Source organism: Echeneis naucrates, chromosome 3 (genome assembly GCF_900963305.1).
Source record: "Echeneis naucrates chromosome 3, fEcheNa1.1, whole genome shotgun sequence".
NCBI lineage: Eukaryota > Metazoa > Chordata > Actinopteri > Carangiformes > Echeneidae > Echeneis > Echeneis naucrates.
This window is the reverse complement of record NC_042513.1, coordinates 24,363,172-24,434,400: the sequence shown is the minus strand read 5'-3', so window position 1 is coordinate 24,434,400 and position 71,229 is coordinate 24,363,172. Positions and strand designations below refer to the sequence as shown.

At 41.0% G+C, this 71,229-nt stretch overlaps 4 protein-coding genes across 6 annotated transcripts in view; 2 read left to right on the top strand and 2 right to left on the bottom strand.

Annotated features, from left to right (window-relative positions):
• Window positions 1-5,977, top strand: part of slc6a2 (solute carrier family 6 member 2) — an 18,811-nt gene extending 12,834 nt beyond the window's left edge. For both annotated transcript variants that reach the window (XM_029497674.1, XM_029497676.1), the window contains exons 11-15: window positions 567-666; window positions 1,455-1,555; window positions 2,617-2,784; window positions 4,075-4,146; window positions 4,332-5,977. In XM_029497674.1, coding sequence (XP_029353534.1) covers window positions 567-666; window positions 1,455-1,555; window positions 2,617-2,784; window positions 4,075-4,146; window positions 4,332-4,355 — 465 coding nt within the window. In that variant the 3' untranslated portion in view covers window positions 4,356-5,977. The remainder of the gene's footprint in view (window positions 1-566; window positions 667-1,454; window positions 1,556-2,616; window positions 2,785-4,074; window positions 4,147-4,331) is intronic.
• A 13,973-nt stretch (window positions 5,978-19,950) lies between these two features.
• Window positions 19,951-38,265, top strand: slc12a4 (solute carrier family 12 member 4). 2 transcript variants are annotated; one of them, XM_029497529.1, is made up of 24 exons: window positions 19,951-20,161; window positions 28,338-28,435; window positions 28,525-28,656; window positions 29,004-29,150; window positions 29,495-29,549; window positions 29,845-29,975; window positions 30,133-30,374; window positions 30,613-30,827; window positions 31,035-31,199; window positions 31,559-31,657; window positions 31,782-31,839; window positions 31,940-32,114; window positions 32,395-32,513; window positions 32,695-32,793; window positions 32,957-33,076; window positions 33,171-33,275; window positions 34,224-34,392; window positions 34,800-34,995; window positions 35,184-35,353; window positions 35,675-35,788; window positions 36,009-36,116; window positions 36,568-36,755; window positions 36,838-36,971; window positions 37,071-38,265. In XM_029497529.1, the coding sequence occupies exons 1-24, from the start codon at window positions 20,026-20,028 to the stop codon at window positions 37,160-37,162; spliced, it is 3,267 nt and encodes a 1,088-aa protein (XP_029353389.1). In that variant the 5' UTR covers window positions 19,951-20,025; the 3' UTR covers window positions 37,163-38,265. The 2 variants fall into 2 exon arrangements, with proteins under 2 accessions (XP_029353389.1, XP_029353388.1); XM_029497528.1 differs by having other exon boundaries at window positions 35,675-35,806.
• Window positions 38,266-38,275: 10 nt separating this feature from the next.
• Window positions 38,276-44,029, bottom strand: dpep2 (dipeptidase 2). The gene is made up of 11 exons (XM_029497530.1): window positions 43,918-44,029; window positions 43,438-43,589; window positions 43,214-43,340; window positions 42,902-43,031; window positions 42,418-42,568; window positions 41,843-41,912; window positions 40,962-41,138; window positions 39,883-39,967; window positions 39,708-39,783; window positions 39,046-39,181; window positions 38,276-38,776 (listed from the first exon to the last, which is right to left on the bottom strand). The coding sequence occupies exons 2-11, from the start codon at window positions 43,584-43,586 to the stop codon at window positions 38,567-38,569; spliced, it is 1,311 nt and encodes a 436-aa protein (XP_029353390.1). The 5' UTR covers window positions 43,587-43,589; window positions 43,918-44,029; the 3' UTR covers window positions 38,276-38,566.
• Window positions 44,030-51,576: 7,547 nt separating this feature from the next.
• LOC115041375 (uncharacterized) lies at window positions 51,577-53,667 on the bottom strand. The gene is made up of 2 exons (XM_029498780.1): window positions 53,400-53,667; window positions 51,577-53,016 (listed from the first exon to the last, which is right to left on the bottom strand). The coding sequence occupies exon 2, from the start codon at window positions 52,904-52,906 to the stop codon at window positions 52,079-52,081; it is 828 nt and encodes a 275-aa protein (XP_029354640.1). The 5' UTR covers window positions 52,907-53,016; window positions 53,400-53,667; the 3' UTR covers window positions 51,577-52,078.
• Window positions 53,668-71,229: the final 17,562 nt, after the last annotated feature.

Sequence of the window (71,229 nt, the reverse complement as noted above, 5' to 3'; positions counted from 1 at the left end):
CTCTCAGTAGTTAGGAGAACTGCGAACGTTGCTGTTTTTAAAATACAGCGATTTACTGCAACGGCAGTCTGCTGTGATAAAACCACACATTTAAACTTCATGTCACCTCATACTAAATGATTACATTCCCCTGATGTTCTGTCAATACAGAGAAAACACTCGAAAACGTCAGTGAACTCTTTAAAATGAGCTGTTGCGTCACACTCTGATAAAGAACTGGAACAAATTTGCGTCCAGGGAGCTAATTATCATTATTATCTGCGTCACTATTCAGACGGAATCAGCACAACGGAGAAAGTCTCACTGAGGACAGAAAGACATTTTGTAATTGATCCACATGATTTCTCCTCCTTTAAATCAAATCATTAAAATGATGGAGGAAGTGAATGATGCCTTTCTCATGCTACTTCGCTGGCACAATGTACAGATTGTGCCACTTGTGTGTGCTCGGAGGTCAGCTATATATATATTATGTCTGAGAGACTGCTGCTTATTGTACAGTACACTTACCTTCAAGGATGAAAATTTATACACAGATACTCAAAATTTTGTCTGTTTCTCTGCAGGGTGGGATCTACGTGCTGACCTTGTTAGATAAGTATGCAGCAGGGACTTCAATACTTTTTGCCGTTTTGATTGAGGCCATTGGCGTGTCTTGGTTTTATGGTGAGCAACTCAGTACTTTGTTCTAAAAAAGCTGTTTTAAAATTGCTACGTTTTGTTATGGCCGTCTTCTACACCCTACAAAAGATTTAATAATTTAATATTGTCACTACAAATTGAAATTTGAAACATTTGAGCTGTTGACCCATGAAGATCCCGTGTCAAGGCTAACCTCGAGATGAGAAATAGAATTAGAAAATCAGTTTTAGGGATTTTAATTTACATCTTAACCTCATTGTTGCTTTTTTTTTTATTTTTTTTTTAGGAAAAATGGCACATTGAGATGAATGTTATTGCAACTTTATGACTGTGCCTTTTCACATATGCTGATCAATTAAAGTACAAGAAACAAAGACGCAAAACCAAAAGACCCAAGTAAAAGAAACAAGAGACATGTCACAAGCTGGAAGACATATCAGACTTTTGTTTCTAACCTGCCCTTTTTAGTCAGTTTCTCTTTGTCTGAAAAGGGAGAACACAGTTACAGAGAAAGGCACACTCAGTCAAAGGAGCAAATCATCCCATGGCAATAAATATAGATAACAACAGAGCATTCTTGATAAAATGAGTACAGTAGTAGGTCAGAGTCGCATCTTGTTTTATGTCAGCCAAGGTCAGGCTGCAGAAAACCATCAGTGACAAAGAGGCTGTGCTACATTTCCTACCAGTCTCCTCTGAGATTGCATACTTGGCATTGAAGAACTTGCCTTAGCTTGCCCCGGCTGTTTGTTTCACGTGCGTAACTTTACTCTCCACAGTAACCTTCGCTGTATAATTTGCGCTCCCTGCAGGTGTAGACCGCTTCAGCGAGGATGTCGAACGAATGATGGGCTTCAAGCCAGGACTTTACTGGAGGCTGTGCTGGAAATTCGTCAGCCCAGCTTTTCTTCTGGTGAGAGAGTGAGGACTGAAGGAGCCTAATTTCGGGGTGGCTTTCCTCGATAGAAATAGTGTAGTGTAATATGACAATCATAATTGTTTGCAAGCAAACTGGATTCACTGGATTCACCCCAGTACGAAGGGATGCATTTTATACGTATCGTGGGTGTGTCAGTCTTGAATCAAATGAGTGTCAGAGTTTTAATTGTGTCTCATTCAGGATCAAGAGCTCAAGTAAATTTAAGTTTTGCTGACACACGGGAAAATACATGGAGACTCATACTCAATCATGAGCTGTGATGCCTCTGGCTTGTTCCCAGAGAGAGGGAGGGATAAGGAGGAGGATAATTTGGACCTCGTGCACCGCCTGGTGATTTTCTCTACACGCATTAGTCGACTGTTGTCTGGAGGTGATTCGGAAAATAATTCATCACCGCCGTTAACATTTCCATCCTACTTCAGTCAGCCTTTTTCTTGTACCACTTGTGGGTGGTTGTGCACTTGAGTGAAAGTTCTCCTCTAAGTATGCTGTCATTGTCAATGCAGCGCAGTGCTTTGTGCTGGACATTGCGTCAGCAAAGCGGCTTGAAAGAATCTAGTTGTCTTGAGCTCCATGAGAACTAAACGCTCTTGTCTCAAGTTTTCTAACAAACAGCAGCTCAATGATCCGTAGTGTGATTGATAGAGCTGACATTTTTCAGACTGCTGTGGCCTTAGGTAGTCTGAAAAGTGATATAATGCCCTCACCGTGATACGTGACAATGAAATGACATTTCAGAGGGACAGAGGGCAGGTTGTGCCGTCATGAATTTAGTCTAGAAAGGTGAATCGGGTCGCAGAATGAAGGAGGGAGCTCATTAGAGGGTACACAGCCGGCCAACTCAATTAAGTTTCATGAATAAAAACATTCAAAGAGATGACAGGGATGTATGTTTCCCGCTCTTTACTCCATGTTCCCTTAATTTGTTTCTCCGTCTTTAAAATGACAGTTTTTGACACAAACAACAACACAAATCGATGTAGCATGCTTCTTATGTGCCCGTTCTCCATTTCATTTTCTCCTCTCTTTCACAGTTTGTGGTAATAGCCAGTACTCTGACGTCATCAGGCCTGAACTATGACGACTACACTTTTCCTGACTGGTCCAACGTTATTGGCTGGGGCGTGGCCATGTCCTCCATGCTCTTTGTACCAATCTATGCCATGTACAAATTCTTCAGCGTGCCGGGAACCTTAAGAGAGGTCAGTATCAAAACTGCTTTTGAGCATTTGAAACACAAAAATACTCGTAACCTCCTTTCTAAGAGCTGTTTGGCAGAGTAGTCATTCACTTGAAATTTTAACCAAATGATTACTGAAGTGGAGGTAACTATGGTAACAACAATTACAACAGACACAAGCACTTTGTTTGAACAGTGTGCACTGGTTCATGGTACAAATAAAACAGGATGTCACCCAGTGGAAATGGACATTGCATAACAGTAGCCAAATGTAATCAGTGGTAAACAGTACAGTTATGGCTAAAGGGCTTATTCTCTTTGGAAAAAAAAAAAAAAAAAAAGCATCTGATTTCAGACTAAAGTTTCCTCTCTGAACTCAATGACTACGAGAGCACTTTAAAATGAAATATTTACTTCAAAGAATTCGGAGTTTTATGATCGTAATCATCAAAGAACCAGAGAGCTATTTTCATCCTTCAGCAGGGCGAAGTGTCAGCTTCACTCACGCGGAACAATTCCCACACCCAGTTGGTATTTCCCATCGCTACGAAGAGGTGAATATTCCTCACAGGTTCTCAGAACATGCTTATCCGAAAAAGTCATATCCCCGATAACGAGTCTAAGCTGCATCCTCTCTGTGATAACTGGAGTGAATGTCTTTAGAATCCCAGATAAGAGTCCAAACACCATCAGCATCACTATTATGAGATAAAATCCAAAATGGAATGTTTGATGAAAGATCTGTCTATATTCCCACTTCCATGTAGCGCTGTAAGTGGATTAAGAGTTAAGGGAAAAGTCATTAAGTCATACAGAAAGGAAAGTGTTTTACAATAAAGTATACGCTGCATTTATTTATTTATTTTTTTTAAATGCCCCGTCCTCGAGAGCAGTTAAGTCCAGAGAATTACAAAATCAAAAGCAGTAACAAAGAAAAATCCCATAAAAGGATATTTTTCAGGAATCAAATCAATAGTAGATTATTTTTCAGCTTATCTGCAGCAATAGGAGTAAAACAAACACAACAGTTCCGAGAGGGTCCCAACTTTTATTGATGATTAATAAACCCTCAACAAATTGTGTTACTTTATCTTCTGCACAATACTGCAGGAAGAAATACTGGATGGTGTGTGAGAGTGTTGTGTGATAAAGGAAGACAGCCTCATTGGTCAGGATCAAACCTGGAGGAGTGGAGCTGCTATAAAACTTATAAGTGCTAATTAATATTGACATTTTATAAAGGGCCAGTGTGATTAATGCATAGCTTCAAGGACGTGTTGAAAATAATGTCTTGTCCTTCTTGTTTTTGCAGAGGATAGCGTATTGCATCACTCCAGAACACGAACATCACTTGGTGGCTGAAGGAAACGTTCGGCAATTTAAGGTAAGTCCAAATTTTTCTTAACAGCGCTAACCTGAAGTGGCCTGAAGGCTTCAAGGAATCTGCATTCGAACACGTGAACATGAGTCACAGCTGCTCATGTGTCCAAAAGGACAGAGATAAGACCTGACGACGATGCGACCAACTTCTCAAAAAGACATAACCAAAGGCTTTGTTTCGTTTTCCAGCTCAGTCATTGGTTGGCCATCTGATGACCAACGCAAACAACCCTCTCATCCATCCTCATGTGTGGTGTCTGAAGCTCCCGTGTGCCACCGGTGGTCGGACGTACGGGGAGAGCAACATGCTCCAACCTTTCTCTGCAGTCCCCTCTCCTGCATTTACCACCCAAGGCCTTTGTTGTCAACAGCGGTTACAAGCACTTTGATTTCAGAGTCATGCCTGCTAATATTTCTTAAAATAATTTCTACAGCTTTGGCTCAGAAGGGAGAGGAGCCCATTGGGAAAATCTACTGTTACTTGCCCATGGACATGCTGATGGCTTTTATATCCAGTTTTAGTTATTATTATACTATTTAATTTCTATAGTTTGCGATGTGAGATTTGTCTCCCAGCAGGGATAGAAGCTAAGATAAAAACCAAAACAGTCCCACGTCCCTGTGTATTAATATACAGGAGACTGGAATATTTCAATTTTTAAACTTATCTTTCAGCTTTTAACTATTTATTATTATGTTATCATTGTTATTATCGTCACTTGTTGTCACTCTGTTGGATGAGTGGCTTATTTGTGTCAGTGCCTTATCGAGCAAGACACTTCATGTTTCTTACATAAAACAAACTGCGTTGACTCAGGAACCCCCGTAAACTCAAACCGGTCTGTTTGATGGCTAAGCTTGGTTTTGACTTTGTCCTTTGATACTCAGACCATCAAGGTTGAACTCCAAAGCAAGAAGTAACAGAAAACAGACCTGATATAATGCTTTTGTGTCACACTGTGTTACAGAAAAGGGAATAATTCATACATCACTCCAAAGCTTTAAAAAAAAAATAAAAATAAAATAAAAACAAGATAGAGGAAGGCTTCCGTCTACATTTCTTACGCTTTGAAGGGCCCGAGTCACAACCAGACTTTAAACTCAAAAGAAAGATCGAGCCTGAACCTGGTCAGTGTGTAGCTGCTCGCTGTGTGGCTTTTCCTCCAGAGACAGAAAGAGAGCGTGTGTCTGTTTGCGTGCGTCTATTTCGATTTTGTTTCCAGCCATACAATATTACTGTTGGGGAACAGCACATAGAAGATTAATTATTAACTGTCATATTAAATGCATCACAATGACTCATCAGCATATCTTTTTCATCACCGTTGTAGTGCCGATATGTTCCTTCAGGAATGCTTTTGACGATCTTCTTCTGTTTTCTCTTTTTTTTATATTTTATTTATTGGAATGAAGTTGAAGTTGAATTTTAACCTTGAATCATAACAGAACATCCCCTACTGAAAGGAATAAAGCCACAAAGAAAAAAAAACTAATATAAGTGGAATATATAAGAAGATATAAAAAATATATTCTTTTGTTATATCTAATCTTGTATCTATCAAATTGTTTATAACAAAACGTGAATGTAAAGTATTTTAAACGTAACTGTCCACAGTCATAACAAAGTGTTTGATGTATAGCTAAGATGAACTATCTAGAAAAAATATTCTTCAGTGTAACCCTGGGTTACTTTGTCACACTCCAAAGTGAACAAATGGCCCTGGCTTTTCTGGACTATGTTTACAAAAATACTGTGTACAATACCGATGTCCTGTTGAACGTGAGTGACAACTATCTATGAAGAAGTCTGAAGTATTCACACTATGATAATAAAGAATTTCTTCTACACACAAACTTGAAGGCCGTGTGTCAATGTCACTGTCACTGAATTTTTCTGACTTCTCTTGATTTTGTGATTGCCTTTGGGAATTTCACACCATTGCTGTTCATGACACACACACACACACACACACACACACAAGATATCAATGTGACTTTGTTGACGTCAAATTCATGATCAATAGTTTAAAATATCGCTTTTGAGCTGCACAGATGATGCTAAGATCAGTTGCGTTCAGCTCCACACCCCCAGATATTTTTCACTTTCAGCCATATTTTGTTCAACCACAACTGAGATTAGTCTCAGAAGACATAGTGGACCACCTGAGGCTGTTTTTCTGTTAGATTTTGCTCAGCACTCTCTGGAGCAGCAAACAGCTTTGTCCAATTTTTTTAATAATTTTTTTCGAGAAGTTATACAACCCATGAGCTGCAAACACACTTTGTTGTGTAAAATCTGTGGACTTCCACTTTAAGAAAATGTTACTGCCCCTCCACAGTAAAAAAACAAAAACACAAACACACAAAAAAAAACCAACCAGTAATTTAGCTTAAATTATATGTTGTTAAATTATAATTTTCATGATGTTGATGTTAATATCCTTTTTTGCATGTTGGTGTTTTCCCTTAGCTGTAAAAGAGTTTTATTAATGTGGAATTAATTTATGAATTAAACTGAAATCTGAGGCAGTCCTCTGGTGGCGGTGGCCTTTTCTGGATCATCAGAAACTTCACTGTCTCTGTGTGGTTTTACTGCTGACTGAGGGCTTCTCATAGTGGCTGAGTGTGCCTTTCCTACGCCTCTCCCTTTGTTAAGCAGCTCTACCAACGCCACACGGGCCCTCAGTGTTTATTCTTTGTGACTTTGCTGGCTAAGCTACAATTGTTCATGATCCCCCTTTGCACACAGGCCATGTTACTCTTGGAAGAAATGTTTTCTAAAAAGCTAAAAATATAATTCAGGGATGGTCTTAATGGGAAAAATCAGTCACACACCTCACTAACTGCAGTGAGTACAAGCAACTGATAAACACAAAATAACTTCAGGTGATACACTTCAAGAACAGTTTTTGTCCAAGAAATATTGTTGCCACGTTGCCTTTTTACATCTTTTTAAATCTAGCTTCAGGTACAAAGTGGGTTTCTATTAATACGAATCCTACCTGATGCACAATGCAACACAAAAACAGAGAGAAGCATAAAGTATGTTAAGCCACTGGAATATAACTACATTAGGCAGTGCAGAAAAGTAAAACATTTAGAAGAGAGCATCAGTAAAAATATCACAAAACCTTATCAACAAAGAGTGAAGGAAAACATGTACACTAAACACTGTAAGCATCTAATTTTTTCAATTTTTTAACTGGCCATGGATGACTTCATGTCTTAACAGCTGACTTATTTTTGTTGGATCCTGAATAAAGTGTGGACTAATAATTCAGTTGTAACACCGGGGGGAATTTATTACCTGAGCTTGGGAAAGGAATGATCTTATATTCACATTCCTACTCTAAAAAAAGATTCATGAACTGCTTGTGTTCGGCCCCTGAATGTTTGAGCCAACAGTGTGGCTCACTTTTTATCGGAATCCTCAGAATAAGATGGTTGGGTTCCAGGTTTATACCGGAATCTAATCTCTGTGAGGACCAAGTAAAAAAATTGCCAATTAAGATGCAGATATCGATAATGTGAATCGAGCCAAGCAATTATTAAAGGTCAAAACCACAAACTTTCATATGATTATGTGAGTTAGATGTATTATTAGTAATGCAGAATATTGATTCAGTAAAATTCTGAACTGTGAATAGTAAGAGGTCGAACTGTCTTTCTGGCTGCTCACACTGTAAACACCACTTGTCACAATGAATTTGCAGAAATGTTAAAGTACACTTAGTTATCTAATGGAGTTAATGAAGCTAATATCTGTACTTAGTTTTTTTTTTTTTTTTTTACCTCCAAGACATGCTCACAACAGCTCAACAGCAGGCCGGATTAAGATAAATGAACACGTCACTATCTAAAAAATAAAAGGCAACAGTCACTGGAGGTCCAATGTGTTCAGTCTGTTCTGTCAATTAAACCACTTTTGTTTTGAACAGCATGCACAAGTTTCAGTGTTGAATGAAAACACACCATTGTGTCTCCAGGATATGATGGATATTAACTGACTGTGATGGATTATTGAGACAAGTTATTTCGCAAATGGGAAATAACATAATTTCTCTTGGGAAGAAGGAATCGTCTTCTCTTTTAGAACCAACCTAATTTGATAACAAACCCTCCCATAGCCGATAACCGATCTTACTGTCTCCGCCTTTGAGCTGTTGTCCTGAAGTAAAGCTGAATTGCCTACCTTCTCCATCTCATCTCAACAATGACTCCTCTGCCCCTCCATGCCGCCTGTTCTGCCTTAATGCAGCAAAAAGGTCAAAACCACAAACTTTCATCAAATTTGTTTAGCCAATAAAAGTCAAGCCGGACCACCTAAGACTCCTTCTTAATTGGCAGCTCTCTGCGGCACTAATGTGATTGGGGCAAAGGCGAGCCATTTTTTAGTGTGCCTCTTTAGACTCAGGACTTCTATACTCATAATTGAATTGTTAGGTAATAATCCATGTGACCGAGCAGCAAAATCCTTTTGTGGTCGGCAGGAGCCCTTCATGGGAAGAATTCTGACACAAATAAAACTGCTGTTACAGAAATGTTAAAAGATCTCCTGTGGCAAATGCTACAGGTAACACTACCTGAAGTTTTTCTTCCTGCGCAACAGCGAGGACGGCTGTTTAATCATATGCTGATGTTTTGAACCGCGGTTAAAACAGCTGTCTGCGGACTATACATCTGTTTCTGCAGCTCAGTGTAAGCATCAAAGACGTGCACCTCAGTGGTGATGACTCTTTGACTGCCGAAGGGCCAAGTTAAGGTTTACAGTGGGTTTAAATCTAAAGCTGTGGGGCTTTAACAGAGAATGTCAGACATCGGGGCACGTCCGTGCTACTACAGCTCTTGTTTTTCTTGGAAAGAGGATGGATGAAGGGAACTCAGTGAGGGATGAGCTGTTCCACGACCGTGTCCATCTGTGGCAGTAACTATCTTTTAGTACTCAAGGTCTGAAGAAAAAAACCAAACCAAAACAAAACAGACGACGTTTGCATGTTTTCTCTTTTGATGGATGAAATGTCTTATTTTAGGTGTTGCACAAAATATTTCATTCAGCTCTTTTGTCAGATGGGGTCTGGCAGTGTGGAACCACATGGCTAACTTGGCCATGACTCTTCCTCAGCAGCAGGAAACTCCTCTCCTCCTGTGGGAGCGCTCCGTGGGTGATGTATTTCCTGTTTATTTCGTGGGCCACCCCTACAACTGTGAACACCAAGAAGGACCTGGATTATATCCAAAGTCAAAGACTATGCCACTTTCTCAACCTTTATAGTTTCAGTCCATCCTTATTTGTGTTTTCCTTGCTTAACATAAAATGTAGGGCCTGTTTCCTGTCTCCCAAGCAAAAGCAGACATGAATCTAATAGATAGCTAATTCTGATTGCCACATAAGATAAAGTTACATACAGCTGCAGATTCTCAGTGGAATAGCATTTACTCGAAACTGAATTTAGTAGTTTGGTTTAGCAGCTTTTTTTTTTTTTTTTACTTTACAACATATCCCTCATTTTAGTTATGTACCTTCTACATAACTTCAATGATGGGGGAAAGATTTAGATGCTGTGAGGTTCACACTTGCACAAAGCTCTTCAAGCTACCTAAAGTGTGTATGGGAGGCTTTGGCAGAAACAGAAACACACACACAAACACACAATGTAAACATATATGTTTCCATTGCAGAACACAAACATCTGATATGAATCCCTTGGGGAGGATTATTACGATGTTAACATTTTAACATATAGTCCAACTCTTATTTTCCAAAATATGCATGAGAAAAAAAAAAACACTGTGAGTTCAGAAAATGAACTGAAGTAAACTTTCAGGTAAAGGTCTTCTATTCATTTTTGTGTTAATGGAAATAACCCCGATTAAAGGATTTATGTGGTGCTCTTGCTCCGTCTTTCATGTCTTTCAACAATGTAATACCAATAATCCATCATCTCTTTATTAAACACACTTTTAGGTCATAATATCTCATGATAAATTTGCTGATTATGGCTTTTATTAAGTAAATTTTTGTGACCCTCATCATATAAGAGAGTTAATATGGAAATTTACAGCCGGTCATTCTGAATATTCAAGTTTAGGACAAGCCTTTGATAGCTCTGAATGTATTGATGAACCAAGTGTTCATTTTAAATTTCTCTTGGGGTGAGAAATAATAAAAAATAGTCAGGAAGCCAAGTGAAACTTCACTTTCTAAACATAACTATGACTTGCACATAGGGATATAATAATTTCATGGAAGTACCTTCTCTATCAGAGAAAACCATCACAAATCTTTGTAACTGTTGAACTGTTAAATTAATTTAAAATTAAGTAACATTTTTGATATTTGCTTTGGCTTTTTCGCTCAAACAAACTATCTTCATCAAATATTCTTTGTAAAATTGTTGGCCATTAAAACAAACAAACAAACAAACAAAAATACAACAACTTCTCCAATGATAAGCCCACGTAGTGAAGTCAATTAGTCACCGCTCTTCCGGTCACGTGACACGAATGGACTAGTTCAATATCATCCTTTTATGGGGGGTGTTGCGGCGCAAAACCCTCCAGTAAGTTACCCCTAAAAGATCCGTGAGTGACACGTGCGGTTTTTATTCCGTGTTTAATGGTTAATATCGGCACTTTATTAGAGTTATAAACTGAAATCATTAGCGCCTGAGAGCCGATATATCGATTGCACGGAAACGATAACCCGATGTGATAAAGATAAGGATAAACATGGAGACGTCGGTAGGTGGAGGTAACACACCTCAAAAAGTGGAAATTGAAAAGATAAGCATAAAGAAAGAAAGAGAGGAGAGGGGAGGAAGAAGACAGGTCAGTTTGTCAGCGAATTATTGCTGGAACATTAACCAGTTGTCTGTATCTTTTTGCAGAGGTCTATTTAAGCTAGCTTAATTTAGTCCCCATATCAGTTCATGTTTAAAAACAACAACAACAACAACAACAAAAATACCAGATAACAACATCAGCAACAACAACAACAAAAACCTCATGTTATGTCCTGAACTTTAATTGTTCAGTTGTACAGCTGAAAGGGAATTCCATTTATTAAGTGTTGAGTACTTCCCCTACCAAACACCTGTTTTGTTATTCTTTTCACACACATAGAAATGATATAATTAAAATACATGTTTTGTTTTTTGTTTTTTTTTGGGAAAAGGCAGCATAGTGGATAGTGCTGTTGCCTCACAGCAAAAAGGTTGTGGGTTTGGTTCCCGGCCTGTGTGGAGTGTGCATGTTCTCTGGGTACACCGGTTTCCTCCAACCATCCAAAGACATCATGTTTAGGTTAATTGGTGAGTCTTAACTGTCTGAGTGTGTGTGGTTATTGGTTTCTTTCTGTCTCTGTATGTTGGCCCAGTGATGGACTGGTGACTTGTCCAGGGTGACCCCACCCTCTACCATTGTGAACTGGAATTGGCTCTAGCACCCCCCCCCCCCCCCCACACACACACACACACACACACAACCTGGAAATGGAGAAGTGAGTGAGTTTTATGCAAACATTTTTCAGCTGCCCATTAAGATTTGTTTTCATGGGGCCCCACATCCCTGGTGGCACTCCTGAATACAGCTGCAGTACCTGATAAAGCGATTGTGTACTATGAAGCTCAGCTACGTCTGAGTGTTAACTGGAACTTCTCAGTTAGTGGAAGTTAGTCAGACCGTTGCATTGCATTCTAATGTGGAAAGGGAGATGTGGTAGGAAGAGATGGAAGAGAGTGAAAAAGATAAGCAGCTGCTGAAGAAATCCCAAGTCAGGGCATGCTTTCCTCTTAGGTTTGTGTTCCACTTTCCATCCATCCTCATGGGTAATGTTTCAGAGAGTGAAGTGTTATTTTAGCAAATAATCTAAGTGAAGAAATTCCCTATCTGGAGATGAGAGTTTTCTTTTACAGCACATTCACCTTTCTTTTATTGCCAAGAATAATATACAGATTTTTCCAAAGTGACCTCTCACCAGCTAACTTTTTTACAGTAGAAGAAATGGTAAGAAAGATGGCTGTGTGTGTCCTTTACCCATGACTTTCTGTAAATAACTAATTAACATGTAGGCCCCACATATAGTATGACGACATCTAAATCCATATGTAAAATGGACCTTTTAGCATACAACCCATACACATGGAGGGGTCAACAACAGTAAAGATAATAATAATAAATAGAAGTTACTGACAAAGTCGGTAAATCTGGCTTTTTTCAACTGTGACTGTATTTTATCATGCTTCAACTGGTGAAGGGGTGATCCCTCCCCGCCATCTGTGCATCATCAGTCTGAGTTGTAGGTGGGGGTTTATCAAGGTTTTAACATTCCTAGATACTTAGTCCCATCAAAAGGTAATAAGCAGCCATACTTGGGATGTACTGGCAAAAGTTAGATGGGAAGCAGCGGGTGTTTTCCTTTGGACAAATTAGAGTGAGGAGTGTAGAGATCACCAAACACACGGGTTAATGTCTATCTATCTCTATCTTCTGATTTAAGGTTCTGCCTCTTCTAAACGCTGATCCTCCCGCACTATATTTCTTACAAACCTCTCATTTGTAATCTTGTTTGAGCTAGTTCCCTGCCTGCAATCTATCACAGAAAGAATATGTTCTTTGGTCCTGATGTTATCGTGTCCATCAGCAGAAGATTTCCTGAGAAGAGACAATTGTGTGTGTGTGTGTGTGTCTTTGTACTTTTGCTCCATCCTTCCAAAAATCTAAAAAAGTAATACACTTCTTCTGTGAGCTATACACACATAAAAATGAACCATTGGAATAATGGCGTTTAAGTTGTACTGCTTTAATAAGGCCTACAATTAACCATAGAAGACAAACACTATATATACACTGTATAGGTGTGTCGAAAATCGTTTCACATAAGAATTGTGATTCTCATTTACTACGTTTCAGAATCGATTTAAAATGTCCCAAAATCGATTAAAAAAAATAATTATAAAATCAATCTGCAGGCTGTCTGCCTCCATTTTGTATACGGGACATCCTGACGCCACCACAGAACCGTTTCTGGAACATACGCAAGCACCAAAGCAAGGAGGAAACTACAATAATGGAGGAAAGAGAGATTCAACCAGCCCTGTTCTCGTTGAAGACAAAGATTTGGACTCATTTTGTTTTTTACCTAGAGTCCTATAAAATTTTTTCCCATATTAATTTTTGAGAATTCAGTTTTTAGCATTTTACGCAGATTTGTCCCTTAGACAGTGTTTTAAGTAATGAAATATAGACAGTTTCTTCAGTTATAACTTAAAACTTTAATGCTTCCACACATTTAAGCAAAGTACATGATACGTACATAGTCTAGTCTCTACCCTCTGCATTGGTCCGGGCTCTGGTCTGGTCCGTTCTCTGGAGGGGTGTCTTCACCAGTCTGGTCTGGTCCGGTCTAAGAGCTGGGGGGGGGTCACCGTTCTTTACTGTGGCCCAGTCCATTACTTGTCACCAATTAACCATTTAACTTAGACATGTTCAAGTGCCCACACCAGGAATCGAACTAATACTCTTACTGGGGGACGACAGCATTAACCACTGTGCCACCGTGCTGCTCAAGTCACCAATTAACTTAGACAAATTGGAATTTAATTGAATCATGAGATAGTAAACGATTCCCACCCCTAATATTTTGTGGAGTGATTGTAAAATAATAAACAGCCTCCCTGGATAGCTTTTTTCCCATTCCTTTCTGAGTACTTTCTTCTGCTTTAGAAAAGCCAACCATCTTAAATTACCTGGCAGCTGCAATCAAGCCAAGGACACTTAGATCACAAGTTTACCTCATTCTGATGTTCTTGTGTAAACGAGAACTGAAGTGCATGTGCTAACTGGCCTTGTCAACTCAGTTAGTGATGCTGAAGATGAGTTATTTTTACATGAGCTGCAAAAGGAGCACCTGAACCAAGCATGATGTTGGGTGCTTTGCAAAAAAACAATTATTGTCATTTGTCCAGTTTGACAGCGAGCATTTCCACAAAATCTTGAGAGCTGTCACTTTGCTCTTTACTCTTAAGTTAAAGTTAAGTCTCACAGATAATATGGCTGTGATAGCACACTGTGAACACGATATTTTCTATTATATGCATTTTGATTAAGTATGCTAAAGCCCACGATTGTCCATGTCCAGAATTTTCACTGCTGCTGCACAAATATAAATCAATTTAATGTGAAGTATCTATGGTGTGTGTGAGTGCCGGGAGGGCATGGACCATTAATCTCACTGTGAAATTTTGAACAAGCCAATCTTAAGTGGTTGAAAGTCCTGGTAATTTTGGTTGTGTTTGGTCAGATTCATGAGGATGGCGTCCCACTGTTTTCTGGTTCATTTAGCCTTCTCTACTAACGATTTATAATCCTTTGCTCCTGCCATGGGCCCCTCAATATTTGTCATCCCTGTAAAACTGTCTGACTCACTTTGCAATTTTCATAGATGGCCAACTGTGGCTCCACCTCTCCAAGGACATCCTTGTCTTCCAACAACTTCCTAGAAAGTTTACTTGTTTTTTTTTTTTTTTTTGCACCTTCATCCTGCAGCAAATTCCTTGTTTGTACTAAATTACTTGGCAATATAACTTATTGTCATTCTAAAAAAACAACAACAAAACCATCTTAAAGTGAAGAAATGTTCACTTTCCTGTCTACTGAATCAATCATGTTGTTCAAAATCATCCCATTTCTTTCATGGTGTGGATGACAGTTTTCCCTGATTTAAGTGCACTTTGAAAAATTGGTGTCAACAGTTATGTATCTTAAAGGTAATAGGTAGCAATGTCACATACCTCTTGAATACACTATCATGCTTCATGCAAACATTTTATACGGATGAAAACCTAAGGGATCAAAGTAAATGTTCCTGAAAAGGGCTGTATTTCTCCAGCATTTCTGGCCCAAAAACTGCATCAGCTCAGAACATCCACTTCTCAACTTCAAAAGCTACTTTCCTGTTTCCAACTGAGCCAAACTGGAATGATTTTCCTTCCTCAGTCTGTCCAACAGATCAGGGTTTCATTAGCTCACTTTTGTTCCAAATTGTTAGATGACAAAATTAAATGAATTACGATTACCCCCTTTAATGTAATTCTCTGTATTACAATCCATTCTGCAATAATCTGTCCAAAATACTTTTGAGTGGAGTTATGCCTGAACTGCGATAGTGTTTTCTGAATCTACTAGTTGTTGCCAAAAAACAGATCATGCATATGTGCAATGGGCTTAAGAATAAATAGTAATATTTTGTACAGAGACACAGAATAAGTTGACATCATCTAAGTACACAAAAAACCTTTGAAAGCTATAAATCCAAACAAAAAGAGGCGCGCAGGTTTAAATTAAGATCAAATATCTATCTATAACCCCACTGAATCTCAAATCACAAGGAAACAAAATAAAAAAACAATCTATTAAAAAGAGTATTTATTTTGTGACATAATATAAAACATCACGTGTTGTCACATGCATGTATTAGTTGTGTATGCATGCTTGACATGTTTGCAAAGCTATAAAGTATAGCGGGCATAAATGATATATTTTACGGCAAAAGCAACAGGAAAGTCCTGGTGGTTAAAGCATAAACAATGACTTGTATTCAGTCTCCACATCTGGTCCCAACTCCTCAGGCCTCAAATTTATATACGCCTAACAAACATTCAGTCTGTAGTCACAAAGGTTAGTTTGGAAAATTCTGAGAAGTGGTCTGGGCAGCCTTTATAAGGGATATGAAATCTGTCACTAAAAATTATTCCACAAATTAGAAAATAGATATTCTGTCACTGGGACACTGCCCAGTGGTTCTTCTATTGGCCAGTACCCATTAATCCTTCTTGAATTAAAAGGTTCAAGTAAGTTTCACCACTGAGTATTTCTTCATTAAAGTGCATGGCAGACCGAGGAAAAGAAGGCTGACTGTGGTGCCCCTTGAGCTTTCGTGCTCACAAACTGTGTCCAACAACCAACAAAAGATTGATGTGTCCTTCAAGATAAAATACGTTAAATTACTTTTTTCACTATAACTAGCACATTGAGTTGAATGATTGTGTTACTTTGGCTTTTATAAAGAAAAAAAAAAAAGCATCACTCACATCTTTCCAATCTACCGAAGATCCCCACCCCTAAAAAAAAAAAACAACAACAACAAAAAAACAAGGAAAAACTATTTCCAAGCCCAAAATCAAAACTAAATCTGGATAAAACTACTGAAACTACGACACCTCTTTGCAAACCACAATAACAAATCACAGACAGATAAGTCAACAACAAATAAATTTGCTCAAAGGCCCTGTCCATGGTGCTGAGTTGGGTATTGTCCAGTGTATGTGGAAATACACAACTCAAAACTTCAGCAGCATTAACACACACGGTTGTAACAATACAAACACAATACATGACCCTTTGATTAAAAACATAAACAGTGGGCCCTTTTAAAAGCAGGCATTTGGGTATTCTTTAAAATCTCTGTTCTATTCAAATGTCCAAGAAAGCATTGATAGTGTGACAGTGACCCTACATGTACAACAGGCCACTAATAACCAAACTGGGACCTCTGAATCAAAGCATAAATGTAGATGACGTGCATTCATTTCAATTTTCATACAGTGTAGTCTAATGCAGTTATGCCTTCTTCTTGTCCAAACAGGTCACAGAATAAAAGACCAAAATCACCATAGGCTGATCTTGGTCATAGATGCAGGCAAAGCTGCGTTGGAGATGATGTATTATCATGGAGAACCATTCAGTCACACAGCAGCAAGACTGCCTGGCATTCATTCTCCACAGATCCAGATTTTCAGTGCTGGAGACAAAGTGGAAGGGCCCCTGAGGCCACATCAAGCTAATGATTGCAGCCAAAGGTAATTGGATCGACTTAAGTCCCCCCCAGGCATAGTATTAGAAAATCCTAATCAATGTCACTGGTAGAAAGACAAGTGGGGCTTAGCTTTCACAAGCAATTAGATTTAGCTAAGAACTATTCATTCAAAATATAAAGAAATCCCCCTTTTCAAACACCACTCTTTACCCTCTAAAAAAGAGACAAACTGTAGACAGGATGACTGTGGGAAAAGTCGTAGAAGAATCTGATAAATGCACCTAAATGTTAACATTTTCCCATAATGTTTGATCACAGCATAAATAATATCACACAAGTTTGAAAATGTTTGGTTTGTCATGTGTTACAAAAGTTTTTCTCTACCAACACAGAATAAATTTGCAACTGTACCTAGATATCTGTCACTGCTCTCATTTGGGCTGCAGTTTGATTTAAGACTTTTCTTCAGAAATGTACAAGTGCAGCTCCAACATCACCCTGCTGTCTTTATAAATGTGTGGACAAACACCAAAAAACAAGTTATTTAGTAACGTTTTCTGACTCTAGTTAAGTTTGCTTACACAAAGTTCATCCATCAGATAAATAAAAGTGTTTACGTTCCAATTCATCATATCTGTGATTATACTGTAATTATTGATGTGGTGTTTTTATGATTACGCTCTCCATCTCTCTTCCCTGACACAGAGTATTGGTAATTGTTTGCGAAATGAAATACAGCATGCGCTGTGTTATATTTATTACATATTAAAAGTCTGACACCCAGAGGTCAATTCAGTGCCGCATTTCTAGAAGCTGAAAAGACAAAAGGCCTCTTTGCTGTAGGATGTCTGAAGTTTTCAAACACTGCCATCCAGTGGCTGGGAGCTGTAATCACAAGTTAGAGAACAAACCGTTACTGCCCAGCAGAAAACAGTAGTAATAGAAATTAAACTATAATCAGCTCAGGAGATTAAATGCTGTCTTCTTATTGCCCCACAGTTGTTACAGTACTATTAGGAGAGTTAAGGGCAGGTAGCAGATAATAGCTTTATATATATATAGTATTCACCTGATAGTAGCCTCAGGATCTTTTAGGACTATTGAGAAAGTAACTGCTCAAGCAAACACTACAAAACTAACTGTAAGGGCAAGTGAGAGCGATGTGATCAAGACCTTAACAGGAACTTTTAACCACTCCAGATAATGTGGAGAAGTTTTAATGCAACGGTGAAATCTATGAAATCTCATAATACCTTTACCGTTATCTGTGTGTAATGCTGCTACTACACTGCAATTTCCCAGCCTGGGATAAATAAAGTATATCTATCTATCTATCTACCACAAGATCCTTGAGTCTGTGTTCTTTGTGTATGGAAACAGACTGACCCGTGTGGGCCTCCCTGGGTTTCCTGGGATCTGCCCCTCCTGCTTACATGTTTCTCCAGAAGTCTGAGTAATTGCAGTGGAAGAAAAAAGTGTGCCAGGCTGTGGTTGTCTACCTCTCACTGACCCTCACGTCTACACAGAGCTACGTGGGTAAGTCAATCTCGGATATAACCTTATATGGTTGACGGCATCTTGTGTGTATTTCTTTGTCCAACCAGCAAGTGAGTCAAGGACAGAAATGACTACGTCAGAACCTCAGTCTGTTTAAAGAGCGCACCAACAATAAGAGAGCAAGTAAGATTTTTATTTGATGTAGCAAACACTGAAATTTGTGAAGAAAAGAGGAAAATATTTCACTTTAGTTTCTACTAAACAAATTTCCTGTGAGATTACGGATTATGTTAATGTGAAGCAAAACACTCTACAGAAGGAGAAACCACAGAAACTAGATTCTTCATGCAAAACAGGAATCAAACTGTATCGACACAGTTGTTCATTTTATCTTCTTGCTCTCATAGTTTGCCCTGTAGGACTAAAAAATGTCTGACCGTAAACTTCTGTGCAGATTAAATAGTGTGAAGGTAGATAAACTGGTGTGATCATGTGATACTCTCTCCAGTATCTAGGCCAAGTTTCAACTTTACATCTGTTGAATATTTTCCATTGTTTTCGCTTTTCTCCAAATGAAAGAAGGGTCGCTTCCAACACAAAGAAAGAAAGAAATTACCCGAGACACACCGCACCTCTGCAATCCAAATGGAGCAGTAGCAAGATCTAAAAGGGCCTCTAATAACAGCCTTCTGAGAGAGTCTTTTGATCTGCTGGTTTTACGGTTTGACGGTAGCAGCCATTCTTAGAGAGAGGAGGGTAAATTTCACCGTCTGTCTGATGTTACTACAATTCACTGCTGAGCCTGTCCTCATGTCTCCAAAGGCTGCAGACAGCTCAATTTATGATATTATACTTACCACTGATGTATTGTGATTTAATGAACGATGAAGCAAATGCAGATGAAAAAGCTCCAAGCTGTGACTCATCATGAGGTCGAAGATTAAAATGTTCTCCAGCAGTTAAACTGTTTGAATAATTGTAAAAAGTGCTGGACCCATTTACAAATTTATTCTTTTTTTTTTACTCCCCCTTTTGCTCTCTCTTTACAACTTCCTGTCAATTGGAGTTTGTCTATTTGCCAAAGTGCCACGTTGCTGTCTGTGCAATTTGCCAAAGGCTCACATGTCCAGAGAGGAATGTCAGTCTGTCCGTCCGAACTTTGAACAGTTGGGTTTCACTCTGTCAGCTGTCAGTATGACACAAAGAGCAGAAAGTGGTCAATCTGCACTCTACCACCTGCTCACTCTGCATGCCTCAGTGTGGACAATCCTAACTCTTCAATCAGTTCCCCCTCAGGTCACTCCTTTTTCATAGGAGGAGCTTGTGGGTGTGGTTTTTTTTAAAGGGGGGGTGTCTTTCCAAATGCATGCTGAGACCTCCATACCCTTTTTGCACACAAAAAACCCAAAAGGGGCCGGCCTGTGGGTGGAGAATATGATAATAGCCTTCAGAGGAAGTGAGCGCAGTGTAGAGGAATGTAGTTGCCATTAGTGGGAGTTGAGCTTAAGCTGGCTAACAGCTAGCCTGCTATGTTGAGTCTGAGCTGGAGACGCAGAGGACAGTGATGAAAACATGCCTCACTTCACAGTGGTACCGGTGAGGGACCAAGCTCAGTCCAGCTACGACAGCCTGGAGGGGATTAACTGGGTGGATTACAGAGACACTGGCCAGGAGCACCATGATCATCAAGACACTGTCAGCTCAGATGGTAAGCCTCACAACTTTTACTCAAGTCCTCTTCTGTTTACCTCGACACAAAGTGACTTATTCTGAAGTTTTGAGGCTGAAAAGACGGGTCCTAAAATCACACTTCATCAGTTGAGCTCAACAGAGCATGGGAAGGCTTTGCTTTGTCCCGGGAGCCTTGTGAACAGCTGGTTGTGTGGTTACCATGGCAATTCTCCAGGGTTGGAAAGCGGTTTTCCCTCAGCAAGACAGGCCCGTTCTTGACAGCTCACTTTAGGTAAAGTTGGTGAAGCACGTCCTTCATCATTTTAGACGTTTTTTTTTTTTTTTTTTTTCCTCAACTGTGGAGGCCCTTCAAAACAGAACTGGAGGACAGATAAGTAACAAAGGGAAAACAATGAAAGGGGTGAGAACCGTGCGGGAAAGACACAACGGGGGTGGGGTTGTGCGAGGACGGGGGTGGGGGTGGGAAACGGTACCATTGCAACGAGAAAAAGGCCTCAAGTGCTTTCTCACACAAAAGATGGAGCTCTCTTTGTGCCAGGGAGGATTTCCTTTCACAAAGATTGGCTGCTGGAGAACACAGGAGCAGATTTTTCCCTCCTCACTCCTCTGCCTCTGTTTGTCTCGCTGTCACTCTCTTGTTCCTCCAGTGTACCAGTAGAAAGAGGGGGACTGGTCCCCTTCAGGAGAGAAAGGAGGAGGATGGGCAGGGGAGCAAGTTGTGGCTGCTTATAAGATTATGTGAGAGCATGGCTGATGTGTGTGCTCGCTAATAAAGAGAACAGACTGGGGAAAAGTTGGGAGGTTTTTTTTTTTCCTATTATAAATAAGAGACATGCATGGGCATGGCCTTCAAATGAAGCACCCATGCTTAACCAAACACCTGGGATTCTAGGCTGGGCACAATCCTAAAAACTGGCTGGGCATCCATCTACATTTGAGCCTTTCTAGCAGTAAATGTCACGCTGACCGCCAAATTACTGAAAAACTGCATAAACAATCCAAGTTCAAGGCTGAAGACACATTGAAGTTGTCGCTGAGTTATGGGGAAAGCTGTGTGCTTTTGCATAAACGTTTGAGTCCATGTAAGACTAGATCAATTTGCAGGGAAATCGTACTGTTCACAGAGGATGATATATGTGTCCTCACATGAAAAGAAGTCGCAGCACATGTGAATTTCTGAACTGTGTGTATGTCAATCTTTGGAGCTGATTTGCATTCTCAGCAGCAGTACAACATTTTATTTATCCCCAGGGAAATTCAACAGTAGTATCATGTTTTGGTGTAGAAGTAACAGCACTTCAGAGGCAGAGGTGCCTGAAAATGATGACTCAGATGTGGTCAAAGCAGAACTTTGTACTGTGCCCCTTTAAAAGGTTTTGATGACACAAGGCAAAAAAAAAAAAAAAAAAAAAAAAAAAAAGCCAACAACCGACAGCTGCCTAAAATAACCCTGGGAGTTTTCTGGGTAAGTTTCAAAGCTCTTTGCTGTCTCCACTGTCTTCCTGCTGTCACAAATTCCCTCTTAGGCACCCAAAGAGAGCTTCCTGCGGCTTGAGAACAACAACCATTAAATTTAGTGGAGAGCTGCAGGATGACTATACTGGACAGGGTGAGATGGAAGAGAGTTAGAAAGAGATTCATCTGTGATGAATGTTTGGATGGAGCAAAGGGCCTGCAGTATTAGAGTTGCTGTTTTAGAGACGATGGTAAAGGCTCAAGTCAGTGCAGCTGACTACATTCGACTACATGTAATTTCAGGCATGAATGTTTCCAATATTCCATCTTTCAGTTCGTATGACATATCCAAGCAGGAAAAAGATGGGTGGGAAAGCAGATCCACTGGATGATTTCATCGCGGGAGTGGTGAATTTCAGGTCTCAGCCACAGAGTGACGTCTGCAGCATGGAGGAAGTGACACAGTGCAGAGTCTGTTTCAGGCTATGAACTCAGCTCTGTTGAGCACAGGATGGAACAGGATCAGTTTCCACACTGTGGACATTGTAAGGGTGCTGGACTCCTGAGCAGGAACAACTACCCCAAAGAAACCTTCCTGTTTCACTTCATTAAGATGTCTGCAACGTGCTGCCAGAAGTAATAATAATAATACAAGAAATAAGCAGTTGTGGGATTATATATCAAGTGGGAATCCCTTTAATATTGATGAAATACGTTAAATTACTTTTTTCACCCATGTAGTTAAAAGTCATTGTTGTTATTGAAACCCTAATACATCTAAGAGTGAACGATGGGGTACTATTCCCTCTACTGCCAGGGCAAACTGAGTAAATAATCACCCATTCACTTAATTTATCAGTTGTTGTATTTAGCCTTGTACATATATTAAATACAAAATGCTTTGTACTTCTCACAAACAATTCATAGATTTCCACATTCAAACAAAAACTAGTGTCGACCTTTGGAAAAAGCAAACAAACGCCCAGTTCTTTGTAATTAATAATAATTATTTTTAGGATTTTGCCGACTACTTATGATTTGGAATTCTTAGACTAAAATATGATACTCATTAGCAGCAGCAGCAGACGATAATAAGTCATGTTTCTGGCCACCTTGCCTCCCTGTTTTGGTCTATACCAACTGTGGAGAACAGTGTCTGGGTCTTTAGCTGCTAAATGATGCGCCGTGATCACAAATTAGTCGCTAAATTTGTCCGACTTCTGTTTAGTCCCAAACTGATTGAATACACAGGAAATATCAGAGCTGGAAAAATCTGTCAAATCAGCAAAAATCAATAACTATGAGCTGAAAGTTGGCAAAATTCCAGTGTAAATAAATAAATCACTCTGTTACTTTCCACAGAAGCAATAGAGTTCACCCAAAATGACCTACCACTTGTAAGAAGAGTGCGTGATTTGCAAAATGCTGCTGTTGTCCATCTGTAATTCAGGAGAACAGGGAGCTCATTCCTGTCATGCTATCTGACATGCCTCACAGATAGTCTCCGGGAGATAAATCCTCTGGAGGAGCAGGAATGTGGGTCTGATGACAGAGCTGGAGCTAATTCTGAGCACCACATGTCCAAATATACACAAACGCACAACCTTTAACTACTCTGAATTCACAGGAAGTAATTTGGTACTATTTAAAGACTATTGAAAGGTGATAAAGATGATCATACTTGAGTTTGATTTAAACTGAATTTCTCACACCATCGTGATGCAGCTGTCTTGCCATCCAGTCATCTGCCACCTTTGGTCATCAGCTCATTCACATCAAAGTGTTTAAGAAAGGCACGGTGAACAGGGCAGCTCGCCCATTGTTTCTTTCCAGTGTGTACAAGCAGCTGTTCCTGAGGATCTGCAGCACTTTAGACACAAAGCAGAGGTTGCCACAAAACGAATACAGCGCTAGCTGTGAAAACAGAATGGGTTCAGTGTCCATGCAGAAATTATCTTTACTGTGCCTCCCTAGTACACCTAGTCAATATGATGCTTGTGAAGCTAGTTAGAAATTCTCTGATTCAAAACAACAAAACTGCTCCCTTAGCTGGGAATAATGATAATTAAAGGAGTAAGTGCGAGCCAAGTAGCACCAGGGTGTTGCTTAATTGCATTTTTTAAAAGCTTATATAAGCTGTCCTGTGGGAGTATTATTTTTAGACATAAAAGTAAGAGTATAATGAAATGAGACATTTATAAGGCTCCTTGTTGATTCCCCTCATCCATTCTCTAGGAATGTGCCGCCAGCCAGGTTGCAGTACAACAGTTTAGGAAATAACTTTGCCAATCTGCTAAGCAGACGTGTTTAGAAAACACAGGAGTTTTTGAATGAATACTTAAGTTACAAAGGAATAAGCATCTCAAGGTGTTTACCTCCAAAGCAGGTGGTCCTGATCTGTATAAACACTAGATCAGTGGTGTGTGGTGACTTTTACAGGTAGGAAAGCAGAGACAACGACACACTCTGCTGGCAAAGCATAATCCTAAAGTTCCCAGCCTCAGCATTGTTAACCTTTCCTGGCTCATTGACTGCAGGTTCGGTTTTCACCCATGTCTGTGCATGTGTACGATGCGAGCAATATCATTGTTGACCGACAGGCTTGGTTATTGTGATGCTCTGCTTTCTGGTCTCTGTAAGAAGAGCAGCTCCACTAGAGTTGTTTAAAAACCCAACAGCACCAAGACTAGTTTTTAGCACCACAATCAGTTCTTATGTGTTTGCATTGGCTGTTTGTCAGCTTGCAAACTGATTTTAACATCCTTTTACTGGCTTATAAGGTCCTTAATGGTTGTAGTCCTACTTCCATATCAGAGTTGCTTTTCCTATGAACTCTGCAGAACACTCAGGTCTTTTAGTGGTTAATTTACAGCCCCCTTGAAGACCCGAAGGCAAAAGAGATTTTTAAAAGCAAACTCAAGACTTAAAAAGCCTGACTTTTATTTACAGGTATTAATTGTGTTAGAAAGCTGGCCTAATACATTTTTGCATGAAAACTGCTGAGAAAATAAAGTCTGCTGTGGGATGCCCCTTTTCCCAGCTACCTTCACCCCCCCGAAGTAAACAGACTAAGCCTCTGTCCCGCTCTTGTCATTAGCACACATCAAAGCTAATGCTGTTGTGCAGCCCAGCAGGTTAGAATTCCTTTTGCTTGGTCCAGATGTCCGTCTTCACGAATCACAGCCGAACACGGGCCTGTCCAGCAGAATTAAACGCAGGCTACACGCTCGGCAGGAGAGAAAAGTAAAACAAACAACTATGCATCTTAAACCCAGTGGTGAAAAGTCCAATAAAGTCTTTAAGCTTATAGTGCCTCCCATTATGCTTGCTGGTTTGTCATGACCAAAGAGTCAGGCCAGTAAAATATATTGAATAATAATCCAACAACATAGAAGTAATGGCAGACACTAGATATCCTCTGTGCTTGTAAATACTTACCTCCTACTGGATTTCCCACTAGCCTATTATTGTACTTTTTATTTAGTTAAAACATTTACTGAGCCAAGTGCTGTTGCATCCTGCCTCCACAGTGTTGCAAATTTCATGTATAAACAGCAAAACACAAACAGATTTCTTTTGGACAACCCTGCCCTTGGTTGAACTTGACGAGTTCAATAAAGCAATACTCCAAAGAAGCGAGCAGGTTTTACATGGCCGGAATCGTACAATGAGCTCTATACTAACGACAATGATGAATGAGTTTACCCTGTTTGAGCTGGTGCAAAGTCTCAGTTGTTTGCCGAACCCACTAGCTAGCTACGATTTGAAGGCATACAGCACGTAAATCAAGAAAGAACAAAAGACTGGACAGAAGGCATGTGTAGCTTCTTTCTTTATCTTTCTCTCTATTTTTCTCAGACATACACACAAACACTTTTATAGATGCTTCCATAAAGACATACATACACACACACATACTGATGTACACAACAACTAAAAACATTACATTCCTGCCGCCTAACTGTACAAAGCAGTCGGGGCTAAGCTGCAGGACCTCTCTGCCTCAGTCTAAAGTCTTAAGTGTTTATTAAAGAGGAAGTTTAGCAAAGAGGCTTTTTCAAAACGCTAAGCAGCTAATGGACAGCAATATTGTTTTCCATGTCTAATCGGCTTTAGAAAGCTCAGACCCATTACTATAGAGTTTCTTTCTCTTTTTAAACATTTCTAGTTTTGAGAAGATTTACTAGATCATTGAGATGTGTTCCAGATCTCAGATAAAGTGCACTGATTGCCTCTTTGCGGGGGGGGGTCTTGCTTTTCAGGAGCTGCTTGTTGGAATTTGTTTGTTGGACCGATGACAAATCATAACTCATATTGATTTTGTCTGTGAAGGTTTGCCCTGAGAAATTAGCTTTTGCTCAGAAGTCACGAACTTTGCACTTTTGAAAAGATTTGACAACCTAAAATCATTGGTGGGAATTGATCTGGTGCCTCAGACATATTGGCAGTATGTCAGAACATTTGCTGTGGCTTAAGTTGACTTTTGCGTTAGAGGCTTCAATTTTAAAGTGGTAGCCAAACCTGTGATAGTCTCTTCATTGTCTGGAAGGCCAAAAGAAAGAGTCATGGCCTGTCTCGGCCATATGCTGTCTGAAAGTTATAAACAACTCAAATATTCCTAATTGAGTGCTCCTTACTTGCCACAGAGAAAGTTAATGAACACTCAGTTTGATCCTCGTCTTCCTTAGATTTAAACACTAGTTGAAAAATCGAAACAAAAGTGGTGTTGAAACATTATTTAGAGCATCTTAAATGCATCTGTTAAACAGCACAGACCGTCTTTTGGTCTTCTTGTAGTTGTGGACTGCTTTGGCTGCGGGTGCAGGTGACTTGATGGTACATGCTGCTGTAAAGCCTCAATGCTACTCTGCCCACAGCACGACTTCTGAGTGCCTTCATAACAGTCCAGTTAATCTTTAAGCTTCTTAATTAGACATTTAGAGTGAGCGTATTAACAAAAGACCCCCACTGTCTCCTTCGCTCGTTCTTAAATGACTTTTATTAGTCTGGAACCAAAGTTGGAAACTAAACTATTTTAAGTTTTCACCTTCGACGTAGATGTTTTTGTTTGTTGCACCACTGACTGAGTAGTTGCTGTCCAGGATTTGAAATTCTCTCTTGATGGCACCATCCATTGGAACCGTTATTTTTATATAAAATAAAAATGAAGGCGTGCCTGTCAAGATGTCATCCCATCCTACTGCTGCGGTGGCTCGATGAACGAGAGGGGAGTGCCGCCATTGTTTTTTAGATAATCTTCTCCCAGGCATCATCACGTTCCTGCTGGATTTTTTTCAGGGTTTGAATAGACAGAAAATCAGGAATTATTTACTCCACTGCCTTAATTTTGAATGCTCTTCAGAAAAGTAAAAATCGTGCCACGACTGCATTGTTACTAAAAATATACAAAAGTATAAAACCTTCAGGCAGTAGACCTCAAAATACCAAACAAAAACATGACTCTCACAACCACGCATGTGTGTGTGTGTCCTCCATTCTCCTCCCCCCTCACTGTGCACTATGTGTTAAATCAGACCTCTGAATGGGTGTTCACCCTGGATGACCGGGTGTCCTATATAGTAATCGACAATTCCCCAAGCTAGAGCACACAGTAGGCTGCTGTGCTGCAGTCTGCGCACAGCCCATAACTATGCTCACCCACACTGAAACCTCCACAGAACATGGGACACACAACACAGGTGGGTGAAAACTGACCTTGAAACGCAACCAACTTACTTACTTACAGCAGACCTGGTGTGTTTTAAACACATTCGGGAGAATGTTTCTGTTTGATGTCCACCTGGAAAGTTGGCAGACTTTTTGTTTCTGGATTAATTTGCCGTCGTTAAAGTTTACATGCTCCAATAACCCAAGCTTAGGTAATTTTGAGGTAATGAGGTGTGTGAGTGCCTGCGTGTGTGTGTGCGCTGTGTGACTTTTCGTGCAGTAATTGCCCCAGGCACTGTTCTCATCTCAGGTTGATTCTTTTCTTCAAAAGCAGAAGTTAATGAGAGTAAAATCTAATTATTTGTCTGTTTATCATCTGGACCTTGCTTTGTCAGTCTGTGCTGGTTTGGCATTTCACTGCAGCTTGACTGCATGAATTGTGCTTTAGTTTGTTTCTACATAGAATTAATAAAACGTTAAAGTATAATTAATACTGACTATTAAAAGTAGATTGAATATTGAAAAGCATCGCCAATAGGAGTTGGTATAGGCCATTTATTTTTCCTGCCTTCTTTGTTTTATTAATTGCTGTGCAGGCAATGGTGCAGTTTTTTCCCCACTGATGGATATTTTATCTCAGAGACACCCCACACATTTTACAACCTTTAAAAACGTATTTATAATTTCACACATAAATGAAATGTGAGTGTTTGTGTCATTCTAAATTTAGAAATAATTACAAATTGTCCGTTTCCAACCCATGATCTCATTTTATTGTGAATGAAAATTAAGGCAAAATGGACTATAGCCACATATTGTGTATTAGTGCTGAAGATGTTAAGAGTTAAAACTGTTAAAATAATGAAACGTTTTAAACGCTGAAGGGTAAATCTATTTTAACAGACATCAGGAATAATAATCTGTAATATGTCCTTTTTAAGAACAATGATTTATTTAGAAGCAGAGATATATGCATTTGTTTGGCCCTAAAGGTCTAACCACAGGTTAGCCTGAAAGCAGCATTATATTTACTGTTAACCATAAATGTCTCTCCTCTCTCTCTTCGACAGGACACGGGAATCATAAAGAAGACAGTCCGTTTCTCAAGAGTGCTGATGCTGCTAGCAAGAATTATGATTTCTACGACAGAAACCTGGCATTGTTTGAGGTGTGTTACTTTTACTCTCCAGTAATTCTCTGAGATGATGGACTGCAACCAGTTGAAAATGTACTCCTTCCCCTCCTTGTTTCTTTCAGGAAGAACTGGACATCCGGCCAAAGGTTTCCTCTCTGCTCAGCCGACTGGTCAACTACACAAACATCACCCAGGGAGCTAAAGAGCATGAGGAGGAAGAGAGTACCGAGGCCTCACGTAGCAAGACCCCCAAGGTCAGGAGTCAGGCACAGCAGAGGAACACTGTGCCTTACTGTGGGCACTCGGGCCTTGTAACATTATCCTAGTCTGCTAGCTTTCTCCCTGTTTTGCCATCCAAGGTCTAGTTTTGTATTAAGACTTGTTGATTGATTGCGTATGCCTTTGCACACTCTGCAGTCAGACTGTGCCAGCGAACGTCCCGGGTACATGCAAAGAGCGGATAACATGATTGAACGACCTTTGAAAAGTACATCAATCAATACCAATGATCAATATGCTTGTTTCCTGAAATGTCATGCTCAATACTCTCCCGTCTCTATCTTCACCCCCCTCCTTCTCTCCCTCCCTCCCTCCCTGTCAGTCTCCCAACATGGGCACTCTGATGGGAGTCTACTTACCGTGTCTGCAGAACATCTTCGGTGTCATTCTCTTTCTCAGACTGACGTGGATTGTTGGGATGGCTGGCATCATGCAGTCCCTCCTCATAGTCCTCATGTGCTGCTCATGTGTTAGTATGCACACACACACACACACAGAGACCACGTTAGTGTGTTGGGTTGATTCCGTTAACATTAGCCAGCTTTTATCGGCAAAATCGATCACTACCTACTGTTGCATGAGATGCAGCAGTTACAGCATCATAGGACAAAGAATTTGTGTATTGTCTATTTATGTTTTTTTCAATATGCTTTCCTTACCAAACTTTACATAACAGATGCACTGCAATCGTATTAACATCCAGGTTGCGTATGCTAAATGTGTTTCATTACATTTTGCTGGAGAGACTCTTCAGGTGCTGTGTGTCTGTGTGCGTGCCCTTGTTCATAAGACATTTTCCCATTTCCCTCACAGACGATGCTCACGGCCATATCAATGAGTGCCATTGCCACTAATGGGGTCGTTCCAGGTAATACTTGGGATAGTTGTGTATCAGCTGTCCCTTGTCTTGCATTGTCTCTGAGGCTATTTTTCACCAGTGCTACAAATAAAACAAATTTTTTGTAAAAATAGTCATGAACTGGGTGGGTGATACTTAACTACGCAGCTGCTTTTGAAATTATTACTTTTCTTATCTTCTGTCTGCTCTGAAAAGGTGACCGTTGCTCATTCTTCCACTTGGGGGCAGCAAAAACCCACTGCATGCACTAAAAGTGAGCTTTCCACTTTTGTCTGTATTTAACAGCTGGGTTTGTAATTTGCAGCCGGAGGGGCGTACTTCATGATCTCACGCTCCCTTGGTCCAGAGTTTGGTGGAGCTGTTGGACTGTGCTTCTATTTGGGCACCACCTTTGCGTCTGCCATGTACATACTAGGTGCCATCGAAATCTTCTTGGTCAGTAGGTTAAAATATCCATCTGCAGTGTCATTGCAGGGCACATTTGTACGTTTAATTGTATTCCTAATCAGTACCCTGGAGTGCAATTACAGACATTTAACATGCACTGTGTTTCCATTAAATCTTCTGTTGTTGTGTTGTCTTCCCTCTTCAGAAATATCTGGTCCCCCAGGCGGCCATCTTTCACAGCACAGACCCCCTTGGGAGTGACAGCGCCATGCTGAACAATATGCGAGTCTACGGTTCCATCTGCCTCACTCTGATGGCGGTGGTGGTTTTTGTAGGAGTTAAATATGTGAACAAACTGGCCTCTCTTTTCCTGACCTGTGTCATTATCTCAATTGTCTCCATCTATGCTGGGGCCTTTAAATCCATGACTCATCCCCCAGAATTCCCGTAAGTGAGCATGGGAGGGTTTGTTATGTTTGTCTTTAATAGCACTTGCTGCGAATATTGGAGGAATTGAGAGAGTATTTTGATCTAATTCCTCCAGAAAATAAATTCTCTGTCAAATCTTGAATTATTTACAGACTGTTGAAATAACTGCTGATTATGATAGTAGTTAAGTTGATGCTGATGGTAGAAATAATGACAGCTAACATAGTGTCCACATCTGTCCATGTTATTGCTGTAGGATCTGCATGTTGGGCAACAGGACCTTGGTGAGAGATCGCTTTGACGTGTGCGCTAAAACTGTGATAGAAGGTAACCATACCATGCCCAGTCAGCTGTGGGACAGGTTTTGCTTGCCAGGGAACCTGAGCAGCACTCAGTGTGATGACTATTTCATCCAGAACAATGTGACAGAGATACAGGGCATCCCTGGACTTGGCAGCGGGATTATTAGAGGTAAATTTATAATTGATAATTCAGGGGATGAAGTGGTTTTCTTGGATGATAAAGACAGAACTGTAAACACATTCCCCGCTGCACAACATTTAAATTCATCATGTATATTCTGGCAAAGATGGAATATAAAAATGTGAACTAATTGGATTTCACTGACCTGTGATGTTAGTTTGTTTCCAGTGCTCTGAGTATCTGCTCTTCTTTTAGAAAACATGTGGAGTAACTACCTGCCAAAGGGGGAGATCTTGGAGAAAGCGGGGCTACAGTCGGTGGATGCCCATGGTACCATGGACAACTTTGGCATGTATGTGTCTGCAGACATTGCTACATCGTTCACACTTCTGGTGGGCATATTCTTCCCATCTGCCACAGGTACAGCATCATAACCGGCAGCCCTGTTTAATCCACAACTTTTATGGTGCTAAGCTCTATGTGAAACACAATACTTAGCTTAAGTCTTAAAAATATAGTGGAGTATGTCTGTCATAACATCAGTTGAATCCATAAACCATACAATACAGACCATGTATGTATCTAGTTTTAGTTTTAGAAATACTTTTTTCAAAAAGATGTTTTATCCAATAAAATGAGCAAATAGTCATATTCATATAAGGCAGCAAAGTACACTTGGTTTACAGTTGCAACACAGCAGGAACATATAAACCTCTCTAAACCAGCCAGTAGGGACAGGCATTCTTTACGTTTACCTTTTTTTTTTCCTGAACTTTTAGGTATCATGGCAGGTTCCAACAGATCTGGTGATCTCCGGGATGCTCAGAAGTCCATTCCTGTAGGGACAATTTTAGCTATTACCACTACTTCCCTCGTTTGTATCCTTTTTTCCAGTGACTGCAAGCAATATCATTCAGACTGCTACCACTTTTAAGAGGAGAGGAAAATAGATTAGACATTTGTGTTTGTGATATTTATAGCCCCTTGACCTCTCATATTCAGATTTAAGTTCTGTCATCCTGTTTGGCTCTTGCATCGAAGGAGTAGTCCTAAGGGACAAGTAAGTTCATGTCCCACTGAAGGTTATTAAGTAGTATTAAGTATTGTCAGGGAATTTCTTGTGAATGATAAAATGAAACAGTGGGAAAATATAATTGCAGGTTTGGGGATGCTGTCAGAAAAAACTTAGTGGTGGGGACCCTCTCTTGGCCGTCTCCGTGGGTTATCGTCATCGGCTCCTTCTTCTCGACAGTTGGGGCGGGCCTGCAGTCCCTAACTGGGGCTCCAAGACTTCTACAAGCTATTGCTAAGGACAACATCATCCCTTTCCTCAGGGTAGGGCAGTAAAGTACACTTAATTTTACATGAACCATTTCATATTCCCACAACAACAACAACAACAAAGATTCAACTAATTCTCAACAAGCTGGAGAACATAAAGAGACAACTGCTATTTCACCAGCATGAGGTCATTTGAATACTGTACCAAACATAACCTTGGAATGATTAGCGGTTTTGCTGTGTGGGAAATATTTGCATTCAGTAACATACAGTAACTCACAAGCTTATTTTAATATGAGACATGAAATGCTTTGCATCTCTGAATTTGTTTCAGGTGTTCGGTCATGGAAAGAGCAATGGTGAGCCAACGTGGGCGCTGTTGCTGACTGGTCTCATAGCAGAGCTAGGTATCCTGATTGCCTCTCTAGATATGGTGGCGCCTATCCTCTCCATGTAAGCTCACATAGATGCACACATGCATAGCACGTTCTAATCTGATGTAATTTCTCTCAGAGGTGTTGCGTACATTGATTGAGTAATTTCTTTGGTTTGGTAAAGGCCAGCTATGTCATTTCGATGACATGAGCATTTACTTTATATACTAAATTTGTACGAATTTGTCTTCATTCAACAGGTTCTTCTTGATGTGTTATCTCTTCGTCAACTTAGCCTGTGCAGTTCAGACCCTTTTACGCACACCGAACTGGAGGCCAAGATTTAAATACTACCACTGGTGAGTGCTGCTGTTTGTCCACCCTCAGCCTCACAGGGGGGAGGAACATCATTTGTTTTTCGCTGATTCTCGGGGCTGCCATTAATTCAAATCCCTTAGTTTTCAATTACAACGACCCTTTTGTCATATTTAGGCTGTAGTTGCCTTCATGTGTCATCCACAGGGCTCTGTCGTTCCTGGGCATGAGCATGTGTGTGGCTCTAATGTTCATCTCCTCCTGGTACTATGCCATTGTGGCCATGGGCATCGCTGGGATGATCTACAAATACATTGAGTACCAGGGGTATGGAATAATACGCTTTTTTTTTTTTTTTAAACAACTAACTCACATGTACATTATGGAAAGGGTGCTGACATCTGTGTTTGTCTGAAAACAGAGCAGAGAAGGAATGGGGAGACGGAATAAGAGGACTATCACTCAGTGCCGCACGCTACGCCCTGCTAAGACTTGAAGTTGGACCCCCGCACACCAAGAACTGGAGGTAGAGCCACACCTCCAGACAACACTCTGAATGCTCCCCCGCAAACACTCAATGTGTCACTAAACCTGCATTTCTCTCAGGACCTTGTTGTAAAAGTTGTTTGTATATGTGTTCGGAAATGAGAGCAATCAGACTTTGTCGGTGTGCTCTACTGCGGCGCATGTGCCAGTCAATTAAATCTTGAAAATGTTGCAAAGCAGTGATAAATTTTGAGCAAAATTTTGTCAGTGGCATTTGGGAATTGTTTAGCACCTGCATGGAATAATGATTTAGGGAAGGTAATTAGTTATCTCCACCTTCCATAAAAACAATCACCAAAATGATGATAAAGTCGTACAACTAGATGAGGCTGTCAGTTTCCACCCACACTGACCAACAATGAGCTGGTGCTATTTGGAAGTTCTTCATTAGAAAACGTTTGAGGAAGTTGTCTCTGCCTAATTTATTATTGTTGGCAGTAAGTGTGTCATCCATTTCATCATTGTAATGCAGGGACTCAACAGCTAGGTGCAGTTATAAAACAAGGATTTCATTAGAGGCAACGCTACCAAAAAGCCGAATATAAGCAATAATTTGGGCGTTCAGAAGTTAAGACGTCTTTTGAATGAATCAGCAGTAACTCTGCGACCTTACTCCATCAGGTTTGGATTCTGACTCACTCTGAAATACAGCCACCTCACCACTGCAGACCTTCTTTTGCCCTTTAAATCAGAGACTAATGTTTGACTGTAGGACTTGACAAGTCCAGATTTTCCGATGGATCTGTTTACAAATGCAAACAGACAGACGGCGACCTCGTTATACGTCCTTGAATTGGCAGAGACCGTTCAGTTTTTCTAGTTTTGATGAACACTAAAATTAAGGTGGGTCTGTGCTTTCCACAGAGCATCTGCGCCTTTGTCTCATGCTCTTTTTCTGATTAACTGCTCACTCCTCGCCGCCCGACAGACCCCAGCTGTTGGTGCTGCTGAAGCTGGATGAGGACCTCCATGTCAAATACCCCAGACTGCTCACCTTCGCCTCACAGCTGAAGGCAGGAAAGGGTCTGACCATTGTGGGCTCTGTCATCCAGGGCAACTTCCTAGACAGCTACGGGGAAATGCAGGCGGCCGAACAGGTAAATAAAGGACAGCCGAGATGCACTCTGCAGTTTTCTATTGAACTGCGTTGCCGACTGTGTTGCTACAAATGAAAGAAAGGAGAAGTAAACTTGCTTCATGCTCAACGCCATGTTGTCAGTGATACGACATGGTGCTAATGAGCCATTTCAGATAAAATAATGAACTAGTGCCAGGGGACTTGTTTTATAATGTGGTTTGTTTGGTCAAGAATTGAACACTTGAAGCAAAGATCCTGTTTATGCTAAGCTAGTGTTTATGCATTGACTTGTGCGCTTGTCCGCACAAAAAAAAAGCTGGAAATGGAAAAAAACCTGTATTAATGCAATTTCACATAAATGTTGCAATGCATGTTTAAGGACTTTGTAAGTATTAAAGTTCAGTGTAACCACTTTCTTTCTGACAGGCCATTAAGAATATGATGGAGATTGAGCGGGTGAAGGGTTTCTGCCAGGTTGTGGTGGCGTCTAAAGTCCGTGAGGGGATCGTCCATTTGATCCAGTCCTGCGGTCTGGGAGGCATGAAGCACAATACTGTGGTGATGGGATGGCCGTACGGCTGGAGACAAAGCGAGGACCCTCGTGCCTGGAAGACTTTCATCAGTAAGTCTTCACCTAAAAGCCCCCCTGTGTTTATGAATATGCTCACTTTTCAGAAAAAGTGAATATATATTTATATGGACAGTGAAACAAATTGTGTTCGTCTTCAAATGGATTGTATTTTTGTGGATTTCAATTCGATGCTACTTATATGTACAGTCCAATTAATAAGAAGAGGTCCCTCTACCCAGACACAGTCCGCTGCACCACAGCTGCCCACCTGGCCCTGATGGTGCCCAAAAATGTGTCGTTCTACCCGAGCAACCACGAACGCTTCACAGATGGCAACATTGATGTGTGGTGGATCGTCCACGATGGAGGGATGCTGATGCTGCTGCCCTTCTTGCTCAAACAGCACAAAGTGAGAGAACAGAGTTCACCTTAGACCCTTTGTTTTGTTTTTTTTTTTCTTCTTCCAGGTAAATTAGCTTGGTTTTAAATCAGGCAGCTTTAATATCTCAGGAAAATGCGTTGTGTGTTTTTCATTTAAATGCTTTTAATAACACTCACATACACACTTTGGTTGTTGTTTTTTCATATTGTTTTGAGCTTTCCTTTCAGAGACTGGCTTTTTAAACTTTCATTTTGAAATATGTTGTCTGATGTTTTATTTAAATCGATTCAATGCTGCACAGAGCATCACACTAGCAATACCAACACTTTTTTTTATTTGTGTTTGTAGGTATGGAGGAAATGCAAGATGCGCATTTTCACTGTAGCTCAGATGGATGACAACAGCATCCAGATGAAGAAAGATCTGGCCACATTCCTTTATCAGCTGAGAATAGAGGCTGAGGTGGAAGTGGTGGAGATGGTGAGAGTTCCTGTCACACAACTCAACCAAGTATTAAAATTGCTGTAGAAAGAAAAAAGGTCTGTTTTTTAAGGGATGCCACTAAAATGAGCATACGCTCAATCTGCCACGAGTCAGCCATGAATTCACAATCCACACTGTCTGTGTTAAATATATTTCAGTTGCATTAACCATTAAATATGTTTCCCAAATTGGATTACAGCATGACAGTGACATCTCAGCCTATACCTATGAGCGGACACTGATGATGGAGCAGAGGTCCCAGATGTTGAGGCAAATGAGGTTATCCAGTGCAGAAAGACAGAGAGAGGTATATGTTTTTTTTAATTATCTTTTTAGGTGATCTCTCTGACTATTACATTCTCGTGAGCATCTTGTGAACATCAAGTTTGTTGAGGTGAAAATGTTTTAAATTTGGCACAAATGTTCACTGGAGTCAAGAATGAATTGATTACTTTTTGGCAGTCTACGGTTGAGGTGAATTTTGAAGACTTGAAGCATGTTTTTGATCGTAACAAGTCAAACCGTCCAACCAGAATGCAGAACTGGCCAGAGTCAGAGCCTAGCTGGTATCTGTGCGATGCTTTGAATAAGCTTTCTTTAAATTTGGTTCAAACTGTCATTCGAGGATGATCTGATTAGATGTTGGGGGTTAAAGGTCAAGGATGCTGTGACAATTTCAGCTATATTTTTGGTGGTTTTGGTGGTTTTATGGGGCATCTTGACAAGCAGGCCTCCAAATTCTCCCATGTCCCCTGCAGGCCCAGCTTGTGAAAGACAGGCACTCTTTGGTGCGTATGGGGAGTCTGTACTCAGATGAGGAGGAAGAAGTGGTCGAGGCCCCTCCGGAGAAGATTCAGATGACGTGGACGAAGGAGAAGTGTGAAGCGGAGAGGAGAAACAGGAACAACGCCCCTGAGAACTTCAGAGAACTCATGAGCCTCAAACCGTGAGTTGAATTCTCACCCTGACCAAGTGAGCGCTTGCTAATATCTTATTATTTCGATCTGACTTTATTGCTCCACCCCCAGGGATCAGTCTAATGTGCGGCGAATGCATACAGCTGTGAAGCTGAATGAGGTAATAGTCAACAGATCCCACGATGCTCGATTGGTGTTGCTCAACATGCCAGGACCACCACGAAACACAGACGGCGATGAAAACTGTATCTTTTGCCATCATTGAAAACAAAACGTGGTTTTGCTACAGTACAAAAGTGTAGACTACACTTTGCTTGATTTCACTCCCTTAACCACCTCCTCAGATATGGAGTTTCTGGAAGTGTTGACTGAGGGTTTGGAAAGAGTGCTGCTGGTGAGAGGCGGAGGTCGGGAGGTCATCACCATCTACTCATGACCAATCAGGAGCTGATGAAGAGGCCTCGGCCTCATCAGAAAACATTCCACCTCGGGACAACACAGCGCACGGTCTGCTGCCGGATGACATAGATGCAGCGATTTGACACTTCCTCTTAAGCATGGACTTTTGAGTACAAAAGAGGTTTATTCTATTCTTGTAGAATATTGAATCACATTAGTGTACATATCTGTCCCTGACTTTGCCGCTCTTTACAAGTGAGAGGTGTTTATTTTTCTCCCACAGAAAATCCATATTTTTCTCAGACTGGCAAACACAGAGTTTGGGTAAGCATTTTTCTTATTTATAGGTAACACGTTTTCATGTGAAATCAAATCTATTTTTGATAATTTGGCCAACGGCAAAATCCTTATTTTTTTTTTTTTCTTACAAGCCTTTTCATTACTTTGGAAACGCATCTCTATTTATTTATTTATTTTTTTTCAACATTTCCCCGCTGAGATAAAAGAAAATATGACTTATGAGTTATGATTTATGGATACATATTTTTGTTCTTAATAAGAAAAAAAGTGTTTGTACTTTTTATTATTATTGCTTTTTTTTTTTTTTTTTTTTTTTAAACAGACCTGAAAAGTTGAAAAGTTCTAATCCTTAAAATTGTCATGATACCATTTTTATACTTTTTGTGGTCTGCATTTGCAATAGCCACTAAAAGTATTCGCATCCTGAAAAAAATTTTTAGTTTGCATTTTTATTATTTCTTGGCAGAGTTTAACAAATTTAGCATTACACTTAAGTTTGCCTGCCTACCAATACTGTACCAACAAGGTATAGTTGGTCAGACTATAATCAGATTCAAGTTTATTTCCTGACAAGCGCCTGCTTCAGTAGTACTGCCTGCAGTATTAAACCCCACCTAACTGTGTATGTCATCTAATCTACCAGGCCTGAAATCTGAAGGATTACAGTTTTAAGAAATCATCCTCAGCTGGATGAGACTATCAGATGACATTTTGTGATTGTTCAGGTCTTTTTTTTTTTTTTTTAGGAGGTTGAGTATGATCAGTATTTTTCAAGATGTTTTATATGTAAGGCAAAACCCACGATAAGGTGTGATGTTAATAAAAATTAAACACATGAGGCTAAAACTGCTCCTGGTCTTCCCTTCATTTAATTTTTTAGTAAAAGCACTTTACCTTTCTGAGGACCGTAGGTCGAAGTGGATCATCCCACACTGCCTCTTGCCAGCAATTCAAAATATGTTTTGCTCATTCTACTTATGCTATAAGACACTCTTTAAATGTTAACTTAATGCACTTCTTAAAAAAAAAAAAAAAAAAAGTCAGTCATAGAAGTAATGAGGTAATTACAAATCAGCTAATTCTGAAAGAATTTAAATATGGCATTTAAAAGAAGGTCCATCAGATCTGAATTTCTGAATGTTCATTCAGTCAGAATTATGATGGAAAGCAGCAGGACTGAAGCCAGCAGCAGCAAACCTGGCGGTCTGTGTTCGCCTCTGGAGGAAGGACTCTGGTGTGAGAGCTGCCCTCTTTGGCGAGGAGGTCTTAACACCAGCCTGCAGGGATTCTGGACCTCTTCTACAGGGATCTGGGCCTCACTAGGCGGGTTTGAGCTCTGCTGATTTCTGACCTGAGGGGCCACAGTGTGAAACAAAAGAGGAAGGTGATGCATGAAAAGCTGCAAACACATCATTTTAATTATTCAATCAAACTTAGAAGAGCAAGAAGAGTGCTGTTGTGTTATTGTTAGTCTTATTTTGAGCAAAGACATGGCGACACATTCTTCAGTAAAATCTTTTCTGTATTTGAAAAGCCCCCTTTGGTGATGAAACTGAGTGAAAATATGCTTTTTCATTCCCCACCTACCCCTCATTTATCAACGAAAAACATATCCCTCACCCGTTCCACGTCTTCAAACACTCGCAGGAAGTTCCGCCTGAGAACATCAGCCAACTCAGTCTCAGTCCAGTTCCTCTGCAGGAGTTCCTGGATCAGGGCGGGATACTTTGACACATCCTCCAGTCCGTGTGGAAAGCTGTTAACACGCGCACACATTTTTTACTCGCACGTCTATTTTGCAAAAGACATCAATCCATTCTGGCAGTAAGTCATAGCAATAATAAACACTTCACACCTGTCACTATAATTTACTTTGTGACAATCCTGTTTGGAATTGATTGTGTCTGTATGGAAGGAATATCACAAACTGTTCCAGAGCAAAATACACTGCAGCAGCCCTTTCTTTATGCCTGTTGGCCAAACAGAGTTATTGATTTTTATCGTTTTCATTCTGCTGGCAGCTGAGACGGCTACATTGTTGATATAATGATAGGCTAGCAAAAGCACAAAATTGATCTGCTTCAAGAACAACCTCTGAAATGTGTCGACTGGAGAGGGCCACAGAGCAGACCCTATCAAACTTGGAGCTTTGTGCGTAAATGTAGATTGTGTCAGACCAAAAAGAAGCACTAGAACAAGAACACTACTGTAAATGTGCTTTCTATTAACTGTACGTCCGTTTAACTTTATACTTGCAGTTATCTGTATAGTATATTTCTTACCTCACGGCGCCTTCGTAGTCCCCTCCGATTCCTATCGACTGCGCTCCAATCACCTTCTTAATATGATCAAAATGATCTGTGAAACCCATGTGGAGCAATGAATCAGTTCAAATACAAGAAAATGAAAACAGGATGAACTATGTTCCCCAACAAAGACTCATAATGGACGCCTCACCAGCAACGTGGGAGATGTTAGCTTTGTCCCTGCAGGAAATGAATTTGCTGTAGAGATTCACCATGATCAACCCTCGATTCTTTTTCTGAAAAAGAGAAACACGAATGACTGAAATGTGCTTTCTCATAAATGTTGTTTTACCTCAAACATCCTTTGACCTTTCAATACTTTCCAGCCTGCTTTGCAACATGCATATCGTACAAAATAATTCACGTCCATATGGCTCCCATACAAATAGATCTATATTCTACGCCTTACTGATATTTAGTATTCATGATGTTTTCATTTCCTGCCACATCAGGTTGATATATTGCACATGCCCAAAACAAGCAAATTAAAAACTCAGGGGTTTCATGATGTGTTTTTGGTTTCATGCAGCATGCAGAGAAAGATTTTAGCAACTGCGCTTCATCTCATAGTTACGCTCCATGAATATTTTTCATTTCACACGGAAGTAAATATTTAAAATGATGTGCAGGAATCTGAGCTCAGGTGTTGTTATTCCCCAGCAAATATTCATTACACATGCATTTCCTGACCACAGATGATACTGATATTTACCTATCGGGACAATATTTATTTTAACACGTCTTACTGGCATTTGTGTTTTAAAGCAAAACTGAGAACACGATCTACTCATCTTAAACGTGGATGGAACTAAATTTCTCATTTTGTTGGGATAACGGGTAACAGAGTTACACCAAGGCACGAATCTAGACCAAATTCTTTTACATACTATTACGTTAACAAGAATGGAAGAGACAGGCGAATGGATTGAATACCTGAAGACAAGAAGAGCGGCTAAAACCTGCCAACTGTCTTGTGGACTGTGATATATATATATATATATATATATATATATATATATATAAAACAACTTCTGTAGCTCATATTACTGAAGATTAAGCATACGTTCCCAAAATGTGTCAAACAAAGAAAATGTATCAGCTGCTCTCTGTCAGAGGTGCAAATAAAAAATAGTAATTGAAATAAATGAATCAGAGACTTGACGGATCAGATAGTCATTGAATCAAACTGCTAAGTGGGCAATTAATCATTCAGGAAATTGGTTTTCTCACCAGCTCACGCAGCAGCCAGTCAGGTACGTTGCGCTCATGGTTACAGATGGAGTAGGAGGATGAATGGCTAAAAATAACCGGGGCAATTGAATGGTTCAGCACGGCCAAGGCTGTGTCCCAAGAAGTGTGGGAGAGATCCACTATCATTCCCAGCCTGTTCATCTCCTCCACCACGGCCTGGAAAATACACAGACAAACCACTTAAAAAGCCATGAACTGGATCACGGAAGGAAAGTTTGTCAAAATTGTTGAAAAACAAATGCAGGTTGACTGACTTCAAGTTCAAGAGAAATTTTGGTTTCAGTAGTCAGCAGGGCAAACATTTAGTGTGCGTGGTAAATAAAGCCCAGTTGTAATACCACTGAAGTTCCCACTTAAAAATGACGGCAGAAACGCCAGAAACTACTTTGAGTGCATCTCCGTTTACTGCAATACTGACACAAGTTAAGAAAAAGAAAATTATAGTAATGCAAGTTTTCTGGATAATATGTAATTATACACATTGAGGTAACATTAATAAAAGATTAAAAAAAAAAAAACTTTTTAGAATATCTGTCAAATGTTTCCTCTTTAAATGAATTTGTTATCTTATAATTTTTTTTCCAGCTTGTCTCAAAAGAGGTTGAATTTAGATTCAACCTCCTTTGACACCTGGATGACTGAGAACCTGCACAAACAGGAAGGATTACCTTTTCATACCAGCTGAAATCTAGAACAACATACAGCCCAGCAGCTGTACGCTATTGACAACCAGCCAGACAGACGTGTGTGTGTGTTTGGACAGCTGGGCCACACAAAAACATATTGCTTCCAGCTCTGGCCGTCACCAGCGAGGAGGGGGAAACTATTCTGTAGCTGATTTGACTGAAGATGAGACTTACCTTCCCAAAATACGTCAGGCTATTATTCTGTCTTTGATAGACACCGTAAAGGTTTGAAGATGATTCAGCCCTGCATTGAAAAATTATTTCATCAGGACCACAACGGCAAAAAAAAAACAAAAACAAAACTTGTGTAAGACTAACGTGAAGTAAATTTCTATTTTGAGGATATTGATTTAGGCCTTTCAGAGAAAGTACAAATATAGGTTCATTTGCTTATCGTAAAACTAAATGTAAAGAGTTTGACCTTTCCGTTCAGTCAACCCAGTAAAACATTTTTTACGTTAAATAATGTCCAACATTTCATTTAGTCTCTCCAAAAGGTGCATGCCACAGGGTCACACCGAAACTTTAAATAAGTCTTGAATTTTTAAAGATACTACACGCTAGTGATCATTGTTGGAGATGATTCAGACAAAATTTAGCAAATTTTCATGCCTCACATCATAATAAATATACACCTGCGTCTGCTCAACTCAAATGTTACTGTTACTCTTATTCTTAGCGTGTCTATGATTCATTTTTATTCCTCTGTGTTATTCTAGTTGAAATGTAACAGTGGTTTTCTTCATTACCAGGGTGTGTTACAGGTGTGTGTGAGGGCCATGGAGCGGACTCCCAGTTGGTAAAACATCCGCAGGGCCGGCAGGCTGCTGTCGATGGAGTGCCCCCCTTCGATGCTCATTAAACACGCTATTTTGTGTTTCGTCTCAGACTTCCTCAGTTCTGCAGTGACAGACACACAGTGTCTGAGACAACAAAAAGCTAAAATTCAGCACCAGTTGGAAAGATTTTTTTCTGTTGGAAAGTTTGTTTTTCTGTCATAAAGAGATTACATTCCTCTCTTTACAAGCAACCACCTTCTGCTGAGCTCGTTTCATTTGTTCCCTTTTTCCCAAATATGGACTCTAAATGAGGAAATGTCCAGTTGCGCAGTATTATTGCTTTACCATGATGTAATTCACACTGATGGTCATTTAATTCAGTTACTCTTCTCATCTCCGCAGTGCTTTAGGACAAATCTAGCCTGTTACTGAACATTGTTTGGGCGTTCTTTACCCTGGGAAGATGTGACCAGCTCAAAGTCTTCATATTCGCTGCACATTCGCTTGACCACATCTATCTGCTCCAGAGTCAGCCTCACGGCATCCTTCTCTTGGGCCCCACACATCACATACACTGAAAACATCTGACAAAAAGAGAGAGAGGGGGGAAAAAAGAAATATCACATAGGCATTAAAGAGAGACATCTGATTTCCTGACATCACCGGCACTCTCCTCCACTCGATCTGCTTTTATGAGGCCTCTCGCCGTGCTCTTGGAGCGACACCAACAGAAGTATAAGGGTGATGAAAAAAAGTGAGGCAATACCTGCGTCTGCACGCGGCCTGCCCGCAGGCGGTGGATGTCAGTGGCCACTTTGCTGATGTTATGAAGGTCAACTTTACTCAGGCGATTGTTCTGAAGTATCCTCAGCTTGAGAGGAAGGTCATTGTGGCTAACAATGGAAGGGACAGGATGGAGAAGCATTTTAATTCAATTTTATTCATTTCTTTATATGAATGCCATTTTTTTTTTTTTTTTTTTTTTTTTACCCATCAATGAGAGGATATCTGGACATTAAGTTGTGGACTCTCTCCCTCTCAGAGTATCCACAGATGAAATGACACAGAGAGGAGAGCAGTAACAGATTCATCAGGGTCTGCAGGCAAATGCTGCTAAAGGCACATTTTGCAGAAAACATATTCTGAAGAGAGGAAAACACACTTTATTACAGAAATCTGATAAAGGAAACTGCAAGAAATATGACACTATCTCTATTTATTCAGAGATTTAAGACAAAAAGTATCCAAATTGAAATAAGAACGACGTTGATGTTGTCACAATTCATTATGATCATATTTGCATTCGTTAATAATTTGGTTTCCTGTCTGTTAAAATGCCCACTGAGCAATAAATTCAGTGTTGCACCCTCATCTAATGCAGATTGGATCTTTTTCTTCTTTCATTGTCTATTTTTTTTCTTTCCCCCAACTAGAACTAAACTTTTACTTTATAACAAACAAAAGACTTACCGGGCAGCTCGGTTAGAAGGAACTCGATCATCTGTTGACTTTGCAGCATGTAAACAGCACGAAGCTCGCAGCTCGACGCCCTAAACAAATGTGGAGGCTTCTGCTCACAACTGGCATCTGTACTGGGTGCTGCCTTCAGGTCCCTCAGGAAAAGTAAACACAATTCAACACATGTTAGAGTTGATCCGGTGTTATATTAGAAAAACAGTGGAAATGACTGAATATTGGTTCCCAGACTGCCATTTCATTGTTCATTGTGTCCTTATTGGCTTCTCTCCACTTCCAAAGGCTAAAAAATTTCTCCCTTTGGAATAAGAAATAATTACAAGCAGAAAAGGCTCCAGTAATGATGAACGACTCTAAACTATAGTCCCATTTCACAGGTTTCATCGCTGTCACGGATTTATTTACCTGTGGTGACTCTCTGTGTTATAAACTTTGTGGAGAACTTGAATGCACCATGAGGACCAGGCTCTAATGGCGCCATCTGCTGGTCAAGTCTGGATGTCTAAAGTCTCAATGGTCCAATGCAATCCTCTTATTTTGGCCTCCATGTTTGGATGATTATTGTTGTTGTTAGAAAGAAAAAGATTCCTTAATAGACACGACTTGGTTATAAATACCTTCATTTAAAAAGTTTTTTTTTTTTCCAAAATGATTGTCCAGATTTATCAGACCCCCCAGTTTGACTAAATGTTGGCTAAAATACAGATCACTGCACTAGGCCATCACCAACATGGCCCCGGAAAGCCATGAGCCGTAAAACTGAGCTCACCGTACCGAGCCATCTCTAAAATATCGCCCCTGGAAGTGTGACATTTTCCCAAACAGCTGTGTGTTTCATGCCAAGCTTGGGCCTGCTTCTGCTCAACAGGCGTCGTGATGCGCATCAGCCTGAGGAAAAGAAAAGTTTGGAGTCCGACATGTGGAGCGCACGACGCGAAGAAGCTCTCCAGGTAAGCGAGCTTTTTCCCTCCGATTGATATTCGCTGTTTTGAGGCTCTGAAGAAGCTATCCGGGACTTCACCCGCTCACAAACTGTCCCACTTGCCTGCAAGAAATCGCTACACATCCGCAGACAGCTCTGGTGAAGTCTGCATGAGTTTGAGTCTTCAGTGTTCTGAGGGAGAGGAGCGCTTCATAGTTTCTTAGATCAGTGGTGGCAGGAGTAAACCCATTAGTGTTTATTGCCTCAGTAGTGCTTTGTTTTGGAGAGGAAAGCAGTAGCCCGTGGTGCATAAATGCTCTGTTTTCCAGGAGCTTTCAGGACTGCATTTGCTGCAAAACAAGAGTGGTGACAATGTGGCCTATTGTGTTTTAGTTCCTCTTGGATGAAGGCACTGAGCCATCACATCTGTTTTTGTTTAAGGTTGGACTTGCTGCATGGCTAGAGTTAACTCTGCTGTTATCATTATTGTTATTTTATTTTATTTATTTTTTTTTTGGATATCCCTTAGGTTGTCAATTACTCCTGACTGTCTTGCTCTCTGTGCTCGTTCGAGACGAGATGATTTTGGGAATCAATCACCTGGGTCAGATTGCTTTGCTTGATAAGAATAATTTTCAAAAACATGCAGTCCGCTGAATACATCATCTGCTTTTAGATTCTTTCAAACTTAAAATGTGCCCGTGCTTAATGGATCCAGGGTGGATTGTGCCAATGTGAATGAGTCTTATGTTGATGGAGAGCATCAGGGTGCCACAAACGAATTTCAATTAATTTCAGAGGGAAGATGCGAAGCCTGATTCTGGGGTCCACCCACTGAGATTTGGCCTTGTAGTCTGTAATGAGGAGAGTGATTCGGCTCTGATTAGAGCACCCTACTGCTTCAATGGAGTAATCACAACTGTGTTGATATTACTCTACCAATCCTCTCACTGTGCGGAGTGGACCCCCAGCTGACACTGTTTGAATTCAAATTAACCAAATCATTTAGTCATATTGCCGACCTTGGCTCAGAGTGTGACGAGCAACACAAGAGATCAAAATTCCTCACGCTGAACTGAGTCTTTATGGTGTGTTAAGGGTGTTTGAGCCAAATTCCTATTGAAGCAACTGACTTCTGTATCTGTTTTAAACCATGTGGTGAAATGTTTCATTTCAGGAGTTAAGTCCCTATCAATGAAAACTGATTTCGTGAATGATGTTTTTCTTTAAAAACCCAAATGAAATACTGCGTAAAGCCTTCCACAGAAGCACTTTGAATGAACCTGAGGAAAAAAAAAATACAACTCAAATAGTGCCACTGACCTTAGGTGTTTTTTTTTTTTTTTTTTTTTTTCAAGTGCCAGCAATATAAATTGAAACTTAATTATCGCACAGAAAGTACATTTTACCAGACTTCAGAAATTGTATGTGTACAACAGTTTTTTAATCAGACGCAGTAAAAATGTAAAAAGTTAATTGTTTTTGTTTAAATCCTGATGATATAAAGTGTCCGGTTATTTGGCAATCGATATTCTGTTAAACGTTATAGTTCTGTTGTGGAGAATTTCTTATTCCAACATTTTACACCTTATATTAAATATTCCACGCGCCAGGCTGCCAAGCTTATGTATTTTTGTCTGACACAGCTTTGCAACGATTCCACTAATCATCATCTTGAAATTCCTTGAAGTGACATGTTTTTGGGTGATTGTGGGCTGTTTTGAAGATGGTAGACGAAAAAACAAAAACAGGATTGTTGTGATCATGAATCGTCTGTTTGGTTTCTGTTTTTATTGAAGTTTCAATCGGTGCCAAACGCTGTCACTCAAAGAGGCCTGTGGTATAAATGGTCTTTTGGGATGTTTGCTGTTTGTCATTTTGATATGATGCAGAGAAGTGACTTCTTAAATTGCACCCCATGTGGAGGTATTGGTACTGGACTTTACAATAATAAATTTGTGGCTATGATTTGGTGAAGATCATGGTGTGGATTACAGGTTTGATGACCCCCCATCGCCGCGGTAACAAGAAGTTCACTGTTGAAAGGTGGGCAAGATTTGAGCGAAGACTTGATGGATTCATTATTTTTAAATGTTTCTTAAAAAATGTTTATATTTTAACCTCGTTAACCTGCAGAAGCTCTCAAATCAAAGCATGTGATTGAAAACTGTGGAGAGAAAAAAACAAAAAAAAAACAAACGTCAGTTTCAGCAGGCGGTCTCAACAATGAGTCCGGATTGTTGGTTACCAATTTGTATTTGTAATTATGAATCCCTCGGGGAGGAAAAACTAAATCACTCAGCACACTTTTAATGGCTGTTGTACAAACAGTGTTCAACTGTGTACTGCATTCCTCAAACTGATGGACAGCTCTTTCCTCTGGTTGCTGTGTGGGATGCTTAAGAAAGTCACTGTGCCTCCTATTCAGTCATTATATTGATTACATCGGAGAGGGGGGTCTAATTACAAACCTAAAGGCAGAAATTGTTCATCACTCTGGTGGATGCCTGCGAGTGTGCGACCCCGGAGCGCCGCACAGAACACCTTGCGTGCTTTCAAATCACTCGCAGCCAATAATTCAGAGCAAGTGAATCTTCTCATTAAACTAAATAGTGTTGCACTTTGCCCATTTTCAGAGGGCAAGAGCTGACCAAGCCTTTGCTCATTTCCAGCTCGCTAATTTATTTTATCTTCACTTTCCCATAAGACTGAAGTGCCCCACCTCACCTTTTAGCTGGCCATTACTGAACTGGACCAAAGCTAATATTTTCTCTGGAAGACATGCAAGCTTCAATGTGTTGTATTAAAGGACTTTCCCATTCCTTATTGAACACATTTTCTTTCTTTCTTTTTTTTTTTACCAATACGTCTTCAGAGCTTTCCTTAATATAGGCGACTTCTTTTATACTTAACATTCTTTCAGCTTTGAGTCCAAAGTCCTTTCATATTTGCAGAGGGGAGGAAATGATTATTAAAATTGTTGAATTTAGCCTTTTTTTTTACATTTTAAAATAAGAGGAAAAGCTGAATTTGGATATCCAAAGTCCAAAGAAAACGCATAGCCAAATTGATTCCTGTATACTTAGTTTATTTGCTATTAAAATCAAATACAAAGTTTATCAGACAATGAACATTTGTTCTGTGATCATGACGCTTGGATGTGCCAGCAGTCACAAATGTCTCCGCATCTGTTTCTTTGGCTGACTTTGAACTTGTTTGCCCAGCAGAGGGCAGCGGCAGTCAGAACAAAACCTGACGTCTCCCTTCACCTTTGTCAGCTCATCCTTCATCAAAGAAAATGCATCAAATGCCTACACAGCACACACAACTGACAGATGCCTGCATGATGCTAAATCCATAATGCATTTGTAATTCAAACAGCCTTTGATAGAAATTCGAAGGCTGTGCTGCCGTGACAGCATGAAAATGTATGAAAATGTTCATATCCACTGAGTCATAGGTGAAGTGTTTTTTTTTTTTTTTTTTTGTTTGTTTGTTAGATTTGTTTATTCTTTTGTTGGAATTTAGTATAAAAACAGCCCACCTTGATTTTCTCTCAGCGTGTCTGAAGGGACGCTGAAGACCTTTTGGTCTCACAACTTCTCATTTCTTTTGCCCTGGATATTGGCAGCCTCGTAGTCAGTGTTCATTATCTGCTCTTACAGCTTTGACTTCAGCACAGCAATTACATCCTCAGCTGCGCTGATTAATCCAACATGGAGGCATTTCACAAAATGGTTTTGAAAAGACATTTCCAGACACTTACCAGGGAGTAGCTGTGGCGCGGCTTGTTTATGCAGATAGACCGCAGTCAGTCATATTGCAATGAGATGTTTTTAAATGGCTGCTTAAGTGTTCTCTTAACCTCTAGTGTACACTGTGCAGAAAACAATAGACTGCTCAGAAGTTGATTAATTTCATCAATTTTAATCTGACATAAAATGGAGGTCTGCCCGATGTCATGTTTGGGTAATGTACGTTTCTCTATTGTTGAACGTATTCCCTCCATGGCCATTTGTTAATGCGTCTCCACTGCTTTCTGCTTAACTGCTTAACCTTCCATTCTCTCCTGGCAATCACATAATCAATCACTGTCCCATTACTTGACAAGGCAGACAAAGAGAGTGTATGAGTAAGAAAAACCTTTTGGCCCGTCTCGACAAGCAAGAGGAATGTCGACTTCAGAGGCTAACACAGGCAGAAAACATAGGCCCAGTAAATATTCAATTTAAAGGATTCCCAGATAAGACGAGTTGAAAAATTGAGGCAGCACCCATTCTTCTAGATAAGAGAAGACGGAGCCATCTGGAGGCTGGGAGATAGCGAACTCCCACGCCATCCCCGAGACCTCACTCTCATCTGCTGCAGCAGCAGAGAAGGGAGAAATAGAGTGCCAACACTTTCATTATGTTAACTTGAAAATGAATTTATTCACATTCAGTGCATGTAGTTATCAGCTTTGGTAAACAGAAGGTTACTGTTGTGTCCGCCGTGACAGATAACCGTGATTGGTCAGTCTTAACACAGTGCTTTCTCTTCTTTCATGATTTAATAGCTCTTTAGTAAGATATCCCCAAGTGTTTGGTTGGGTTTTCTTTCTTTTTTTTTAAGTAAGAATAGCAATTTCCTTGCATTACCATTTTGAATAAAACATTTGGGGGGAAAAAAAAAAAAAAAAATTCTCCAGTTGGATCTTTAGGTCTGCTGCATTAACTGTTACGCGGCCCCCCCAGCGGATCGCTCCCCCCTAAAAAGAGAAAATTAAAAAAGTCCACTCGCCTTTGATTTCTCTGTCAATGCTGAAGATGTGGGGAACTGGATCCACGCTAAAAGCTGCTTTACTAAAGTCGCTTTCATAGAGTGAGAAGGTATCTGAGAGGTTGTGAGCCGCACAGTGCTAACCAAACCCAAATGGTGTATTTGAGGCCTCGGCCGGTGTCTCCTTCAGATCCTTGGATCTTGACTGCATCTTTGAAAAACCAAACATTACTAGCAAAATGGACTTTGAGCCTTTGAATAACCTTGTCCACATTCTTCTAATGCACTTTGTTGACTCCTCCACCGTGCTATTTCGTGCCAGCCACATTGAATTTCACTCCGGGATAATGCTTTTGTCAGTATGCTTTATCTGTTCTCTCACTCAGGTACGCTGTGCTGTTATCCCTAATTACCCCTTCTGCATTTTACACTTGGCCCAGAATTCTTAATGCTTGATAACAGATGCAGGTCGATTGCAGATTTACTTATAGCGGCATTATCTTTTTGACCCGCATCGCAGGCTGACTGCCCCATAGGCTCTTGGGTGAAAGCTGTTAACTCTGTGATAACAACAACCTGTAGTGATAACCTTCTGGGGAGTTGAGGACACACAGTTGGCTACATGCGTGCTTTATTGCAGTGGCAGCATTTCTTATTCAACCTTGGTTGTTCTGCTGCGCTCTGATTCGTTTAATGGAATTTAGAGGGAGGTTAATCACAATGTCTGCCACAGACCGTTACAGTGCTGACTGACCACGAGAAATATTAATGTTTGTATTCCTTTTGAAAGATAAATTTGAAGAGAAATGCGGCGAATTTTGTTTTATTTTTCTCTATTTTGAGCTTTAATAGAATTGTCTGCGTAGTTCTAAGTCAGTGTGATTAATTCACTCGCCGGGGCCGATATCTGCATTTGCAGATTTTCATTAAGATCAACAGTAAAAGCTTCAGACAAGGTTCCACTTGTCTAAGTTATTATCCCCAGAAGACATGCTTGATTAAGTGCAAAAGGTTCTTGAGTGAAATAATTTGGAGAGAGGTTTATGTTGTTTCTTGTTTTAGGACAACTTTTGAAAAACTATACGTGGAAATGTTTTAATCCAGAAACCTCTACATAGCCCTTCTAATGTGTGTCCTGCCCCCCCCCCCCCCAAATTCTGCCTGCAGTTTTATTCTGATCTAATTGCTATACTTGTCTACGGCATCGAGTTGAGCTTGAGCAATTACACAGAGGTACCTTTGCAGCTAAAATGGTACATTAATGGTGTGAAAATGCAGCGCGGCAATGCATGAAAAAACAAACTAAAAAAAACGTCAGCTGGATAAAGTCTGCAGCCATTTCATTTATTATGTCAGTCAAGTACAAGTGCATAGTGTTACTGTGAAAACTTGGCTCTTTTCAGATCACATTGTTCAGCATATTATTGTGAGAAATGTCTATAGCAGAAGAGGTAGACTGCACAATACAATAGATATGGTGGGTGGGTAGGCCTATAGGCTGAAAGGGGAAGGAGTGTGGCACGTTGCCTTGGTTTCATATTTTATAGGAACAGTGTAGTGTGAAGCGCTGTCAAGCCAAGTTTTAATCCTTTTCTCCACTGTGTTGTGTGATGTTAGGTTGTTATCTTAATGATAATCTGTGCTTGTATTTTTGCCCCAGGCATTTCTGTCAGGCTGGGTTGGTTTAGGAGCTGTGCCTTATCAACAGCTTTGTCATTAAATCAGCTTTTTCTACAGACAAATTTCACCGACGTTATTCTTATCAAGAGATCAGCACGCTGTGATTTTTTTTTTTTTAATGTTCAATCAGAGCTTTGCAAATTTACTGATGTATGAGCAACACAGATGAAATACAAAACAAAAAAAATCCATCAGGAAAACGCCCAATTTATTAGATTTTCTTGTCATGAGAGATAATAATCAGACAAATAAAAGTGGTATGGTTTGCATTTGTCATATCATTGATGGCTTTAAGCTGTTTTTGTTTTGGGTGCTCGGGTCTATCTTGTATTTTTAAAGACTACACTTAAGAGCACGGAGGAAGAGAGATGATTGTAATGTGATGCTAATAAATAATTTTGTCCACAAGCTGTAGATAGTTCACTGCGACCGGGAATCTGGAACCTGTGCAATTCATGGCTTTTTCTTTTGTTGGTGTGAAATGAGATGTGAATCTGTTAGAGATTTTATAGCACAGTAGCACACATCACCACAGCCTTGTGGATGTGAAAACAGTGTTGGAAGTGCCGAGAAACACATCACTTCTATACAAATTCTATATGCACAGGGGCAAGCTTTTAGGTCCCAGTCAAACTGACCTCTGAAGGCTGGAATTGGTACTCAGTTCTTCTGAGAAAGCACTGTTCTGTCTGAGTGAGTGTTCTGATTGTCTCAGCATTGTGCTTGAGTGGAGGGCAGCGCCAAATAAACCCCTCCGATTCAATCCTCTCCACTGTTTGACACCAGTTCAGCCAGTCATTGAGGAGGGAGGGCTCCTTCCCCCAAACAAACTCTCTTGCACTGAGTGAAGCTGCTGTATGGCAAAGGTCCAAGAGGTCTCTTGCATGCTTTCTGAGAGGCAGATTCATCACCCTCTTTCTCCTCCCACAGTGCACTAAGGGTCTCTGGAGGTTGATAGCCTGGCTCCTGGGGATCCAGGGGGTCTTTGGAAAGAAGGATGCTGATGGAGGGCACGGTCCTGTGCACTGTCATCTCAGATGTCCCCCCTTCGGTGCTCTCCCACACCTCTTTGACCACCTTGTACTGGAGTTTAGTCAGCTGGTGCAGAGAGCCCACTTTTCGTTTCATGATCTCGGCACAGGTGATGGTCTTCGTGACCGCACGACCCGAGCCGGTGAAGACCACCTGCCTCAGTCCACCGCCGCTCACATCTCCCCCGCTTACACCCTTTTCCCCTTGCATCCGTGCCATGGCAAATCCCATTAAGTTGCGGATCTTACTTCCTTCCTTCACGCGCATCTCCAGCACCCCAGAGGCCAGTCCTGGAAAGGGACAGGGGCTGTCCTCCTCAGTTCGGCAGACTTTCTTGAACCCCTCCTGCCCTAGTTTAAGTGCAGGGGGAGGGGCTGGGAGTGGTGCTGGCTTCGGTGTGCTGCAAACGTTGACCACTGCTGGCTGGCCAGCGCTGCTGTAAGTTTGACCCTGGAACACAGTGCAGGTCCCGGACGTTACCGCATTGACCATCTGGATCGGTTTGCTCACTTCCAGTCCCGGGTGGGGCCTGACGGCGTCTCTGGTCAGGTACTGGTTCTGGCCAGTGACCACTCCGCACCCCGTGAACATGTCCGCTGTCCTCAATTCTCTACTGCAGTGTTAGTCCGGACACACGCTTGGCAACAGCTCGACATCATTTGCTCACGTATGTGGCACTTTTCTCTCCTCCCAGTCAACAGCTGTAAAGTTTCAAGACTTTCATATGAGAAATATTAGCCGCTCCCCAAGAGCACTATCATTGAAGTCTTTAATGCTCCCTCTCAGAAAGAGCTGGAGAAATAAGATAAACGCCTCGCTGGTGAATTAAGAGCACTGTCGGGACCATTCAAGATGTTCTTTAAAGAGCATCTCAATTTCAAACCACAAATGACTGTTTGGAAAGTGCTCTGGAGATGGAGAGAAATAACTAAAATGCTAAGCTAAAGTATTCGCTTCTCTTCGTTTGTATTTCATATGGTGCTTTTAACCTTAATAGCTGAAAAAAGATATGGAGTACTTTGTTGATTTTTGCTCGAACAAAACTTTTCTACAGAGAAACTATAAGCTCAAATTATGACTCCACCTTTTTCATAGCGGTCCAGTCCAGCGTTGTTGATTTTTATCTGCTGCTCATGTCGCTTTCAACTCAAAATTGACCCCACGGGTTGTCCAGCAGTTAAGGTCCACCTCCTGTTTGGACCCTTGGATGTTTTACTCCAGCTTGAGGAGGTCTGCATCTCCACTCGTTGTGCTCATCTTGGCATCCACTGAAGTTGAGGTCAGGGTTGCGTGGAGGGCTGCATCTGGGGTGTCCTCCCCAGAGCTCTGTCTTGTCTCCAGTGATGCTCTGGGAAGTCTGTTCTGCTCCCCACAAAGAGACATAAGGGACAGAGCTGCCTCACAAATGCTCACAGGAGGAGTGTCTGTGTGGTTGAGGGGGAGCATGAGGGAAAGGGGAGACAGCCCTCTTAAAGGCGCAGGTCTTTTCATCTTTTATCGGAACGCCCTCCCCTCCACAACTGAAGCCTGCCATCTGAGGAGAAAGAGGAGAGGGAAGGGCTACGGTGTCTCTTTAAAACCTAGGACGCAGATCCCCGGCAACTTTGTCAATCTCTTTTAGAGGACGTTCCAGTGTTCAATGTACATGACTGATTAAACCTGAGTTCTGAAATAGAGACTCAGTCAACCTTTAAAAATGCATTTTCAGCTACGAAACAATGAATTAAATTAGCTCTGTTATAATTGAAAACATCCTTCAAAGAGCTGCTGAAAGTCAGCAGCATTAAATTGCACTGTACTTAGCCTTTATCCTATTAGATGTTTGTGACCATTACAATTTACATAATGCACCATTAATAGCTTCATTGTTGAAGCAATCAAGTGGCACGGTAAGAATGCCTGTCTCTCAACGCTTGGTTCGGTTATATTGTTACAAGGCTGGAGAGCCCTTGTGATCAAGGACACTAGGACCACAAAAAGCATGGAGGCATGACTTCCATGTTCAAGGTGCTGTATTAAACGTGGCTGTCTTCATTAGTCTGCCGTATCTGTGCAGGTGAGGAGATGGGGCTGACAGGTCGGGTAATAAGCATCTTAATGGGCTCTCCATCACCGGTGGAGGGCGCTGGCCTGCTCCCTCCTGCACCGAGTCGGGCCCAGACAGCTGTAGCGTCGCCCCGCTCGGCTCAGTCTCCTGGCCGACAGGTGGATTTGTTTTTGTGTGTGACTGACAGATAGGAGAATAGGTAAAGACAGATCACTGAGGCTGAACCTATGAGGCTAGAAGAGAGAGACAGACAAGTCCTAACTGCTCTCCGCTCAGTATATCCCACGGTGCACGGTAGTACACACAGAGCATAAACTCACTGTGTCTCGGCTCGGTCTGCACTGTGAGGTTAATTCACAGTGGCGTGTGTATTATATTGGATCCCTATGGTAATCAAGGAAAAAATAAGGAAACCTCCCTCCACCAGCAACTCCACCTGGCAAAGTGGAAACTGAATTTGAACATCTATTATTAGTGGCGTTTGAATGGAAAGAATCAATAGACTGATTAGATCCGTGGAGTGATTACGTTTTTTTTTTTTTTTTTTTTTTTCTTTTTTCTAAATGCATATAAGAGGTGGGAGAGCGATTTATCACTGGAACCATTCCAACCACTGCAGGAGACGGAGTAACAAATATCTTTCTCTTTCTTGCTTTCTTGTAAGCTAAAAAGAAGACGAGGGAGAGAAAGAGAGAGAGAGAGAGAGAGAGAGAGAGAGAAAGAGGGAAGACGGGGTGGGAGGGAACGTCTGTAGCGCTCAACACCAAAGTGATCATTCTGTTGTTTGGGAGAAATTACCCTCATCAGTCATACAGAGATGCACAGCTGCCTAAGGGGATCTGGTAATGTTACTGCATAATAAACTGTGTTTGTGTGTGTGCACACGTTAGTGCGTTCAGCGTGAGAGTAGGCATGAAAGAAATGCAAGAGGGCAGGGGGTAAAAGAAATTGGATTTAACCACAGAGAGGTTAAAATTGATGATAAAAGCAGCTCTGTAATCATCCCTCTCTACTACATGATGTTGGCACATCGTTTATTGTTTCTCAGCTTAACTTTAGGATCCTGTTTGCTGGTGGGAATGTCATAGATTAAGCAATGCAGCTTCTGTGCAAAAAAAAAAAAGAAAAAAAGAAAAGACGTGTCTTCAGACACAAATTCACAACATTTTGTCTCTCCATCAAAAACAAAACTATTCTCCAGATGGCTAAATAAAACCATCAACTCTGCAGAAGTGCCGAGTATTGACTTAATTTTATTTATTTTTTTCCTCCCTTTTAAGTGGCTTCATTTAAAGACGGGCAGAGTCGGTGCGCTCACGCTTGGTCACTCAGTCCTTCACACCTCCTCCAGAGTTGGCCTCTGCTCCCGCAGCTCTCGGAGCACTTACTCCTCACTTTATCTGACCTTGGCTGGCATCTGTGACAGTCTAGGCATTCTCTTCCCCCCCTCCCTTCACCAAACCACCCTTCTTCTTTCAGCAACCGCCCTCGGCTTTCTCCCCAGCCCACCATAATTTAAGTAAAGAAAAGCCATTTATTCTCAAAGACTGTGACAAATAGTAGGGGTTGTATCTTGCTCTTCTCTCTCTTTCGCTATGTACTTCAGATGTCTGAAGTGGTTTGCTGTTATGAATTGTAGGGGCCGTGGATTTTGTTGTGTTTTTTTTTTTTTTTTTTTTTTTTTGCAGCACTGCAGAGTCTGTTGTGGAGGGAGCTTGTTGTGCTGTTGTCGGGGCTGCACATAAGTGTGGTGCCTCGCTGTGACAGCCGGTCGCTCACTTTACGTTAACCGCAAGTGTTTTTCACGGTCATCAACCAATGGTGGCCTGGAGGCTGTCATTTTGCTCCGTGTGGAGCTCGCCCGCGGCTCGGTTCTGCCCCACAAACTCACAGCCGGCCCTGGTGGGGTGGATGGAGCAACACACACACACACACACACATGCATATGCACACACAGCCCACCGGTTAGGGACACATCCGCGCACACACAAAAACTATACGCTCAGCATAAGGCAGGCTGTTGGAGCAATTACAGAAACATGGCAGAACACGTTGAAGCAGGCCCCACTATCAGAAGGGAAATAGAGTGAGCAGTGGAAAAATGATGACGCCATTAATAACAGGGAGGCTCAGAGGCTCGCAGGGAGGTGGGGGGACAGGGGGGGTGGATGACCCTCTCAGTGATTTCCCTGTGACAGCACTTTGAGAAGCAAATGGTTATGTTTGTGTTAGATTTTTTGGACGTTTAAATGGCCGTGTTATTTTATTTTATTCTTTTTTTGCTTTAAAGGCAAGTAAATAAATAAATAAGTCTAAAACCACAGTGGTGTAATGTACCAAATGATGCGGGAAGTGATGTTTCTCTGTCACTCATGCATCCATTATTTTTGGTAAACGACAGGCCAGGCCTTATTCTCATTCTCTCCTTTTGGCTCTCCGTCTCGAGCCAATCATACACATCTCCTCTCCTCCAGCTACCGCTTTCCCCCTCGGCACTGCAATGCAGATGTGTCTTGCACACTGGCAGAAAACTTTGAAGACAGCATTTGAAGGAGGAACATGTTAGAAAAGATGGAAGGGCATGAAAGAGATGCAACCAAAGCTGGAAGAGGACAGAACTGCTGAGAGTATATGCAATACAAAGGTTTCTACAGTGGAAACCCCAAAACGTTTGCATGTGAAAAAAGAAGTTGAAAAGAAAGAGACACAGGAGCTTTTTGATTTTTTTTTTTTGAGACTTGCCAGTGATGATTTTGGCCTCATCGGCTACAAAGCTTAACAAAGGTATCACACCATCTAATACATGTTTTGATGTTTTTGAAGCGAAGCCCGTGATATAAAAGGTTGCCTTTATTTGTGATTCAACAGTAAATTGAATTGTGGAGAGCTGACCCCCTATTGATATTGAGTTTTTTATTTTTTATTTTTTTTTTAGGTGTATTATTGCTCATAGTGTGATTACAAACAGCGCCTTTAATTTAAACTGGCAGCAGCAGTTGATAATAGCATTTGCGTTTAGTGCTTCTGTTAGTCTGGCCTCGGGCTAAAAGTTAATGGACTCCATAGGAAAATTTTGATCAGTTAAATCAAGAATTAATTGGCCATGTTGAAACAAATGCAAAAAGTAAATGAATGCCTCAGAGCAAGTGTTCACTAATTCTGCAGCTTTCAACTTGGGAATCTAAGTATAGTTGGTGGATACTTTCTAGACAAACCATTAGACACAATTCACACGAGGAAGAATTGCGTGTCTGAATGGGCGACCATCAATATCCAGCCGACGTCGTCTGTTTGAAGTAATCAAATGAAATCTGCTGGATGTGATTGATTTGCATTTACCAGACTTTTAAATCCATGTCACCTTTACCTCTACATTCAGATGCATTATTATATTTGTCTGTAATTTTGGGTTTTGACCACTAACGCAATTTAAATGCTTCAAGCTGTAAGAGTCTCCTCATACCAAACGAGGCATTTTTCAATAGCCATTCACATTATCCCCTTTTTTTTTTTTGGTGTAGTGTTTATTCTTTCTGAAAGAGTCAGCCTTTTCTGTGTGGCATTCAAATTGCCAGCACGTGCTCAAGGGACTGAAAGTAAACAATGCATGTATTCAGCGTTTGTAATTCTATTTCACAGGTAGAACTCCCCTCGTTTACTTTGCAGCAGCAGCAACAAAAACAACTCTCACAAAGCTGCTGAAAAGTCACATGTTCTCTCATTCAGCTTGAATTGTACTGCGGCTTTAACCAGTAATGATGTCTTTTCACCTTTTTACACTCTTCATTGGATTTTTTTTTTATTGATTTTTGGGCAAAAATGGCGACTTTATAAATTTTGATTAAATCTCCGTCACAGTGAAAACGGCCATTCAGTGTTTTCACCAAACAATACATCAACATATTCTTATTTTTTCAATAGAAAAAAAAAAAAATTGATAATAAAGGAAACAGTGCTCCGATGGGGAAACCATTTCTTCTGTGCAACCCTCCAACTTGGAAATGAAACTTTTAGAAAAGTGAACAAGTTCAGTTTATTATTATTATTTTTTTGTTGGCCCAGTATTTACAATCTGATGTTGTCTCCACTGCCTGCCTGCGTCCACTACTGTAGCTCTTTGTCTTTCATAAATACACAAGCTCAGTTAGAAAAGACACGATTTTTGGTCTGTGTGTAAACCTGGTTTGTATGTATTTATAAATATTGTACTTTCATGAAGGTTGTGATATTGAAATGGCTTTAAAGAGTTAAACCATGTGATCATTGAACTGTGTTACATTGCACAGCCTGCGTTCAATCATGTAAACAAACAGAATAACAGAAAGAGACAACGGTAAATATAAAGTGGCAGTTGGTTATGTAAAGTGCGTCTGCGCACCCCCCCCCTCCTTCTCCATCACTGACGATACGTAAAAGATCATATAGATCAGTGGCTCTACACAGACATTTTTACAGATGCTTTTGTAGCAGGTACATCCATTCCACTCCATTGTTTTTCATTCTGCTGTAGCCTGATCTGCTCACCTATCCTTGTTTTCCATCTCAGTGTTTACATGAGAGTGTTTGCACCTTTTGGATATTACTTTTGCTCAAACCCATTTACTGACCAATTTATATCTTCATCCTTTGGGTCCCAAACGCTGCACCGGATCAGCGGCTTCTGTACAGCAAAACAAGGCGATGTAGGCTGTGGGTCTTTGTTCCCCCCAGTCGCCCATAAACACCTTCCTGTCACTGAATTTCCAGATGGCCACGCTCCTCTGTATCCCACAGTTCACAGCTCTAAACTTCCTCGTGCACCCATTTGCATCGGGTCACCGCTCACTCCGACACGCTAGAGGAAGAGGAGCACTAATCCTACCCAGCATGCCTCCCTGGAAATGTTCTCTATGCAAATGATTGCTTTTACTTCAGTGGGGCGGTGAGAGGTCCACATCGAGAGCGGTTTGGTCGCAAGCACGCGTACGCAGCCGTGTCACTGTGGCTCAGTTAGCTGTCGCTGTTTTTGGCCAGTAAACCCCCCCTGAGCAGACCTGGTTCCGCTTTCCCGGCTGGTGTCGGCTGTTGGGAAACAGGAGAGAACTTTAAAAGATTTGTTCACAGGTCCACGCCAGATTTATCCTGTATTTAATTGCATCGGAGAGCAATCACTGTCTGCCCTGCAAATCCTTGGTAAAGCTGCGCTTTACAATAGAGCCATAATTGCAGGAGTTTAATTGCCTGCCCATGCTCTTCTCCCACTGCCTGCTTGCATTGAAGAGCCCAATAATTAGAAACAGGGAGAAATTAGGTGGCAATTTTGTCTTGGCAATTATCATAATGCAAAAGAAGTGCCATTAGTATTGTTAGCCCCACAGTACATAATCCTTTGACACTGTCAAGTCCCTCTCTTAGCTGCTGGGTACAACAACTCTTGATTTCCCTCTAGCCTTTGCACTCGTTCAGTCGCTACTTTAGTCATCAGCTATCCAGGCCAGCCGGCTCACTCGGAGTCAAACTCGCAGAGTGAACGCATCCGAGCCCGGAGTGCTGGGAGGATTAGGAGCTACGGCATTAGCAGTCTGTGTTTCCTTTAAAGGTATATAAATTGGGTGCTAATCCTCTTCCACCATGTCAACCATGAAATTGTGTTTGATATAACAGAAAAATTATTGCAGTCAACAGAGATTGTATTTGTACCACGTTGGCATTTCATTTTGTTTCGCAGGATTCTCATTGTTTGGACTCCCAAGTTGGATATGTCCCCCATTTTGAACGCATGCTTTGTAGTTTTAGGATATGGGCAATGACAAGGAAATATTATGGGTAGGCTTTATGTCCTGCTGAGTCCATGTAACTTGCATTAATTTCAAGCTCTGCATAATGAATACCTGTAGTTCCAAAGTTTAAGTTTCGATGCATTTTTTTGAACTGATTTTCTTTTTTCTTTTTTTTTCATTTTTGAAATTTAAAACGCAGATGCCCGATGAGCTTGATTGAAGCCTCTGCCTTAGCAATGTGGAACTACTCCAAAATCATAAGAGTAGAAAATGAACATGACGCGTCGGCATAAAAATGATGAGAAACTTATGCACTCAAAGTATGTGCCATTAACATTAACAGCATTAATAACGATAATATCAAAGAAAATGTGGCAGTTTGACAGGTGTGAGTTTAACTCCCTGAACAAAAGTAACAATGCAGTACAGAGAGCTAAACACAGGATAAAGTTTTTACCATCCACTTTCTCTAAAGCTGAACAAAACACAACAATTAGTTTAATTCAGACCATTTAGAGGCTCACAAATGGAGCTTTTTCTCTGAATGGTAACCTACAGTCTAACCAAACACTCTACCTAAAGCATTCAATTGTTATTGAAGACAACTTTTTGCTCCTAAATATCGAGTAAGATGTTAGTAATCAGTATTTTATTTGTTTGGCTTGCTGCAACCATCCTTTTAATCCTTTTAGTGAAACAACCTGCGCACAGCAAGATTACTTTTCCACTGCTGCTGGGTCTTTCTGTGGCAGCAAAGTGGAATGGTGGTTTGTGTCGCTGGATAATTTTTATTTCTTCATTTGTTTTTACAAAACTTTGTTATAGTTATGAATATAATGGTTGCTTTTGTATCTAATTTTTACTTCACTCTTCAGTGATGTTTTGTTTTTTTGCACCACCAGCATGTTCTGCCATCTCAGGGAAAGTATTTTGTGGTTTGGGATGTCTCTGTAGAACCTCAATTGTTCATTGCTTCATTGATAATGATCTGACACATTCCAACTACTACTTGCATCTCCTGCCATTTGGATGTTGAACTTGTGATTTGTGGGATTTTGATAATATTTCGATTTATTGCTCGGCTCTACTCAATAAACCAAATCACTGTATTGACCCCAAGAGTGGCATATAAAACACTGCTGCCTCTGTGAACGGTCATAACTGCACAACAAAGAAGGAAAGCCCCACAGAGAAAAGTGCCGAACAACGATGTGTGCGCACTGAAATATATAAGCCATAAAATGACTTACTGCTTCTGGCCTTTTCAGATAATTAATGTTTTTAAAAAGGTAACTGCAAAACTCTTACTCAATATATACACATTGGTGACATTTTAAAATAGAAATGTCCAATGTACATTTCTTTTTAAGAAATTTGTTGGTGTACGGATAAAAGTCCAGCCCAGTGTGAATATTTTGACACGGAAACTGGAAGTGGTTCATGCAAACTTAAAGTTTTTGATGCTTTCATTCTTAACTATTCTGACCAGAAGTCTTGTTGCTGAACATTAGCATGAAGCCCGAAGCCATACATAAGCTTACGCATTTTCAACACAGGATTTGTCAGCCAAATCAAAATCAGCAGGACTTCAGAGGGTTGTCCGTGGCTAAGTTTGTTATTTGAATTAGAATATTTGTTTTACTCATACAGCTATGCCCAGTTAGTTCATGTTCCACAGCGTTTTAGAAAGGATGAGTCCCCACCGCTCCGCTCTACTGCCAGCCTTGAGCAGTTTGTAAAAACTTCTGCCTGGATTTTTTTTCAGTCCATTTCAAAACGACCTCCCCGCTCCATTTGATCAAATTCCTTCATGCGAATGCACGATTGCAGATGTTGACTGTTGTTTGCCGCCCAGAGGATGTGTAGTAAACCTGATAGTTATGAATACAGTGACATCATGTGCGTAGAATCTATTTCTTTCTTTCTCTCTTTTTTTTTTTTTATAATTTTTTTTAAACTGTTTTTTGTTTGTGTACAGTATCTCCATACAGCTGATCTGATGGTGGCAGACAGCTGCTGCGGCTTTGGGTGATTTTAGTTCCCTCCTTTGCAGGTGGTTCAAGTGAAGGATAGTGTGTAAGTGGAAACTCAGTGATTGTTTGTGTTAGATTTGGATTTGAACTTTCATTTAGTTTGATATCCAAGCCATGGATGGCTCTTATCACCAGTGTGGTCTGTTGGCTGATGCTGCAATATACATTATTGGATTTTTTTTTTTTTTTTTTTTTTAGAATTTATAATGTACTGACTGAAAAATACTGTGGCTGAGTTTATTAATAATCATCACCCTTGGTTGAGATAACAACAACAACCCACAAGTTGGGACATGGTGGGACAGATAAGGTTATTGTGTGTGTGTGTGTGTGGGTGTGAGTGACCTGTTAGTCTCCTGAGTTATCTGTGTGTATCTGTGACAGTTTAGTAAGATTGTATCTCTGTGCAAAAAACAAACAAACAAACACACCAAGATGTACTAATAAATGCCTGAATAATGAAGAGAAAATGACTTTGAGAATCGCAAAGTCCTTCACCATTAATGTTGAACAACTCTCAGTGGCACTCAAGCAATCAAGCAATGGGATTTACAAAAGATTTTAATTTGAATGCATTATACAAACTCCTCACAGACCAAAAGGCAGGCAATTGCTCTGACAAAAGATATGCACTGATAAGTTTGAAGGTCAACAAGCTGCTGCAGTGGAGATATCAGCAGCTGGTCCGTGGCACACGTACTCAGTCACAGTAAAATACAGACGATGTATACATAGACATTAGAGGCTGACCAGGTGGCAAAAACACTATCAAACCCTAAAAGTGAGTGTACAATTAGCCTTTTTTCACTCCTCATCAAAGTTTATGACCAGGAAAATGGTTCTGTTTCATCACACATTTGAAAGTCAGATGGAGCACAGCTTACAATTCCCAGATGCCATAAAGGAGAACAGCTAATGAGGCCCTATGTAGAGAATAAAAGAGGGATTAATGAACAACACGGTTTGAAGAGGCTAGGCAGCCCTTTCCCAAACCCTTTACAGTGTATGCATATACTAGGTGTGAATATTCTGAGGCTTTCACACGTCGCCACAGTATTGAATGGTGTGTGCCGCGCTTGGAGGAGCATTCTGCTGATGGAATCAAAACCCCTTTCACAGATTCAAATGAGGTGCACTCAGCTGTGATTGGTATTGGAAAAGCATTTGTCGGAACAGAGGCTCACAGAAGGCTTCTTAAATACAAGGCAATCACAGTGTCTAACGCAGAGACGAGGCGAGAGGTGTGCCTGGACTGCAGAGTGGAAAACAGGACAAAGGATTATGATGGTAATAAGCAGTAAACCAAAACAAAGTCATCCCCTGATCCCTCATTCTCTCTCTCCCTCTGTCTCTGTCTCTCCCAATCTCTCTCACCCCTAAATCCTTTGGTACACTCTCTCACTCAAACGCGCCCACCCCCCCCTCCACCCGACATCCCCCTCTCGCTCCCTGCATCACACAGACCACATATTGACAGGGCCCATTTTTTCACAGTGCCTGAGCTACAATTTAAAACTCATTTCTCATTATTTGCGGTGAATCCTTACGCACACAATTTCTAATCTGTCGAGGCCATGATGGCTGCTGGCAGACGCCAAGGCGCTTTATGCAGATGCCCGGCTGTACACCTATATGCAATGTCAACTCTTGCACACCCGGTTGGCCCTGATTTTATTACAGTCGTCAGCAAATCTGCATGCCGTCAACTGTGAACCTTTGTGCTAATGCACCCCCCCCCCCCCCACACCCCTCCCTGGAGCTCAGCCTGTGGTGTATAGGCTGAAGGCGTTTTTACATCCCAGTGATAATGTGCAAGTACAGATCAGAAACTGTTTCTTGCTTGCATGCTTCAAGAGATACCATTCTCTGACAGACCTGAGACGTAGAATCTGCAGGCTGGGGCAACAAAGGAAAAGGAATAAGGTGGAGGTGGATGAGCTGGGACAGTGGGGGAACAGGAAGGGGGGGTTCACAAACCTCTAATTTTGCCTGTTAAATGAAAGGTTGTCAGAGCGCCGCTATATCCCAAAGTGGTTTTCCTCCTACTTTTCTCCACATCTTTGACACAGTGAGGTTGTCTCCGTTTGTGTGTGTTTGTGTTTGTGTGAGGGAAGAGGGAAGCTGAAAAGAGCAGGGGACAGAACTTGCCATTATTATGCCTGCAAGAACCGGGGTTGGCAGCAGAGGAAAAAGAAAAGAGGGGAGAAAATTGTGTCTGGAACTGTCCAAGTGTGGCAGTAGTGGTCCTCAGTCACTTTATCAGTGCCACAGCAGCGCTTTTTCCTCCCATCTATCTGCCCAGTGACTATTCCCCCCCCCTTCCCCGTCAGAGCTGGAAAAACACTCACGCTTTCACCATGGATGGTTCAACACAATCACTAACCTTTTTTTCCCCCTCACCTATCCTGCTCACGCTATCGCTTCACTCAACATCGCTCTTTGTCTAAATGCTGCTCTCTCTCTCTATCTACCTTTTTTTTTTTTTTTTTTTTTTTTACTATTTCCATTGCTCAGTCCCATCGTATTTGTAGAAGTGCAGAGGACTAAAAAAAATTACAACACTTCACCTCCTCTGCACATTCTATTTCTATGTGTTCACTTAACATCGGGGTTGGTGAATGCTCCAACATACCTTGTTATTTACAGGATTTCTTTGAAAGGTTTTCGAGTTTGTGCACTAGAAATAAGATTTTGAGAGTGGAAAGCAGATCAGGCTTGTGGGGAATAGCATCAGGAGCAATGACAGCAGGAAGAATTTCTTTTCTATAAATGATATCAGACCTTCTTTTCACACAGCTTTCAGGGGATCACTCCTTCATTCTGACATCTCCAGGGTACTTGGCTCTTCCCTGTCCAGAAGATTGGAGATTTAATTTGGTGAAATCTTTCTCTGCCTGCCTGTATTTGCAAACAAAATAATGCCGACTGCATGCTACTTTTTCCGCAGTAGTACTCCAACTGATTAATGATCACTGAAATCACAGCAAAGTCCCTCAGTGAGACAGTGAAATAGGTTAAGAATTAAATGAAAATTACAGCAGTGTGTGTCAAATACTTCTGGCCTCTTTATAATCTCTCTCAGTGCTCTGCTGTCAGCGTTGGCTGCCCTCCGCCGTTAGTTTCATCTTCGTCTTGATTTTCTAACTTGTGGCAGTTGGTGGCCATCGCTTGTTTCTTCAAGGAACTGGGAAACAAAACAAAACAAGAAAAAAGCAAATAAACCATGTAAGTTTTATTGAAATAAAGCACAGGTACTAGTGAACCATCCAGATACTGCTCATCTTTCAGGGGAAGGGGGGGGGGGGGGGGCTGGATGCCGCCGGGACAGCTTGCCAGTTAATCACAGGTCCAGTATATAGAGACGTACAGAGCCAATCAACCTTTCACACTCGCACTCAAGGGCAATTTAGACTCACTAATTAACCTAAAGTGCACGTCAGCCCTAAGCATGCCCCCCCCCCCCCCCGATGTTGCTCACAACTCTTCATACCGCATTTTAGATTCTGTATTTTCTATCGTGGTATATTTCCAGAAGGGGAGTGAGAAGAATTTCTATACCTAACTCAGTATACTCTCTGAGCCCACACAGAGGTCCAGCAGTCAAGAAGAATTAACAAGTGGTGAATTAACGGCTGTGTTTAGGCTGATGAAGAGGCTGTAAACGTGAGTCTGACGTCTGTTTATCTTCAGCAGCGAGGAAGAGCTCCGTCTCTGTTTTTCTGCCCGTTAACTTCCTGCTGCTTGTGCTCACCGTGAGCTTACTTACTTAGTAAATACCTGACCGGTACTTGTATTATTTTTATTATATCTTTATATACTATAATGTCTAGAATGGCGGACGGCCGGTGCTGACTCCTCCACAGCAGTCTGACGAACATCGACTGCTGTTTACAAAGCTCAACTAATGACTTCATTTCTCTCACTGGGAGAAACTGGTTGTGTCAGAATGTGTTGTTATTGGTGTTTTATTGCGTTTTTATGGCAATATGGTCCAATTTCAGCATTAAATGTTTTTCTTAAGTGTGGCCGCTGAAAATGTGTGTTAATAAATTCAGTTTTCCTCCTCCTTCCTCGGCTTTGGCTGCTTCTCACCATTGAAACTTGGAGAAATGTGTAAATATAAATGGATGTATAGTCACCAGATGCTAAGTATCCAAAATAAGGCTGTAAATAATGCCTATCAGCAATCCATTCTCTTTTTGTCTTTTGGTTTATTGTATTTCAGAGATGTGGGCTAAATGTCCATCATGATTCCATCAATCTTTTTGACAAAGTCATTAAATTGTGCTCTGTGATCTAAATATTTGATTTGCTGTGAAAGAAAATGAGCAAATCTTGACAACTGATTTTTTTTTTTTTTTTTTGCATGTTGGTTGAAAAATGCCTTTCAAAGATGATTTAATCATTGATTATTCCGTCATCAAATTGTCTCCGTTAATTAAATTAAAGTCATAATGTGAAAGTAACTGAAAATGATTGAACAGTATTTCATATGAGTTTGTACATCACAGTTGCATTACTTTCAATCTGAGTTTCTCTTTTTCAACCTTTTGTCCCAATAAAGTTTGCCTGATGTTTTAATGTTCTGATTATTGTGGTAAATTCAAGTTTGTCAAAGCTTCCTCATAAACTAGTGCTGCATAAATTTCAGCTGTGCCTCTTCAGACAGCTGTTTTGACACCCAGCTCTATCTAGTACTGCCATTCTTGTCCACAACCAGAACCTCCTCTACTGGTCAGATTACAGCAGCTCCGCTGGCTTCCAATCAAATACCACATTGTTCACAAGATTCTGCTTCACACCTTCAAGCCAGTCACCCAACTCATCCTCCAACCTGCTCGCTTGACCACCATGGGGTCGAGAGCATTAAGCTGCTCGGCCCCCCCACCTCAGGAAACCCTCCGTCTCTCTCACCACCTTTTCAGACAAGCCTGTGCATGTGTGTGTATAACACTGGAATGACTGCACTTTCACTTTTTACTATTTTACTTCTCTTTGTTTATTTTACTGCTTTTTGCATTTGAATTTGCCAATCGATTGTATTTTATCTATTGTTTGACTTTATTGTCATGTTTTGTGAGGTGTCCTTGAGTGTCTAGCGAGGCGCCCATAAATAAAATGTATTTTTATTCGTTTTTATAAGTAAGAGAAGCACCTCCCAGTGGATGCAGCAAAAGTGCTATCTGTACATTTATACCGGCATACTGCTCAGCCAAGCCATTGATGCTTGCTCAGACATAGATGTGAGATAAACCAGTAATCCGTGGATCACAGGAAAGAAGATGGGTGCTCTTTTCTTTGTGTCTGCCGAAAAGACTGAAATAGCTGAGCTCGAGAAAAGTTCAGAGTCAGAAGAATGACTTTGCGGCGGCCATCATAAGAGCGACGAGGTCAAAACTCCAGTTAAAAGATTGGTTAGCATACAGAACAGACAGGTGTGCTGCTTCTTTCCGAAAGGAAGGCCGAAGAGAAAGCTGAGCGGAGGAAGTAACAATTTTTAAAGGTCTGCACGGTTTAGCGTTGCAGGAATACAAACGTGCACCGCTGGTGGGCAGATAGCATTTGACTGCGATAGGACCAGATGGCAGGTTTCACATTTTCAGTGTTAATACAGGAGTGATTAGTGAACAAAAGATCAATGTTTGCTTAATGTCACAGAATTATCTATTCAAAAGTGCAGCCCCTTACAAAGAAACTGAGCTCACTTTGAGCAGCGTCTCTAATAACACGTACTATTACAGCCGCATTCGGAGATACTAGCTATTTTTGCTTTTGTTAATTATTACCTCTTAACCCGCATGATTATGGTTTTAATGGGCAGGCTGAAAAGACTGTGAAAAATTATATTAATAGACCAATTTGGTGTGGGTGAAATGGCTTAATGGATCATTATCAACCAGGAAAATCTATTGAGCAACCTCTCAGACAGTTTTGCCTGTAGAATTTGAAAATCCGTCAGCGGCATCAGTTGTAAAGTACGGCCAAAGCGACTAAAATGAGTTTCGCTTGCCTTAAAAACAATTATCAAAGGACTCAATAGGAAAAAAAAGAAGCCTAGTTTCTCTAAATATTTACTCAACCACGTGAGGTGGTTTGTCATTGTTGCACACAACAGCACCTGAAAAAAAACAAGCTAACCTGAGACTGTGATGAGCTTGAGTGGATAATTGATCAGGCTGAAATTACCAATGGATTTCTGCAGCGCTTGCGCCTGAAAATCTATCGTGCTTCAGGTCGTCTATCGGGAATCATAGAGGTATGTAATACAGTGAAATGGGCACAGAACACAGTGTTAATAATCTGTTTACACTTCAACCCCCTTTCCATTGATTTCTGTTCTCAGCATGCACCAGCTGACAAGCACTGGCTCCCTGAAGGATATCAGTCAGTGTTAAAAAGAGCAAAGACAACATGAAATAGTTCAACAAAACTTTTAACGCACTCTGCTACAGACCACATTTTATCAATATTCATTAAAATGCTTATTAATAAACCATCGGCTCTTTACCGGTGTGTCTGCCGGACTTATCGGTTGAGCTGCCTATTGGATTTTGTCAGCTTGTGTAGATGCGTTATGTTGTACACGAGCGTGACATGTTAGCGTGGTTTGTGTCATGAATATATTCAAATATATTGCCTTTTATAAATAAATGTCAGAAATTTAGATGTTACAGATTTCAGCAGATCGAGGTTTCAGAGTTGCCAGTACTGTGTGTGTGTGTGTGCAATGTGACTTAATAGGCTACCTTCTCTCACAGCTGGATGATATGAGGAAAATATCGACATTTTTCTGAGTAATATTGCAATTGTGATTTAAATTTTGATTATCTGTTAATTGAACCTCATACCTGCATTTGAAGTTTACCTAGCAATTATGTTTGTGTGTGTGTGTGTGTGTGTGTGTGTACGCGTTTATGCACTCACTGTACCTTCTTCCATTCACCTGCACTCTGTCATGCATGTTCACGCCTGTGTGTGTGTGTGTGTGTGTGTCTCACTGCAGCTCCGTCTGTCTGCCTTTAAAGAGGCTGTGAATGATCTTATTTAGTGTGCGCTGATTGCTGCTTTAACCTGGCAGCCACGCTGGCTGCTGCTGCATTAATAATCGCACGGAGGCAGGAGAGCTGGCGAGGCCCGCACCTTGTTCACCGCTCGCTCGCTCGCTATCTCCACGGCACCGAGGAAAGAGCCAGCACACAGCAGGGGAAGTGTGGCGGAAAATTACAGTCTTCACATGCCAGCCAGGAAGGCTGCTGCTCAGTGGGGGCCAGCGCTGTGTGAAGAAGACAGAGGAATTGGGAGGACGTTTGAGTGTATAATGCCTGTGTGTAGGCAGTGGAGGTGTGTGTGTGTGTGTGTGTGTGTTTTGTCGTCCATGTTTTAACCCATTTAAGCTCAAGGCCTTACACTGTCACCTCTGCATTGGCTACTTTAGGCTCAAGCTTTTGGCTTTAGGTTTCAATCAAGTTGGTGTAAGTTAGTTTAAAGTCTTGCCTGGGCTTAAAGTGCAGGAACACAGGAACGGACTACGAGGACTACGTTGTTCGGATTGTTTTGACATTTTTATATGTAGAAATGTATTCCTTGTGTTCTGGTCTCCTTGACCAAAAACATGCAGGTATCTGTAGGTGTGGTGGAAACTCTTGGTTTTTAATGTCCCTGTGTATGTGGTTTAGCCCTCTGACAGGTTTGTGCTCTGCCTTTCACACAGTTCACGCAGGGATCTACTTCAGCCCCCATGACCCTGCTCAAGATAAGCCGGTGTGGAAAATCGATAGATGGACGGTTTTCATGTTGGTGAACGGGTGTGTATATGAATTCATGTGTGGCATGTGATGGAAACGTGGAAAAGCAGAATATGGCAACAAAAAGGGACCAACCAACAGACCTCCTTTGTGTCAACATTAACTAGAAGGGCTGAAACTGCTGTCCCTTTTAAAGCACGGCCAACAATTTCCTCTTTCAGTCCAGTCCAGACGACATTTTGATTGGGTGTGTGAAGATTAAAGCTTCACACTCTCTGCCAGGGAGAACAGTATAATTGATATTTCAGCTCTGGGCAAACTTGCACTCGCCGGCCAGTGGCTGTTTCAGCAGAAAATTAATGTTAGCACAGCTTGGCGGCAGAACGGTCGGCATGTTTCAGGAAATATATTCTGAGTTGGGTCTCTCTGGTCCACTGGCTGTTCCTGCAACTCTGTGTGTGAAATGAACATCCTGTCTGCACAAAAGCCAAGTATGCATTTTTTCGACACACACACACACACACACACACACACACACACACACACACAGAAAAGTAGTTTAGCACAAATTTAAAGGTTTGTTCCGATGGAGACACAATTCAAGCAGGATCGGTGTTATGCTAATTGTAAAGTCCAAAAATGCTCCTTTTATTGCACTTCTCTTGCCCCCCTGATCAAGGGCACTTTGATGGGAACGCAATGAGAGCCTGAGTAGGATTTGATCAGTCCCAGTGCTCCTTAGTAATATCAAGTTGCTCAACAACGAGAGGCATCTCTTGTCTACTTCATTAACATGCGTCATTCAGCCAGTCTGAAGATCATAAAAATCAACCTAGCATGACGCAACGACAGAATTCTTGTTTCGATAGCACCCTCATGGTGCTCTTGTCCTGAATGGGCCATTTAAGCGGACACAGGGGATTAGGCAGATGATGGCAGATGAGATCCTCATATTGGTTCAGTGTGACTCGGACCGTATTAACAGGACATTAGTCTCATTTCCATTCTGACGGCGTGTGCTTCCACACAACACTGGCGAGCCGACCAAAATCATTGTGACCCTCACGCTCCAGCCTTTCATTTCCTGTCTCCATTCAAACCTTCCTTATCTCTCTCTCTCTCTCCTCCCGTTTTCTTTCGTGCCCTTTCTCCACTCTCTTTCTTTCTTTTCCCGCCCTTGCCCCCTGCGCGCCCCATTCTCTCCCCGCTGTCTCCTTTTATTTCTTTCTTTCCTCCTTGTTCCACATCAGCAGCTGGGTGAAGCCTCTCCCCGTCACGCTTGGCTGCACTCCCCTTAATTACCATGTATTCTTCTTTAGCTAATAAAAAA

Excerpts from the sequence above, each read along its gene's own strand:
- slc12a4 (XM_029497528.1), top strand. The coding sequence starts at position 20,026 with ATGCCTCACTTCACAGTGGTACCGGTGAGGGACCAAGCTCAGTCCAGC. Across the intron at positions 31,658-31,781 it reads TACCACTACTTCCCTCGTTT|ATTTAAGTTCTGTCATCCTG; the intron begins GTATCCTTTTTT and ends TCTCATATTCAG. Across the intron at positions 32,794-32,956 it reads AGATTTAAATACTACCACTG|GGCTCTGTCGTTCCTGGGCA; the intron begins GTGAGTGCTGCT and ends TGTCATCCACAG.
- dpep2 (XM_029497530.1), bottom strand. The coding sequence starts at position 43,586 with ATGTTTTCTGCAAAATGTGCCTTTAGCAGCATTTGCCTGCAGACCCTG. Across the intron at positions 43,032-43,213 it reads CAGGCCGCGTGCAGACGCAG|ATGTTTTCAGTGTATGTGAT; the intron begins GTATTGCCTCAC and ends TCTTTTTGTCAG. Across the intron at positions 39,968-40,961 it reads ACTGGCTGCTGCGTGAGCTG|AAAAAGAATCGAGGGTTGAT; the intron begins GTGAGAAAACCA and ends TCTCTTTTTCAG.
- LOC115041375 (XM_029498780.1), bottom strand. The coding sequence starts at position 52,906 with ATGTTCACGGGGTGCGGAGTGGTCACTGGCCAGAACCAGTACCTGACC.